At 34.7% G+C, this 70,850-nt stretch overlaps 6 protein-coding genes and 1 long non-coding RNA gene across 13 annotated transcripts; 6 read left to right on the plus strand and 1 right to left on the minus strand.

The window, feature by feature from the left end:
- The first annotated feature begins 396 nt into the window (after positions 1-396).
- Positions 397-3,311, plus strand: LOC115965245 (serine hydroxymethyltransferase 4-like). Its single transcript, XM_031084417.1, has 4 exons — positions 397-403; positions 1,273-1,860; positions 3,036-3,122; positions 3,211-3,311. Exons 1-4 carry the CDS (start codon positions 397-399, stop codon positions 3,309-3,311), a joined length of 783 nt encoding a protein of 260 aa, XP_030940277.1.
- Positions 3,312-8,874: 5,563 nt separating this feature from the next.
- Positions 8,875-18,859, minus strand: LOC115965420 (MLO-like protein 1). 2 transcript variants are annotated; one of them, XM_031084636.1, is made up of 15 exons: positions 18,668-18,859; positions 18,346-18,553; positions 18,164-18,221; positions 17,830-18,062; positions 15,934-16,050; positions 15,751-15,811; positions 13,907-14,001; positions 13,122-13,196; positions 12,906-12,994; positions 12,585-12,634; positions 11,598-11,638; positions 9,718-9,927; positions 9,550-9,617; positions 9,397-9,457; positions 8,875-9,293 (listed from the first exon to the last, which is right to left on the minus strand). In XM_031084636.1, the coding sequence occupies exons 2-15, from the start codon at positions 18,460-18,462 to the stop codon at positions 9,006-9,008; spliced, it is 1,563 nt and encodes a 520-aa protein (XP_030940496.1). In that variant the 5' UTR covers positions 18,463-18,553; positions 18,668-18,859; the 3' UTR covers positions 8,875-9,005. The 2 variants fall into 2 exon arrangements, with proteins under 2 accessions (XP_030940496.1, XP_030940497.1); XM_031084637.1 differs by lacking the exon at positions 15,934-16,050 and having other exon boundaries at positions 18,346-18,859.
- Positions 18,860-19,784: 925 nt separating this feature from the next.
- LOC115963024 lies at positions 19,785-24,268 on the plus strand. 2 transcript variants are annotated; one of them, XR_004085670.1, is made up of 4 exons: positions 19,785-20,148; positions 21,453-21,514; positions 23,753-23,853; positions 23,993-24,268. It is a non-coding gene; the product is annotated as an uncharacterized LOC115963024 (long non-coding RNA). The 2 variants fall into 2 exon arrangements; XR_004085669.1 differs by having other exon boundaries at positions 23,996-24,268.
- Positions 24,269-27,975: 3,707 nt separating this feature from the next.
- Positions 27,976-29,415, plus strand: LOC115962512. The gene is made up of 2 exons (XM_031081363.1): positions 27,976-28,792; positions 29,169-29,415. The coding sequence occupies exons 1-2, from the start codon at positions 28,546-28,548 to the stop codon at positions 29,303-29,305; spliced, it is 384 nt and encodes a 127-aa protein (XP_030937223.1). The 5' UTR covers positions 27,976-28,545; the 3' UTR covers positions 29,306-29,415.
- Positions 29,416-39,495: 10,080 nt separating this feature from the next.
- On the plus strand, positions 39,496-41,614 carry LOC115965728 (F-box/kelch-repeat protein At2g44130). Its single transcript, XM_031085025.1, has one exon. It carries the CDS (start codon positions 39,906-39,908, stop codon positions 41,199-41,201), a length of 1,296 nt encoding a protein of 431 aa, XP_030940885.1. The 5' UTR covers positions 39,496-39,905; the 3' UTR covers positions 41,202-41,614.
- Positions 41,615-51,338: 9,724 nt separating this feature from the next.
- On the plus strand, positions 51,339-62,271 carry LOC115963866 (histone-lysine N-methyltransferase ASHH3-like). Of its 5 annotated transcripts, XR_004085931.1 has the most exons (15): positions 51,340-51,561; positions 52,252-52,399; positions 53,095-53,224; positions 53,611-53,722; positions 55,266-55,365; positions 55,819-55,897; positions 55,985-56,156; positions 56,245-56,325; positions 56,432-56,606; positions 57,336-57,363; positions 57,495-57,582; positions 60,484-60,532; positions 60,611-60,694; positions 61,555-61,612; positions 61,707-62,271. XR_004085931.1 is itself a non-coding variant. In XM_031083085.1 (14 exons), exons 2-13 carry the CDS (start codon positions 52,382-52,384, stop codon positions 60,680-60,682), a joined length of 1,056 nt encoding a protein of 351 aa, XP_030938945.1. In that variant the 5' UTR covers positions 51,339-51,561; positions 52,252-52,381; the 3' UTR covers positions 60,683-60,694; positions 61,707-62,271. The 5 variants fall into 5 exon arrangements, 4 of the variants coding, with proteins under 4 accessions (XP_030938945.1, XP_030938946.1, XP_030938944.1 ...); XM_031083085.1 differs by lacking the exon at positions 61,555-61,612 and having other exon boundaries at positions 51,339-51,561; positions 56,432-56,558; XM_031083086.1 differs by lacking the exon at positions 61,555-61,612 and having other exon boundaries at positions 51,389-51,561; positions 53,146-53,224; positions 61,707-62,241.
- Positions 62,272-64,548: 2,277 nt separating this feature from the next.
- LOC115963670 (methylenetetrahydrofolate reductase 2-like) lies at positions 64,549-70,044 on the plus strand. Its single transcript, XM_031082763.1, has 11 exons — positions 64,549-65,175; positions 65,261-65,321; positions 65,407-65,489; positions 65,691-65,864; positions 66,423-66,596; positions 66,682-66,782; positions 66,903-67,014; positions 68,011-68,091; positions 68,177-68,354; positions 69,159-69,493; positions 69,612-70,044. The coding sequence occupies exons 1-11, from the start codon at positions 64,777-64,779 to the stop codon at positions 69,693-69,695; spliced, it is 1,782 nt and encodes a 593-aa protein (XP_030938623.1). The 5' UTR covers positions 64,549-64,776; the 3' UTR covers positions 69,696-70,044.
- The last annotated feature ends 806 nt before the right edge of the window (positions 70,045-70,850 follow it).

Genomic DNA, 70,850 nt, shown 5'->3' on the forward strand with positions numbered 1-70,850 from the left:
AAAAGGAATTGTTAGTGGAACTAGAATACAAAAACTTAGTAATTTTGTATCAAAAAAGGCAATAAAACTATAATTAAAATGAAACAAATAAATTAAAATTCATATAAATATTATTTACTTAATATTTAAGTAAAGATCGCTACCTTATGCCCAAATACGTTCAAGTATATCCTGGTGTAAATTTGTTAGCCTTTGTTTAGTTTTCAAACTGTTTGAGAAAATTCTTGTGTAGTTGATACCTCCACCAAAAGAATTTGTTGCAGTTGGTCGTCAACTTACTTAACCGGATAGAAAAAGACCAAGTCATGATGAATTAAGTGATAAATTGTGTGAAGATCAACATCACCATGGGCCCAGTAAGTATCATCATTCATCCATGATAATTAGTCTCAAGAAATGTTTGGTATGCCTACGTACGCCATGAAACTCACCTCTGTTTCAGTGACCTTATCTTTAGAATTAGTCAAGTTAACTTTATGGCGGAAATACTATTTTCTTTTTTATATTTTCACCTCATTTCTACTTTGGTCTCGATTTGTTTATTTTACCGTTTTTAGTCCCTAAAATCAAAAACTGTTCCATTTTGGTCCCTACCGTTGGCTCACTAACGAAAAATAGTCTACGTGACAAACGGAGTGCACTGTTAGCACATAAAAAGTTGATGTGGCTATTAAAATAAGAGAAGTGCTACGTTCACAACATTTTTACAACAAATCATGGGTGATTAGTTGTTATTGGTTCAAATTTGAATTTAGCACTGAGATTATTTTTTTAACCTAACAATAACAACCAGTAACAACCTGCCACCTAGGATTTGTTGTAAAAATATTGTGGACCTATCATTTCTCTTAAAATAATAGGCGAAAAACACATTTTGGTCCCTACATTTTCAGCCGATTTCCATTTTAGTCCCTAAGTTTTTTTTTTACCGCTTTTAGTCCCTCTCCTAAAAAACGCTTCCATTTTAGTCCCTGCCGTTACATCAGAAACGGATATTGCAGACGTGACAAATGGCAAAATTAAATAATAATAAACTAATGTCCACGTGGCCTAAATTAATAATAAAAAATATTTTTTAATGCCACATCAGCATCTAAATTTAAAAAATTAATTTATTAATTTTAACTAAATAAAAAAATTAAAAACAGAATTAAAAACTAAAAATCTTATAAATTGAGATCTAAGTGTGCCTTGAACAAAAACAACAAGAAAACAAGCCCAGATCCAAGAACACATACCCAGAAATTATTTAAAAAAAAAAAAAAAAACCAGGCCAAGGAAAGGAGAAGCGTCGTCAATGCCGTGGCATCGAGCTCATCGCTTCCGAGAACTTCACCTCCTTCGCTGTTATTGAAGCCTTAGGCAGTGCCCTGACCAACAAATACTCGGAAGGCATGCCCGGTAACCGATACTACGGAGGTAACGAATTCATCGAGGAGATCGAGAATCTCTGCCGATCTCGAGCCCTCCAAACCTACCGTCTCGACCCAACCCAATGGGGTGTCAATGTGCAGTCATATTCAGGTTCACCAGCTAACTTCGCTGCCTACACCGCTGTGCTTCAACCACATGATCGTATCATGGGTTTGGATCTTCCATCTGGGGGTCATTTGACACATGGGTATTACACCTCTAGTGGGAAGAAGATCTCTGCTACCTCCATTTACTTCGAGAGTTTGCCTTATAAGGTGAATTCCACAACTGGGTATATCGATTATGATAAGTTAGAGGAGAAGGCCTTGGATTTCAGGCCAAGGTTGATCATTTGTGGTGGGAGTGCATATCCAAGGGACTGGGATTATGCTAGGTTTCGTTCTATTGCTGACAAATGTGGAGCCCTTTTGCTTTGTGACACGGCTTGTGGGTTGATTTTCTTGGCCTGGATTGTTGTGGGTTTTATTTTGGTGGTTGTGGGTTAGCTTTGTGATCGGAATTTTTGGCTTTGGTTAGTTTTTTTTTTTTTTTATTAAATAATTTCTGGGTATGTGTTCTTAGACCTAAGTTTGTGTTCTTGTTGTTCTTGTTCAAGGCACACTTAGATCTCAATTCATAAGATTTTTAGTTTTTAATTCTGTTTTTAATTTTTTTTATTTAGTTAAAATTAATAAATTAATTTTTTTAATTTAGATGCTGATGTGGCATTAAAAAATATTTTTTATTATTAATTTAGGCCACGTGGACATTAGTTTATTATTATTTAACTTTGCCGTTTGCCACGTCTGCAATATCCGTTTCTGATGTAACGGCAGGGACTAAAATGGAAGCATTTTTCAGGAGAGGGACTAAAAGCGGTAAAAAAAAAACTTAGGGACTAAAACAGAAATCGACTGAAAATGTAGGGACCAAAATGTGTTTTTCGCCAAAATAATAATAATAATAAAATTTATTTGACAGTTAAAATTGCCACATCAGCATAAATTTTTTTAAAATAATTTATTAATTTGAACTAAATAAAAGAAAATAAAAAACAGAATTAAACACAAAAAATCATATGAATTGAGATCTGAGTTTATCTTTAACAAGAACACAAACCCAAAAGTTTTTTTTTTAAATTTATTTATTATATTTTTGAAAAAAAACTAAACTTTTCTTCCATGAGCCTAAAGCTTTTTGAGAAACCAAACACAACCTAAAAACAAAACTCAAACCCGAAGACCCAAAAGCTCTCTTAGAGCACCCACAGTAGATGTGGCTAATGTGGCAAATGCCAAATATTTGGCACATTTGCCACACCAAACACAACAAAATCCTCTTATCAGATATGGTATATGTGCCAAAATTATACGGACAGAAATGGTAAACCGAAATATTTTTTTTTATTCGGTTTTCTCTCTCCTCTCACTTCTGGTATTGATTTTTTCTCTCTTCTCACATCAGACCCAACTCCTTCTCACATCAGACCCAGCTCCTCCCTCAACAGAGAAAGAACAAAATGACACACTCCACATCTTCAAACAATAAGTTCCAAGGCAAGGTGGCCATTATCACAAGCTGAAATTGGTGGTTACTGGGTTTAAAGTGGTGTGTTGTTTTAGTGGTTGCTGGGTTCGGATTGGTGGTGGTCGTTTGGGTGTTGGCTGGGTTTCACAGTGGAGGTCAGGTTTGGGTCACGGTGGAGATCGGTTTTGGGTATGGTTCACGATGGAGATTGTGTTTAAGATCGGTTTTGGGTTTTAGTTGTCTCTCCCTCTTCAGTCATTTGGGTTTCAGTTCTGGTGGTAGTTGGTGTTTCAGTGGTGGAGCCGTGGCTTGAATCGGTTGGAGCTTGGGTTGAATCGGTTGTGGGTGATGGGTATTTTGGCTTAGGCTGAATTGGTGTTGAGATTGGTTGGTGTTCATGGGTATTTTGGCGCAAGTGGCATGGGCGAGGCCACTCCGATCATCGCCATCGTCATCGTCGTCGTCATCGCCAATTGTCATTACCACTCCAATCTCGCCGATCTCTCTCTCTTTTTTGGTGGTTGTTTGTTTTAACTTTTAGTGTAGGGGCTGATATTGGTTGTAGTGTTTGTTTGAGTTTTTTTTTTTTTTTTTTTTGGTAGCAGTGGCTGATATTGGTGGTTGGTGGTTAATCTGTGGGGATGGCCGGTGGTTGTGGGCTGTGGCAATTGATCTGCGTTGTGGGTTGTTGCTGTTGTTGATGATAATGGGAGAGGGGATAATATATTATTTTAATGTGTAGTAAATAATATTTTACTATATAGGATTGAATTATAAAACATCCGATAAATGGGATGTTGTAAAATGATGTGGTAAAATAATAAAGTAGGCCTTTGGTGTGGTAAAATGGCATAATTTTTGCAACATCTGCTACGGATGCTCTTAGTATATTATCTCATCTCAAACTTTCTCTTCGCTCATGCTAAAATTCCAATCATGGAGACCAGTCCCTCTCTCTCTTCTCTCATCTCAAACCCGAGCTCTCTCTCTTCTCTCATGGCCAATCCATCTCATGACTAAAAACCCACGGCCTATCATCTTCTCTAAATCCAGGGCTGAAGACCCATGGCCGAATCCCATGGTTGAAGACCCAAAGACCTATGGCTGAAGACCCATGGCCAAATCTCATGGTTGAAGACCCAAAGACCCAAATCGGTAGTGGCTGACCCAAATCGCCTATCATCTCATCTTCTCTCTCTCTTTCTCAAATCGATAGTGGCTGACCCAGATCGGTAGTGGCTGACCAGATCTAAAATTAATGAGAATTGGCTTGTGTTTCGGTGTAGTTTATTGATGAATCGGCTTTGAGTTTTGTGTTTATGTGTTTGGTTTCAAAGCATAAGAAAATCTTGTTGAATGTCTTAGTGTAATTGTTAAATGTCTCTATGTTTTGTAAATTTTTATGGGCATGTCTTTTTATCTTGTAAATCTAAGTGATTTATGGGTTTTGGTTGCTAAGAAAATGCAAGAAAAGAAAAGAAAATATAGAATTTTAATTTTCTGGGCAAGCTTATTGGGGAAGAAAATGAAGAACACATGATGTGTTTGGGTTCTTCGTGTTCTTCCAAAAAAAAAATTAATTTAACTATATTCTTTTCTTTTCTTTTTTAAAAAAATAAGAAGGTTAGAAATTTTAAAAAAAAAAAATTATCTGATGTGGTTTTTTTAAAAATTAAATTGCTGACGTAGAATTTTTAGAAAGGCAAATAAATTTTTTAATACTATTTTTAGTTAGTAAGCTAATTGTAGGGACCAAAATGGAACGGTTTTTGATTTTGGGACTAAAAATGGTAAAATAAAAAAGTAGGGACCAAAGTGAACATAGGGTGAAAACGTAGGGACGAAAGTAGTATTTTCGCCTAACTTTATTTAAAGGTAATTGTAGGGATAAGGGCCCAAGATCGTATATTGGGCCTTAGGCTTTATCCGAGGGGATAAATAAGTTCGAGGAGAAGCTATTAATTATGAGATATTCTCAGACCAAGTTCTTTAAGTGGAGAGCAAATGAATGGCTGTCTGAGGAGTACATACTCCTCGGACTTAATGAATATGATTCAAAATATATAATCCAGCAATTAAAGTGACCTACCGAGAAGGTTCAATGATAGAGATGTGCTTCATGGACATGTGAGAAGGAAGATAACCTAAAAATATCTAAGAGAAAGCTGACATCACCGCATTAAATGCACAACAGCTACTTTAGTGGCGGCATTTATGTGGAGAAGACCTCTGAACAATGCTACCTTGGCTACTTTAACTCACAGAGAGCTAGGAAAGGTGGTTGATGGGACAAGTACTTAAGTAGGGGTTCAGATAATCAACAAGTGGAGGGTGAAGATGACACAAAAGAAGATATATAAGGTGGAAGACTCTTCATGGAAAGGGGATTGGAAAATAGAGAGAACATTGTAGCAATCTAAACTGTCTTGGTATCCAACTGTGATCCATATACAATAATTGTGGCCTCCTCGAACTAAAAATCCATTGATATCAACATCTCTTATTTGTGCTTAATTGTCATTTAGTCCAATACTAGCTGTTGTCCACTTCACTAGGACCTAATTCTTTGATTAATTCTCTACAAATTCATTTTATTGGACTCATTGGACCAAGACTCCATACATTTTTGGGCTTGGGCTCCAAATTGTGACCCTACAGTAATTAACCTTTCTGTGTGGTATGGAAAAGGAATATATAAATTTTCAACACATGATGTTAATAAATTGGTTTAGACCATGTGATTAGTGTGTGGTAAAAGCATCATATATTTAAGATATCTCTTCATCAAAAATATATATATATTTAAGATATCTCAAGCACAAATTGTTTATCTTATCATGAAAAAATGGGACACTATGCTTCGAATGCTTTGGCATTCTTAGAACTTGAATATTAGATGAGAGTAAGGGTTTTTGACACTTTTTCATTTTTCCTGTTCTTGCAGCAAAGGTTTAGGGAATTGATGAGATTCCCTTGTTGTCTTATTTCTCTCTCTTTCTTTCTTTCTTATTAAGAGAAATAAAAAAAATAAAAATAAATAAAACAAAAACCCTCACAATCAAGGAAATTCGGACTTTCCCTCTCCCCAATGTGTGTTAAAATACTAAGCATTTTTTTTTTAAAAAAAAAGGAAGTTCATACTTGAATTGGGCTAGTGATCTCTTTTTAGGCCCAAGCTTGTGGATTTGCCCGCAATTAGTTTGGCACAATGTCGAGCTATCGGAGTAAATGATATCCCAACTCCTAAGAGCATTAGCATTGGAAAATGCTAATGCTATCCTATTTTACCATACTAAAACACTACTTTATCATTATACCATACCATTTTACCATTTCTTCTGCATCCCAAAACTCTATTTTTATTAAAATATTATTTTTTAACCATTTTTTATTATTTATTTCCAACCGCTATATATTTTCAGATTGCTGGAAGCTTCTTCATTTTTTTCATCTTTTTTTCACTCTCTCTCCCATGCTCTCTGTCTCTTTCTCGCTATATATTTTCAGATTGCTGGAAGCTTCTTCATTTTTTCATCTTTTTTTCACTCTCTCTCACATGCTCTCTGTCTCTTTCTCGCTATATATTTTCAGATTGCTGGAAGCTTCTTCATTTTTTTCATCTTTTTTTCACTCTCTCTCCCATGTTCTCTGTCACTTTCTCGCTATATTTCTTCAGATTGCTGGAACTTCTTCATTTTTTTCATCTTTTTTTCACTTTCTCTCCCATGCTCTCTGTCACTTTCTCTCTGCCCCTCCATTTCCCTCTCTCTATGCCTGACTGCCTCTCGAGTTTGTGGGTCTCTCTGGTGCTGGGTGTGGCTGGGCGGTGGATCGTGGATCGTGGGTCTCTACGGTGGATCGTGGATCGTTTTTTGGTGAGTTTTAATTTTGTTGGGTTTTGATTAATTTTGGTGGGATTTGATTTTTGTGGTTGGGTTTGTGGGTTGATCAGAGTGGCTTTAGGTGCTGGTTGTGGGTTGATCGGAGTGATTTTGGGTTGGGGTTGTGGATGGGTATGGGTTACGGTGTTGGTGGCGGATTGACTTTGGGTTGGGGTTTGATTTTTGTGGTTTGGTTCGCGGGTTGATCGGAGTGATTTTGGGTTGGGGTTGTGGATGGGTATGGGTTACGGTGTTGGTGGCGGATTGATTTTTGGTTGGGGTTCACGGTGATGGAAGGTAGGTGGGTAAGTGGGTTTTGGTTGATGGTGGGTATGGTTTGTGGTGGTGGTGGCTAGTGGTGGGTTGATTTTTGGTTGGGGTTTACGGTGGTGGCAGGTGGGTGGGTGAGTGGGTTTTGGTTTATGGTGGTTGATGGTGGTTGGGGTTGAGGTTGTGGGTGGTGGTGGTGGCTGTGGCGGCTATGGTTGTGGTCGTGGCTGTGGTTGTGGTGATAGTGGGTGTGGGTAGTGATGCTTCAGCAATGGAGATGGGTGAGAGGCTTGGTGAAGCTTCAGCGATGGTGTTTGGGTCTGAAGAGAGGAGAGCAAACAGAGAAACAGAGAAGGAAGAGAGAAGATTTCGCGGGGAAAAGCATAATAAAATATTATTATTTTTTTACAATACTGTGAACAGTACAATTCTATGTTTAGAATTGTACTGTAGCAGTATTGCAAAAAAATTTGCAATAGTGCTGTATACCATTCTCTGATGCAGATGGATTTGGGGATAAAAATGCTAAATTTCCTTTAGATTTGGCATTAGCATTCCCCAATGCTAATGCTCTAAGCACTCCAAAGTCCAACCCTAAATTGGACTCGGTGATTCCTTTTTAGACCCCAAATCCGCAGATTTGCGCGTAATTTGTTTGGCATGATGCCACAATTTACCAAAAAATAAATTCTCTTGTTCAAGTTCTATAGAGACAATTAAGTTACTTCTAAGAATTTCTCAAAAAAAAAGTTACTTTTATGAATAAACTAATGAACATTAGGCCTACACAATAAAATAGCCCATATATTCATGCTTAAAATTTCTTAATAGAGAGTGCTATTTATAAAGGAAAAAAAATATAGCATCCTATTTCATTTTCCAACATGGGACTAAAAAAAGTCTTTTTCCCAAAACAAGAAGTCTTACGTTAAAAATATAAAATGGTATTAACAAAAGATGTAGCCTATGTGTGCGTTTGGCATAAGTCCAAATCTTCTGTCTTACTCTTCATGCTCCATTATATACTCCACAAATAAAAACATGCCACATGTCCATCTATTTTATTAAATGCTACTATTATTTCAATGTTTTAAAAATAAATAAATAAATAGCTCATCTTATTTAGGTAATTGAAATAATAGAAGGCATAAATTTAACATTTAATAAAATAGATGAACATATGGCATGTTTTTATTTGTGGAGTATATGGTAGAGCAGGAAGAGTGTGATAGAAGATTTGGACTCATTTTGGTACTATTTATAGGTTCTACTGTACTATTTTAACTAACTTTTACCTTTATCTACAGTACTTTCAGCAAAAAGTTTTCAATTTTAGCAAAATAAGTGACTCCCAATCAGACCCTATGTCTCACGCTTATTGGATTTTGATACTTCTAATATGATATTATTTGATACTAAATTCCTTCTCCATATTTGATACTAAATTCCTTCTCCAGTTCTACACTTGTAGTTGTAAACCATCCATTTTACTTGTTTCTATGTTGTTGGGTTGAAGTGACTTTCAATTTTGTTTTTGAATAATTGGATTTCTTGAAACAAAGCACTTGAATTTGCCTATATCGGTCTGGATCTTGAAAATTGAAACATCCTATTCCTGTGTGAAAGAACAGTGATGTAGAGATTATAGCCAATAGTTAATGGGGACGTTGTGTCGTCGTATTGTAAACTTTATCTAGATGTAACCACTTGATATCTGGTTGAGTTTTGTTATTAGTCTGTTTGTTTGTTAGCTGAGTATCTTTTTTTGAATGAATACTCTTTGAATATAATGGAGAGCGAAATTTTTCACGTTAAATAACTAAAATAACTTTCCTTTATAAAATAATTCTACTTTACTTTCCTTTATAAAATATATACTAACTGCAAAGAGTTTTCATTGAGACTATGATGCCTTCAGCTATGTCCATCGTTCAGAGTTGCAGCTGCAATCTCTCCTGCATTGCCTTCTTCCATTGCAGATACTTCACTCATTTGAATTTCCATAGGAGTAGTTTCTTTTGGATTCATTTGGCTAGATGCATGAGTAGTAGAACCCGGAGTAGTAGTAGTAGTAGTAGTCGTCGTCGACGAGCCATTAGAAGCCTTTCTCAAACCCTTGTTCTTTTTGGCCATTCGAGCCCAACCAACAAGCCCTTCATGTATGTGTTCTTCAAATATAGCCTTTTTATATGAACTTCCCATCTACATTAATTTTAAGGAATTCAGCAATCTTCATCAACCAAAAACCCCAACATATATGAATTGATCATAAAGAAGGTGAATTCTTAGTGATGATCCAACTCACCTGTGTGACAATTACATACAGTGGTAGGGTACTATAACTGCAGATGAACTGAATGAATACCCTATGAAAAAAAATTGGCATTTAACATCAGATTTTGTTCATCAATAGAAACACAAGGTTTCAAAAATAGAATAATTAATATCATTGTTTTACCCTATAACTAGTCTTGGGATGATATAACCGATTTCTCCCATCATGCATGAGTCAAATCCATATTGAACCTGCAACATATCGAAGCATCATAGAAATTCAATCCATAGTATTCATTTCAGATTTCTGTGCCATTAGTATGTAATGAATATTAAATTTCAATTGTTTTACCCATATCCAAAAGAAGAATGCTATTTCAAATGAATTCTGAAACAGGATGAAATGAATCAGCAAGAGAACAATCCGGGGCCTATGGAACCAGAAATGATTGTCTGAAGGTTGAACTACCAAATCACCTGCAATTGCTACATGTTTCTCAGCAACCTCATGGGCCAACTGGATAATTACATGCTCCAACTTAGTGCCCACAGCAAGTAGAAGCTGTAAAAAATAAAATAAATATCAATGCTATGGCCCTTACCCTACAAGTTATCTAGGTCATTTACGAGATGAACATGTCATTTGATGATTTGAGCAGACAAATGCACAATTATTATGAATCATTTATTTTATTGTTATTTACAACTAAAGAGCATGGTAAGTTAAACAAAAGTATGGAAAAGATACTAGAACACATTTATCTTAAGAAGCTGAAAAGCCTGAAATCCATATACTCAATTTGACAGTATAGATAACATGTAGCTGCTAGGTGCATGGTTGACTGATGAGGAACATTTCATAAAGCGGTATACAAATTCTATGGCCAATCTTCCTTCTAGTGTAGAAATTGCACACACTCAACATTGAACAATGTAAGTCATTTAAATAGTTCATGCAATCTTCCTTATATTTTTGACACACCACACGCGCGCATACACACACACACAAGCATGTGTTAGGACGATGAAATGGATTGAAACTAAGGGGTACAAAATTTATTCTTGACAACATAGTTGTGCAATTTAATTCATATGGACATAAAAAAAATCCCTGACCAATATCTCTAACAGATTTATATTTGTAAATACTAGTATACCAGTATTATTAATGAAACATGGAATAACATCCTTATTGACATCTTCATTGGCACATGTTCCATTTGTCCTAAACAGTTAGATATAATGAAAACAAGCTTTTGCTTGTGTATAGCAACAGTTTGAAGTCAAATGGATGAAGGATCACCTTAATATCAATGACATCAATTTTAGGAATTTTCTTGCTTTTTCTCATATAAAATTTTATTTAAAAATAAATATAGTTGACTTCGATAATTAGATAAGGTGGAGATTATGATCTCTATATTTTACTAAGTTTAACATGATAGAAACTAGTAATAAGCTTGCAAAAATACAGCTTAATATAATTATTATCTTTCACAGGGTCCTTTTTAGGGAGAATGAGCATGTATAAACCAAATTCTTGACCAAAAATTATCTTATACCACTGAGAGCTCTCTGAATTGCTGCAAGCACCTGCAAGAACTCCTTTTATAGAGCCTAAGCTTGGGTGAAATGTAGCAATGCTTAATTGCAACTACAAGAGCTGTTTAGGATTAGATCCTAGATAAGCATGTCAAGATTTTGAGGGGACATATGACGGTTTCTATGAACTGACGATCTAGGACTCCATTTTATATTTGGCAACCATAATTTTTCCTTGATCTACACTAGGTGAAAAACTGTAACATTCAGCTTTAAAATATTACAATCTCCTTCTGATAAGTTAGAAGTGTTCAAAGGAAGAACTCGATACCAACTGTCAATGACACTGCTTTATTAGGTCAAAAACCAAAGTCACCTTGTATCAAATTTAACTCATAAAATGTAGTTAGCATAAGACTGGCTAGTTCCTTCTAATCCCACACCATAATAATAATAATAAAATAAACACATACGCATAATCTGTCATGTGAGCTAGTAGGCATCAAAATTTAAATTCTAGGGTGCTAGTGCACAAACAAACTTTGTTGGACTTTCTCTTCCGGTACAAATAGAAAACAAAAAAAGGCAATCCAAATGTTCTTACATGGTATAATCTTTACAAAATAGTGACTAATCAAATTGCATAAATATATAAGCAATTTAATAGGAAAACTATGACGTAGAACTTACAATGAAGGGTATGAATGAAATCCAGAAGTATGCATGCCGACCTGCAAGAAAAGTCAGAATACATGATGCATTGGAGATAATGATCTTTATATAGCTGAGCCTAGAACAGAGACAAAAAATATGGCATTATATGTTAGGGTCATATTTTCTATGTAATTGGTTAATTCTTTAACAAAACGCACTTTACTTGTAATTGAGTAGATCTGAAGTTACTGCGTTTGTATGCCATAAGGTTTTGCAACCAAGTGCTTCATGATCTTCATCATTTATGAAGTGAAGAACTTTGCAGCCAAGAACTATTATTCAAGTTGCTGGAGTTAGTCACATACTAGGATCCGTGCAAAGGAATTAGTCACAGATTGGAGATTTGTGCAACAAAAGAAAGAATGCTACTACAAGATCAAGTCCAATTGGGTATTAGAACGAAGTTTCAACTGTAGGTTGGTATTTTAGGATAGGCTAGGGTAATGGTAAGATTCCTCATATTTGTAACCGCTTGATTATTGATTAGTGAATTCTTGGGAGTAGTGACCTTAAATTAACCTGATAGGATTTTTGCCTTGCAAAAGGTTTTCCCCATTTTTTAACAAATATCGTATCAATTTAATTTCCACTACATTTAGTTTATTTGGTGATTTGTTGGTGCCTTCACGATTTGCATGTAATTTGACCTAATTAATCAACTTGAGTAATTGAATTAATTAAGTGGGGTCAAGCTATCTTAACCCAACATTATAGTCATTGGAACTTAGAAATTTTGATGACTGATTCATGGAACATGATGTTACTTTCAATAGAAATTAGATATAGAAATGTGAGCCAAATGGATAAGAATTTGCAACTTCTACAACAAAAATTTATACACCATTTTCAGAACCTGGGTCAGAATAGAAAATGTGTTGCTAATGATGGCCTTATGGCCATACATTCAATTATGTGCAAAAAACCTGTTACACTTTGTTAACAAGAGAGAGACAGAGCACTTACCAGCCACATCCAGCACCAAGAAAATGACCACAAATAACCAAAGATACCAACTGCAATTAATGAAGTTAGAATTTAGTAGGATCTATCAGATTAGAAAGTACTTAGTGCACGGAGAGCTAATACAATATGATACATGGAAAATAGAAGTACTACCATTTTTTAAGCAAAAGAGGTTGAGCATAAGCACAAACCTTCTACGTCAGTACTTTTTTTATTGGTTTAACCTTATAAGATGTACTCCACGTTAGGAATAATAAAGCTCAAAATACAGAAAATAAGATAATGAGTGCACTTGGAATGTCTTTAATAATTGTGACTAACCTTATTCCAACGACTTTCTTGAAATCAGCTTCAAGGGTACGAATCATGTACTTGTGGAAATTAAACTGTGGGTTTCCTCTGCAATGAGTCTATAGTAAAGAAAGATATATTAAAAATCAGAAAGATTATCTAGTGAAGTAAAAAGTAATGGGGTTTTGAAAAAAAAAAAAAAAAAGAATAATAAATTGAATAAGTATAGAACTTTATATAACTTACCATAATGAAGCCCAGTCGCATTGTCAGATAATCTGTTTTTGTCACGGACCCATAAAATTGCTTGAAAAATGAATGCTGAAAATGATGATGTAAAAAAAAAAAAAAATCATTTGTTTGTAATAGTAGAGAAGAAAACATTAGTGTATATTGTTGTAACTACCCAATTGTGACGTCCAATAGAAGTCAGGCAAGCACCCAGAAATGATTTCTATCTCATATATATTTTGCCTGTAGAAGTGATTCTAATGTCATAACTGAAATATTTTATTCTAGATTATCAAAGAAACTGCACAGGAAAGCTGATCTGCAACATTTAAAGTTTTAGAGTGAAATCATTTTCTGCTAATCTCTTTTTTTCTTTTTTTTTTTTTTTTGAAAAAAAATTACGTGTAGTCTGGCATAAAAGAAGAGGTAAGAGATAGTGGTTTTTCTTTTTCCTGATATTTATAAAACAAGAAACCTGGGATACAGTTGAAAACTATTTAGTTATGAATCTTATAGTAAGCCAACTTTTAATCAAACAAATTTAACATGGAAATGGTTGGTATGGTCACTTTGTAATTTTTCACAAATTTCATCAATGAAATTTATATTCTGAAGAAGAGAGACCAAGCAACCATAGTGAAATGAATTCTCTCCATCATGAAAAACTATTAGTAAGTATGATCATTACATTATCCTTCTTAATAACATTGATGAACCAAATTATTAGCAGTTGTAATCATAGTTGGTATTAGTTGTCAAACAGGCAGATTGACTTGATTAAAAAGGCTTCCATAACTTACCACCCACCCTGACAAAGCCGAATCTTTGCCAAAACCCAGAAAGCGATTCCGGATAAAATCATGATCTTGGACTTGTGTAAAGTTTGTTTTCAGAACTGCAAATACAGTATTTTCGTGAGAAAAGATGTAAACAACAGCAAGTAGTTGTTGGCTATTAAAGAAAATGCACACACTTTCTATGCCATTCAGTCCAAAAGAAGTGAGGTAAGGAATAAATGTATTTTATGATCAGGGAATCAACATAAGGAAACATAACACAGGAAAGTATGTAGATTTAAACTTGACGGAAAGCACTTTTTAGTCTCTATATTTTCAAGTTATTTTTATTTTAGTCCCTACATTTTATTTTTACGGCTTTTTATCTCTATCCTAAAAAACGCTTCCTGTTTTAATTCTTGTCATTACATCATAAACAAAGAAAGCTGATGTAACAAATAACAAGAATAAATAATACTAAATTAATATTTATATGGTCTAAATTAATAATAAAAACTGTTTTTTTGACATTAAAAAATGGCTCAGCATCTAAATTAAAAAATTAATTTATTAATTTTAACTAAATAAAAATATTAAAAATAGAATTAAAAACTATGAATTGAGATCTAAGTTTTTCTTGAAGAAGAACAACAAAAACACAACCCCAAAAATTTTTAAAAATATATAAAAAATAAATAAATAAAATTCTGGGTTACTGAAGAAATCATGGTAACATCTCCGGCTTTCTGTCAGACACCGCAGTCGGGTTCCCACCTGGGACGCCATCGTGCTCACCGCTCCTCAGCTAGCAAATCTTCCAGCAATCAGAGACGAACAACCCAGATTTTCCTCTTCTGCCAGTACTAAAGTTCAATCCGATTCAACCTAACAGGCCAACGACAAGTAGTATGAGCAGTACGGTCGAGTCGTTTAGTGGCCCCAGGATGTCGTTTCAAATCCGGTCTCAAGGGTCAAGATTGTGAACCCTGTTGCACCCGATGATTGCCGTAGCGACAACGACGACTACTGCGTTCTCACCTCCTCGTTTCGTAAGATCCAGCCGTTCGATCTGAATCTACCTCCTCCGATGGATGAAGATTTCGGCATCGCTGATGATCTTCAAGCCACCGCTTTGTGTCTCTGATTGTGGATCTAATGGTCAACTTTTTTCTTTTTCTTTTTTATACTTTCTGTTTTTTCTACCTTATTTTCTCAGGAAAATGATGATAAAAAATAAAATAAAATAAATTCTTTCCAGTGGTTGAATGTTGAAGAGAAATTGGTTTTTTTTTGGTTTTTAAATCCTTCTCTGTGTTAGATTATAACTCCTATGGTGTAGAATAGTAGGGTATTTGAGTTGTTATGGAGTTTCTTCAACTTTCATGGGCTATGAATTGGAAGGTGTTAATGTTAATTTATTAATTTTTTTTTTTTTAATTTCTGGGTTTGGATATGAGTTTGTGTTCTTATCGTTCTTATTCAAGACACACTTAGATCTCAATTCATATGATTTTTAACTTTTAATTCTGTTTTTAATTTTTTTTAGTTAAAATTAATAAATTAATTTTTTTTAAATTTAGATACTGACGTGACATTTTTAATGCCAAAAAATATTTTTTATTATTAATTTAGGTCACGTGGACATTAATTTAATTTAATATTATTTATTCTTGTCTCTTGCCATTTGTTACGTTAACTTTCTCCATTTCTGATATAATGGCAGGGACCAAAACGGGAAACATCTTTCAGGATAAGGACTAAAAACGACAAAAATAAAATATAAGAACTAAAATAAGAATAGCACTAAAAATGTAAGGATTAAAATGTATTTTTCGACTTTAAACTTTTAATGAGCAATTGAGCATTACCTTCTTCTGGATCGTTTTCCTTTTTTGAGATAGAATCCTCCCAATGTTTCCATAGACGTATCTACACCATTAAAACATATTATAGAAAAATTGACTCTAAGGTTAAAGAATAAGAACTCTTGGTTATAATTAAAAAGAAAAAAAAAAATTTGACAGATAATTATAAGAGTAGGGAAAATTAACCTTCACTCCTCCGAAGAGAATAGTTAGAGCGCAGAAAGTCACATGCACAACGGCTAACACAAAAATAAATATGTGGAGATGATGCAGTGCAGTAGGAGATAACACTGGGACCTTTCCCTGTAAAATCGATATAAAGAAAGCAAAAAACTAATAAGATAATCCAATTCATAAATGCATGCACGTGCAACCTTAGTTAACAAATTATATTTTAATTGCATTCCTAGAGCATTCTTTGAAGACCTTAATAACTTTATATGATGCTGAGTTCAGTTATGCATGCTTATAAGTTATAACCCGGCCACAAAGGTCTCCCGGAAAGAAATTTTAAAAAATTACGTAATTCTGTCTACACTAGAGGATGTTGATCTATTCAATTTCAAACAGTGAAGAGTATAAATATTTTGTTTGTATTAACAATTTAACATTAGCTGAAAATTTTCGTAATACAGGCTAGTGTAATTTGCTAACTAAGCAAAGATTAAACGACCAATTTTTTAGAAAAATCTTTTTGGCTCTTGGGAACACCAAAAAACTCAATAAGAATATATGGGATGCATTATCTATGCATATTTAGAATTTAGTCTGAAAATGCACCCTGGCTAGTAAGAATTTGTGAAGTCATATCCAAAATCATCAGTCAAACATATCTGCTTGAAACCTTATCCATGACTAGAACCTCAATATTTTCTGAAAGTTTAATGATTTATATAAGCTGAGTTGTATCCTTGCTGTTACATTGGCAATGCATATCAGAAGAAATTTGGTGCTTCCTCAGGTAAGAAATACTCTTATCTATAGAAGCTAAGTTCAATTTACTTATGTGCAGGAAAAAGAAGGTAATTCAGGACAAGCTAACTAGTGCAATTTACTCTCTTTTAATGATCACGCTGGTTATATGTGTGCTATACCTATAAACAATTGCATTGTTATATCTTCTGGAGTTTGATTTTCACAGACTTAACTTGAATGTTTTAAAGCTAGAACTTGCATGTGCTCATTAACCATCCTTCTAAGTCTTTTTCATAATAGCTGAATCTCCAAGTTCTAAGTCTTTTTACTATGAAACATGCTTGGCAGCATTTAAAACATGAGCATTAATAACCTTGATTCTCAAATCTTCTTATTTATACCAGGTTGATTAACAATGCAGGGGATTATGACATGTTCTAATTCTGCACCTAATATCAAGATCATTGATGGTAAATGTGATAATAACTATTTTTTCTGTAAAATCATCCAGATCAAATAGATAATGTAAATTTTGTCTTGCAGAAATGAGAGAGGGAGCAGTAAAGTGTCACTCCAATCAAAATGATCCTTTATGTTTCAAAATCGGATTGAACTAAGATGACAGAAACAACAACTTATGAGGAATCATAAAAGTAGAAAGTGAAAAGTCAAATGTAGGATTCCAAATATGTGAGATTTCAAACAATCTACCCCGCACGTTGATTTAACAAGTTGAAGAGCAAATGCATTCGCAACCTATGCAAGTGCTTGAGAGATCTGACTGAAAGATTCCACCAATCAATAAAATATTTGTTTTTTAAGACTTCAAAAATTAAATATTATTCCAAGTCAAGTCATGTGATAATTAAAAAAATTCTCTGTATTTTTTTTATTATAAAAAATATATACGGCCCTTTTTTTCCCCCAGTAATTAAACAGTACTCAATACGCTACAAACTAAAATACAAAAATAGTTTTGGTGCATTGATATGGTAAAGTAAACTAAATCCACTAAAATTTGATTCCTTGTGATATATTCGTATCTACTTTGATTAAAATAAACAACAAAATTAATCAATCACCAATAGCCAAAATAGTAACATTGATAGAAGCACTGATTGCGGTCAAGTTCTAAAATTTAGAAAGAGAAAAAGTTTTTTTAAGTACCCCCATCTCAGCACAATATTCTTCGGGAGTAGTTGTTTCCTCGGCGAGGAGGCGACCGGGAATAAAAGAAGTGAACAAGGTTTGGAAATGGGTAGTAGTAGAAGAAGAAGAAGATGCATCTGTTAATTTACAAGGCAACCACTCTTTGGCTGTGTTCTCGGATATGCAAAGTTTTTCAATCCGTGATTGGAACACTGCGAGTAGCAGTGATATGAACCCCAACAACATCAACTCTGCATTCATTCACACCATAAAATGATATTGATCAAGCACACCCAGAATATATCCAACTCTCTAGATATATATAAATGTAAGTAATAGAGAGAGTGGTGACCTTCTTTGATCTTCTGTAAGGCCTGAAAGAGAGGCTTCTGGTTCTTTTTCTTGAGATACTGCAAATTAAAAGAGTCATTTATTTTATATGAATAATTAATGATGATCAGTTTAGCAAAGTAGTGTTAATTAGACTAAGAAAATTGAAAATGATATATGGATGCAGAACAGAGATTGACATACCTTGCCAGTGTAGTGAAGGAGACGTTCGGCGACGAGAGAGATGGCAACGATAACAGTGCACAGAGAAGCAACAACCCATGTTGGGGTGTACTCCAAAGTTAGACCTTCTTCTACCATGTCTCTGTCTCTGTCGCTGTCTCTGTCTCTTAACCAAATTAAAATGATGATATAGTGCACTCTCACTCTTTTCTCTCCTTCAAATTCTTATCTTTAAAACAAGAAAAAGGGAAATTAATAAGAGAATAGAATCACAAGCTAGAAGAGTAGGATGGAGGAGCTGCAAAGCAGCTAACTGGTGGGATTATCAATTGAAATTTTGTACCTGCTAGGCCGCCACTGCCATTTTAGACAAACCTCCTTATTATGGGCCAAAAAGAAAAGTAAATGTGAAAATTTACGGGGTTTGGCCCTCATTCACACCATCACCTTATCTCTTGGCCGGTCCACAAGGGTGTTCTATTCTTCACTCCTAACGAGTAAAGTAACCGTGAGTCTCACCAAACTCTCACAAAGACTTTTTTTTTACACTGGCAATGGAAACGCGCGTTTTTTGTAGTGCGCGTAGAAATTATTATGTGGACAGTTATCATTAGAAGGATCTGTTCCCAACTTTCCCGTCTGTCAACGTTCTCACCTCTCTCACACGGACTTCGCACGGTTCATTTGAAAAAGAAATGCATATTCATGCATGAACATGAACACTTTGTCTTTCCATTTTACTCGTTTTTCCCATTTTCTTTATTTATTGTTAAGTATTTGACAATTTTGTATCCATGTCAATATCATATTCATACATACCACATGTTACTAGCTAGTACTACAATAACATTTTCTTTTTTGTTTCAAACATATGTCTATAATATTATTTATATTAACAAAACTTATCGGATCGTAAATGAACACATCAATCATCTTCCAATTTTTATATCTAATTTAAGCGTCCTTAATTAAAACAAAAGAGTGCTAGCTGTTTTAATATATGTATACTACAAAAAAACTAGACCTATAGTGGCGTTTCACAAACGTCACTATAGGTCCTAAAAATGCCTCTATAAACTCATTTGGGTTATAGTTGTAACACTCCAACCCAACTTGGTTAATTACTATTTTAAGCCACTTTCTTTTTATAATTAATATAAGAATATTTAATAAGCATATTATTTTATAATGCTATTAAATGAGAATTGTAAAGATTATAAATAATTAATGGCTATTGTATTATAAATATATACTAAGTATGAACAAAATTATATTAAGCGGTTTAAGTTATTAGATGCATAGTTAGTGGTGTTTTAAATAAGTATGATGCATGGGATGTTATAGTTGTAATTCCACCCACACATGCAACCAATGGGAATTCAACACAAGTAATATCAATGTACCATGCATGTTGATAAACCCATAGACCAAGACTTGGCTGGCCATGCAATGAACAAGCTCCAACTCATCCCTTCCTTGACTTTTCAAAGTAACTAGAATTCCAAGAAGCTCTCTCTCCCTCTCTATTCCCACGGGTCCAAGAAAAATCTGAAATTCTCACTTCACTTTTCTCTCTTTTCTCTTAAGGAAAGAGCTAGGAAGCTCTCTTGAGTCTTCTCTCAAGTCCACGGGTTCACACACCAAAAGAAAGTTGAAGCTCTATCTCATTTCTCTTCATATTCTCTCAAAGAAACTAGAAAACTCAAAGAAAACTCTCTCAAGCTCTCTACCTCTCACACTTTCGGGTCTAGCCACTAGGAAAGGGAAATCCTTTCATGCAAGAGTGATTCTATTCCTATTTTCCCCTTAAGAACCTGAAACTTGGTAAGGGTTCTAGCTACTCTTATCCTAGAATACATGATTTCTTCAAGGAATTTTAGTAATGGTATTTGTGGTTCATAAAATTAGGAAATCATGAACTTATAAGTTTATATATATATATATATATATATATATGCTGTTTTAAGAAGTTTTGAAATTGTGTTGATGGTTTGTGGAAGGTAGATTAGGGTTTTTACTAATTAAGGATTATATATGGTTAAAGAAGTAAGAAAAAGTTAGGATGAGTACTTTTGATGCTACTGCTGGGATTTTTTTTGTGTGTATTTTTGCTCTAAATGGTTAAATGACTATATATAAGTGTTTTCTAACATGTATAATGAGTGTATAAAAATTCTCATATGAAAATACCATCGTTTGATAATTGTTTGTGAATTTACAAGAAAATGTTACAAAGCTGTCACTGTGACAGATTCTGTGTTTACACATGGTAAATTATGTATTAAATTGTATATAGTGAATTTGGATGCTAGGGATAATTCCTATGAAACCTAAGACACTTGTGGTTGTTATTGAATTGGTCTCACGGCATTTGGATCAATATAAAAATAATGGTTTAATTTCTAAGTTACATGAAATTCTGTCATGACAGATTTGAACACATTTTCTTGTATGATTTTTAATAAATCATGGTTTTATGTTTTGACTCCAAAATTTTTATGGTATATACTAGACATACAAGGGAGTGGTTCTGTAAAATTACATAACATTTGGATGTGTACGGACAGCCCATTTGTATTTTACAAATGGGGCATATGCTGCTGAAATGAGCAGTGACAACATATGATACACCTGACTTTGAGGATTTAATTTTAAAGCTAAGGTGAATGTTTGAGCTATAATTTAATATTCTTATCTTTTAGCATGTCTAGATCATAGATTAATTTTATGTAACTTGGTTTGAGGTTTAGTACTCAAAGGAGAGGTTCTAAACCATGCGACGGTTGTATTTATGAAGCTGTTTTGTTCAACATGCTATATGTTGCCTTATGAGTGTATGGTTACGTGACCGTGCTTAAAGGATTTTATGTTTATGCATGCATTAATGCCCTAATTTCAAAGCACCTTTTGAAAGGAAGTTGGCTCTTATAGAGATATGATATTAATATGAGAATGTTGGTTTTCCCTTAGTTTGGTACATCATTTGTTGATGTGTGCATTATATGTTTGTGGGAACCTCTTTGAGATGGGATTAGGATTTCATTGATTATGAGAGATAGGCTTTGAGATGAATGTGTAAGTTTATGATAAGGAGTAATGGATAATAATAAACTTTGATTTTGGTTTAGGTGTTACCAGTACCCAAGTCTAAGCTTCTTCGACTATAGGCTTTCAGTTCCTCTGCTTTCAGGTAAGGGATAAGTTATATGGGCATTTAGTAAGTCATGAGGTTATTTTAAAGTATACGATGCATTAAAAGGGTTTTTTTTTAGAGGTATGGTATATAAGCATGTTTTAGACAAAGATATGTTCGTGAGCTTTCGAAACCCTATGTATATGATTTAAGCATATTGATACTATTACTAATTCCATGAACATGATGTTTAAAGAAAACAATAGAAATGTTTTTATTATGAAATGTAACGCAAACTATGAATTTCAGAAAGATGTATAAGTATGAAATGTTTTCGGGTTATGTCCTCTGGTGATCTGAACTCTGTCAGTAGGAGTTAACTACTAGCTTTCCATAGAAAATGTTATATGATTGGCCATTAAGTGGGACTAGGTATGTTGTACTCACCCTTGTCGGTTACGGCCAACTTGTGGAGGAAGCCAACCTACCCTCATGGTTGAAAGATATCTATGATGATGTGATCCTGGGAATACCTGGCATTGTGGGGAATGCTGGATGCCTAGCACCGCAGTGCTAGAAGCCTCCCAAATAAGTACAGACTTATCAGATATGGACTAACCAATAAGTTATTTATGAACAGCTATATTATATTATTAATCATAAGAGAATGGTTTTGTTTAAATGCATTATGAAAAGTTAAAAGCTCTCATGAAAAGAAGTTTATGATGAAAAGAAAAGTTGTTCTTTAAAGATAAAAGTTTTTGAAGTTTTGTTATGCTTTAAAGATAAAGTTTCTGATGAAAGTACAAGTTTATGTTAAAAAGTTATCAGATATCTGTTCTTATGAAACGTTAAGTTTTATGACTATAAAAGTTATAGTATTTTATGAGAAGAAGTTTATAAAGGAAAGTTTTCTTATTTGACAAGATGTTTCTAGTCTAAGACAAAGTTACCAATTATCTGATTTAAGTTAAAATGATTATTTTGTAATGAGGATACATATATATTGATTTTAAACAATCAATATTATATTTGGTGACTTTATAAGAAATGAAAGAAAATTAAATCCGAAAGGTTTTGGTAATTTTATTATGATAAGAAAAGGGAGAACAATTATTTTCCTATGAAGAGCGTATAAGTTATTATTATGAATAGTATAAAATACTATGCATGAAAAGATGTTCTTTTATCTGAATATTTATAGAATGAAATGATTTGTTTTACATGCATCCTTATTAAATTCTCATATATCTTACCTTTACTGAGCTATGTAGCTCACCTCTTCCACTCTTTCAGTCAACAGGTTTTACTTTGGAGTAGAGGGAGCCTTAGTCGAGTTTTGGAAGGAGCTGGTTTTAGTTTTAAAAGTATAGATCCTAAATTAACAATTTTGATGTTTAGCTTTGTAGTATTGTGTATTTTAGGATCTAATGAAAGTGTATACCTTAAAATATTAAGAAATGTATCATGTGAAATTTCGAATTTGAACAACTAGTAGATTATGTCAATCTTTGAGTACAATGTAGATGCTCTGAATATCAAGTGAAAAATTATATCATTTAAGTAAGGAAACAATGATGAAAAGTAAGAGGGAAGCTTATGGTAAAAGTTTTGTAAAAGTTAAGTTAGTTCTTGTTAATATCAGGTTTAGGCTTGATATTAGCATGCTGGTCATGGTCACAAATCCAAGTATCGGGTTTGGGGCGTGACAATAGTGATGTTTTCTATAGTGGTGGTTACAAACATTACTATTGTACTGTGACTAGGCCATTTTTTTTTTTTTAATTAGGCTATAGCAATGTTTTAAAATGCCACAATTGGTTCATACCCTATAGTGGCGTTTTTAAAACACTACTATAGCCCTTTTTTTTATATTAAAAAAAAAAAAAAGGCTATAGCAGCGTTTCAAAATGCCACTATAGCCAAAAACCAACAACAACAACAAAAAATTTTAATTAAATTAAGAAATACAAACCTAGCAAATTCAAAATCAAACAAAAGCCTAGAAAATTCAAAATCAAACACAACATACTCACAATACAAACATGTCAAAGCAACATAGAAATAGGAAGTAGTTTCTTCCCAGTTAGAGCAAGCATTAGCATCAGTATGTGTAAAATTTTCTGTCTATTTTAGCATAAAAACCTACTTTTTCTATTTTACACAGTCACTCTTACAAAACACTCACATTAGACTATCTATTATATACTCCTTTTTATTTAAATAATCATTTTTATTTATTTCTTATTATTATTTTTATATATATTTCTTCTCACAGTCTCTTTCATCTCTCAGACATTCTCTCTCATCTCTCAAATGCTCTCTTTCATCTCTCAGCTCTCTACTTCCATGGCTGGACCTCGTCATGGCTGAAGCTCACATGACCACTACAAAGGGTAACCTCCATGGTTAGACCTACATTTCCTTCATCTATTGCTATTGTTACTTCTTCTTTTGCTATTGTTGCCGCTACTTATTCTTCTGTTGTTGCTGCCATTGCTTCTTTTTTTTTTTTTTTTCCTGCTACTGCTATAGCAGCTTCTTCTTTGTCTGGATTTGATGATTTGTATGGAGGAGATAGAGATGGAAGAGAGTCAGGGGGATCGAAGAGCGAGAGAATTGATGGAGAAGAGAGAGAAGGGAGAGAGAAAAACTATTAAAAAAAGAATATTCAAAGCTATAGTAACCCATGTATATATATATATATATACAGTTATTGTAGCAAGTTTGGATATTTACAAACCTTTACAAGCTCTAATGTGCATCTATTTTATGCTATATTGTGTAAATTTTTGCACTTTTTGCATTTTACACCCACTGATGCTATTGCTCTCTCTAATATTTATTTCATTTTGCAAAAGGATTACTTTTGTAATACATGTTCGAGAGAGCGAGGAAGAGACCTGCGTGGCTATGTGTGGAGGTAACTAGGTAAGAAGTGAAAAGGAAAAGAGAAAAGAGTATAAGGAAGAAGTGAACAATGGATGAGAAAAAGGAGAAGAGAAAAGGAAAAAGAAAAAGTTTTCGGGGTTTGGGATTTATGTAATGTGGAAGACTTGCATCTAGGTATATATATATATATATATATATATATATATATATATGGAAGACCTGCACTGATGTAAATAGAATTTTAAAGATTATGTAGGGGGCGGTTTCTTAAATCTAAGCCCAACTTGCTAAGATTGGGCAAGGATAGAGGCCCAATACAACTAATTTGTAGAGATGGGGAGTTAAGGCCAACACATTGTGTCCTTGCAACTACGGCTTGATAACTAAAGGAATGGGATTAGCTAAAATGATAATACTTGATAGAAACTTAGTAGGAAAAGAAAGATTATTATTTATTTCATTCCTCGGGCTAGCCGAGGATCACTTGTTCTTAAGAAATACAATTCTTTTTCTCTCTTTATTTCTCTCTCCAATTTTTTTGATCCCCCCACAAGCATGACCTTCCTTCCTATTTATAGCCATTCAAATTGCATCCCAACCTTCCACTTGGAGAGCTATTAATCTTTCTTTGGATACTTATCCCATCACTACCTTGCTAGTGGTGGTAAAGTAAGTTATAGGCTGTGAGGGCACTGTTCAGGCTGGGATTATTCTACCATTAATGCGGCAGGCTAAGTTGGTGCTATGCATTAAATGCAGAGATGATAGATGCTTTATCTGGAAGTTTCCAATCTCATAGCCTTTATGGCTTATCTCTTCGGGTGGATTGCCTTCCTTGCTTTCCCTGATCCACCTAGCACTTTGATTGTCCTGATTGGGTTGGGCCTAATTTGATGAACAATTGGGTCCAATTATACGTCAGGTGAATCCTGTTGATGGTTTCTTCTCTTCGAGCTCCCACCCCCCACTAATTAAATTTTAAATTACAAAAATTTAAAAGGAAAAAATATAAGTTTACATACTATTGTATAATTTTTTCTTTTTTGCCTTAATTGTAGTGTGCTAGTGTGTGAGTGGTAAAGAGTCATTTATTATTAACATGAAATCTTTAATAATAATAATAATAATTATTATTATTATTATTATTATTATTATTATTATTATTATGAAGAAGGTAAATCCACAAGTATGAATTCTAAAAAAATAAAATAAAATAATAAAAGAACACAAGTCTAAAGAATTCCTTGATATATATATATATATATCGTAATTTTGATAAGTACTTACCAAACAACCATTTTTTTCAAAAAGCACTTTTTACCATTTTTACTAAACATTATGTTTTTTTTAAATGGAAACATTAATAAATGTCCTAAGGGTATTGGTTTAAAAAATATTTTTAGAAACTTTTTATGAAAATAAATAAAAACAACAGACTTTATTAACAGTTTTTATATTTCCTATTAAAGTAGTATTAAAACTTTCTTAAAATAGTCAATTAACAATTGCCCTAATTGCAACCATTAACATAATCATTTAAAAAAAAAAAAACACAATTTCATAATGTACTTTTTAAAACCATAACTTTTTTAAAAATTACAATTTTCAAAAAGTTAAGCCAAACTCACCCTTAAACAGGTAGAAAAAGACAAAGTCAAGTGATAAGGTTGCATATATGCAACCTTAGAGCATTAGAGCACTAGCATCCAGGAATGCAAAAAAAAAATACTATTTCACATCCTCAGACACTACTTTATCTATTTTACCAACTCATTTCACAACTCATCCAACATTTCAGTTCTTATTTTTACATACAACCCATTAAAATAATATAAACTACCTAATAAAATAATAATAAATATTTCTCTCTCTCTCTCTCTCTCTCTCTTTTTCTCTTCACCCACAACCACAAGATTAAAAAATTATTTTTTTCTTTACAACCCATGGGCAATAGCACTAGCATTGGGGGTGCAAACCCCCCCCCCCCCCCTCTCCCTCTCCCCAGTTGCTATTTTACCACCTAAACCCTTAAAAACATGCTACATTTAGGAGTGGGTATCTAAAAATTTATACCATTTGTGAAAAGTAAGGTTGTATATATATAACCCTACTGTTCATGGGTTGTAAAAATAAAAAATTATATTTTAATGGAGTGAGAGAGGAAGAGAGGAAAAGAGGGAAGAGAGAGAAGAGAGAGAATTGATTTGTTTATATTATTTGTTGGTATAATTTATATTTTTTTAATGAGTTGTATGTAAAAATAGAAACTGTGATTTTGGATGAGTTGTAAAATGGGATGGTAAAATAGATAAAGTAAGTTTTGAAAATGTATAATAGACATTTTTTTTGCATCTCTGGATGCTAAGCATTAGCATTTAGAGGGTGTAAAAACCCCCTAGTTACTATTTTAGCAACTAAAATAAGCCAAAAATCACACACATCTAGGGGTGGGTTTGTATTTTTTTTATACCAACTGTAGTTTAGGATGTAAAAAGAATATATTATTTTATAGATAAAGTGAGTTTTTAAGATGTAGAGAAGAGAGAGAATTGAATTTTTTTAAATTATTTAATGTTGTAGTTTATATTATTTTAATAAATTGCATGTAAAAATAGAAATTGTGATGTTGGATAAGTTATAAAATGAGATGGTAAGATAGATCAAGTAGGTTTTTAGGGTATAAAATAGACACTGATATGCATCCTCGGATACTAGTACTCCTATAACAAGGTGACAAATTTTTTTAAGAATACAAATTCGGATGAAGTGGGCCTTGGATTGTAAAATAACAACCGGGGGTGTTTACCACACTGTTAGTGCTTAAATTGTATGAAGACCAAGTATTCTACATGGCTCTAACATCAACGTGGACCCAGTATCATCCATGATGGTTAGTCTCAAGAAATGTTGGGTATACCACGAAGCCCAATAGCCCACCTCTGTTTCAGTGACCTTATCTTTATAATTAGTCAAGTTAACTTGTTTATAAAAATTAAAAAAAAAAAAAAAAAAAAATAGTCAAGTTAACTGGGTCGTGCTAATGAGTGCTCTTAGGGCATTGGTTAACAATCCATTTTAAGAAAGTTTTGATACCACTTTTATGGAAAATAAAAAAAGTTGTCAAAAAATTAATTGTTTTTTTTTTCTTTTTCTTTTCCCATAAAAACTTTTGTTAAATGGATTATTAACCAATGCCCTAAGGGCATTCGTTAGCATTTCCCCTTTATTTATTTATTATTATTATTATTACTATTATTATTACTATTATTATTTGTAAAGACTAAAGAGTCAAGTTAACTATATTTAATGGTAATTAACTCTTCTGTGTGGTATGGAAAAGGAATATATAATTTTTGAACGTATAATGTTAAATTGGATTAGACATGTGATTAATGCGTGGTGAAAGCATAATGGGACGCTATGCTTTTGAATGCTTTGGCATTCTTAGAACTTGGACAAGAAAGCAAGGGCTTTTGACACTATTTCATTTTTCCTGTTCTTGCAAAGGTTTAGGGGATTGATGAGCTTCCCTTGTTGTTTTGTTTCTCTTTCTTTCTTTCTTTAGTGTATTAAGAAAAAAAAAACTCTCACAATCAGAGAAGTCCAAACTTGAATTGGGCCAGTGATCCATTTTTAGGCCCAAGCTTGTGGATGTCTTGTTGAAGAATACTACACAATGTTTAAAGCTTTGGTTGATGAATTAGCCAATTATCAATCTGTTCCAGTTTGCAAGTGTCCTTGTACTTGTGGAGCTCAAAGAATCTCCACAGATCTTAATGATCGTGATCTGGTGATGAGGTTTCTGATGGGATTGAATGATTCTTATTCTACAATCCGTGGACAGATTCTATTATATGAGCCTTTACTTGATATCAATAAGGTTCTCTCTTTGATTTTGCAAGAAGAGAAGCAAAGAAGCTTAAAAAATGGTGAATTCACCAGTTTTGTTGTGGCTCATCCTATTGAAGCCACAACACTCTACTCATCCTATTGAAGCCACAACACTCTACTCTAATGTAAGATCTGGTTCCAAGAACAGTTATGGTGGTAAGGGTAATTCTAAGAAGGAAGGACCAATTTGTACTTACTATGGAAAGGTAGGACATATTGCTGATAAATGCTATAAGCTTATTGGTTTCCCACCAGGATTTAAGTTTAAGAACAAATCCATGGCAAATCAAGTTTCTTGCAACTAGATGTCAGGTTTTGGGAATCCTATTTCCATCCAAACCAATGAAGATACAATTACCTCATCTCCGCAATGTCCAATTTCTAAATCACAATGTGAGCAGCTTCTTGCTTTCTTGAATTCACAATCTGTTGGTGAATCTTCTCAACACATGGCTCCTCAGCAGGTAGCTACTGTAATCACTGCTGGAGCAAGTATTTCTCAACCTTTAGCATTGAGTGCTTCTTTATCCAATTATCTAAATAATTTTTCAGGTAAGTCCTTTTGTTCATCCTCTTTCTTGATTCTAAATGCCACTATTTTAATTACAGAAGTGGTAAATAGATCAGCCTTTGAAAACACAGATTGGATCATTGATACAGGAGCCATTGATCATATGGTCCATTATGTTTCAATTTTTAGCTCCATCACTTGTGTGTCTAATTCCTATGTTTACTTACCTAATGGTGAAAAGATTTTAGTGACTCATATTGGAACAGTACATCTCACTGAAACTTTAATTCTCACTAATATGTTGTGTGTCCCTTCCTTTACTTTCAATCTTAATTATGTTAGTCATCTTAACAAATCAATGACTTGTTGCCTCATTTTTCTTGGTTCATTTTGCATTATTTTGGATCTTGCTCTCAGGAGCACGATTGGTCTGGGTAGAGAGCAAAATGGACTGTATCTGCTGGATAACAAGTTCAAGACATTACATTCTGTTTCGGCTTATTCCATTTGTCAATCTGTTTGTACTCAATCTGATCTTTGGCATTTTAGATTAGGGCATCCTTCAAATGGAAAACTTGATCTTTTAAATAAAGTTGAACCTTTTGTATAGTGTAATAAAACTGCTCATTGTGACATTTGTTTAATAGCTAAGCAAAAGAGGTTACCTTTTACTTCTAGCAATCGCATCTCTGAATTTCCTTTTGATCTTATTCATTGTGATTTATGGGGTCCTTTCTCTGCTCCTACTGTGGATGGTTACAAAAAATTTCTTACAATAGTTGATGATTTTTCTAGATGCACTTGGATCTATTTGTTAAAGGCCAAATCAGAAACTCAGTTGTTGTTATCTTAATTCTATGCTTTGGTTGAAACACAGTTCAACAAAAGGATAAAATGCATAAGAACAGATAATGAGACAGAGTTTTTGATGAGGGATTTCTTTAAGTCCAAGGGTATAATACATCATTTGAGTTGTGTTGCAACTCCTCAACAAAATTCTATTGTAGAAAGGAAACACCAACACATTCTCAATGTGGCTAGAGCACTTAAATTTCAATCAAACATTCCTTTAGAGTACGAGGGTGATTGTGTTCTTATAGTAGTTTATCTCATCAATAGGTTGCCTTCTTCTGTACTTTCTAACAAAACTCCTTATGAGGTTCTTTTTGGTCACCTTTCCTCTTTTTCACATCTTAAAGTGTTTGGATGCCTTTGCTATGTTTCTACTCTAGCACATCACAAAGACAAATTCTCTCCAAGAGCCACCAAGTGTGCATTTGGGATGAGCAGAATTTTTCAGCTTATCTCCACTTTCAGCTTATTTTTACTACTATTCATAGGTCCTACCGCACTTTTTGATATTATTCATGGGTCTCACTACACTTTTTGATACTATTCATGAGTTCCACTGTACTATTCAGCTTATTTTTTAACATTTTTCTACACGTTCTATAGAAAGTTTTCAATATCAGCTAAACAAGCTATTCCAAACGGACACCAAATGTGTATTCTTAGAATATCCTTTTGGTGTTAAAGGTTACAAAGTTATGGATATTCACACTCATTCAGTGTTTATATCAAGAAATGTATAGTTTCATGAGTCTATATTTCCCTTTCAATCTCAAGTTCCTTCACAGTCCATTGACCCTTGTGGGTTCTTTTTTTTTTTTTTACAGCACATGGGCCCAAGTAGAAACAAGGATCTTGGGCCCAATGCTTTATGTTTAAGGGATTGGGCTTGGTTCACCGCAACTAAGTTGGGCTAATTTTGAACCAAGTTGTGCACAAAGCGTGGATCTTACAATATACATACTAACACATAGAAAATATACATGTATTGTATAGCAAGGGACAATAAAGAATGATATAAGTAAAATGAAAAGTGAAATAAACGTTAGGGATCCTTAGGATAGTAAGAAATGATTTATTATTTTTTTAAGTTTTTAATACATCGTGCTCTTTTTGCACTAGGATATGTTACAAGGGCCAAATAAGTTCAAAAATCACAGACTTGGATAACTCCTTAGGCTTCCAAGACTTAAGAAGTTTGAATCCCTTTGAATCAAAGTGTATTCTCTAGTGGCTGTTTTAGGATCTCGGACGGTGTTTTTCCTCTTTTCTCTCCTTTTGAACATCAAAAGAGTTTTCTAAAGAATCTTTTCCCCCTGATTCACTGTTGCTAAATGAATTTCATTGTTGACTCCCACTCCTTTTATAGTGCCACTTTAGGGTTTTTGGTGTACCATCATTTCCCTACATTTGCTACCCTGGATATCAGAACCAATGTTGTGTCAACAACATTAGTGGCTGGACCCTTCCTCATTTTCTCACTATTTCCCTCTTTTGAGATTCCCTCTTCAAAAGCCCCTAGCTGACTTTCCCGTTCTGGGAGGTCCTAAAGGGCTGACTTCTAATCTTTCTTTTCAAGACTTCTAGACACCACTTTTTTTTATACCCACCTTTTGGCTGTTTTGCCTTTTTTCCTTTTCCCTAAATGGGCAGATTCCTTTCTATCAAGTTGAAAGATTCCCAACCACCTTCCTTCATGGTGCATCTTCTTGGATTCCCCAAGGTACCAGACCCTTATTCATGAGTTGCTGGTTCCCAAGTCTTCTACTCCTTTCCTGCATTATTGGGTGGCTAATGGGACACATCTGTTCTTGTTCTTTGTGTTCCTAAGCATGCTCCCTTGAGATGTCTCAATCTTAACCTGGCTCTGTTGCATATCCTGAGGATCCTAGGCTTCTGGGAATCCCCAGGTATCCTGGTTCAGTTTTTCTCCTTGGATTCCCAACAATTTTTTCCCATAAGAGTTGGGCTGAGCTTTTCCTTCTTTGTTTCGTAAGGCCCAAAGCTTGCCCTGACCTTTGGGCTTAGGTCCCTTCCTATTAACTTTTAATGAATTTGGGCCTTACCCTTTCCTTGAAAGCCCAAATGGCTCTTAGATTTCAATGTTTTTGTATTGTTTTGGGCTTTGATACAATATTGTGATATTTTGGACCTTAACAACCCTTTTGACACTTGTTCTGATTCTGTTTCCTTATCCGTATTACCTACTCCCTTGCTTGATGAACATACTCCTATTCCACTCAACCCTAATTCACCTATAGCAGATACTACCACTGATGCAGATACTGCACCTGCTACAAATATTGCAATTGCTGCAGATTGCACTACTGTAGATTGCACTAATTCTGTAGAGTGCATTTCCTCATAGATTCCTCCTTCCACTGATACACACCTTCATTCATAAAATTCTTTTCCTATTCCAATCACTACTGCATCCTCTATTCCACCCAAAAAATCGACTAGAGTTCATAAAACTCCTTCTTACTTACAAGATTATTCTTGTAATTTCCTTGTTAGTAAGCCAATCTCAGGTAGTCCCTAATCCCTATGATATTAATAAACACCTTTCTTATGTCAATATTAGTACTTCACACAAAATTTTTGCTCTTGCTACTAGTGTTGAGATTGAACTAGATTTTTTTCACCAAGCAGTGACTTCTAAAGCTTGGCAAGTAGCTATGGACAAGGAGATATTTGCTTTGGAGCTTAACCACACTTGGGATATTGCTCATTTACCTAATGGTAAGACTCCAATTGGATGCAAGTGGATCTATAGGATTAAGTATAATCCAGATGGTTCAGTGGAGAGGTACAAAACTAGGTTGGTGGCTAAAGGTTACACTAAACAAGAGGGGCTGGATTATTCAGAGACCTTCTCTCCAATTGCCAAATTTATATCAGTGAGGATGTTGTTATGTATTGCTGTTGTCAAAGGCTGGGATTTGCATCAATTAGATGTGAACAATGCCTTTTTACATGGAGACTTAGATGAGAAAGTTTATATGACCTTGCCATAGGGATTTCATAGCAAGGGGGACTGTGCTAATGTTGCTGCTGGTAATGCTAATGTTGTTGGTACTGATATTGCTGTTGGATTCACTAGGACTCTTGTTTGCAAATTGAGGAAATCCCTTTATGGATTAAAGCAAGCCAGCAGACAATGGCATGCTAATTTGTCAACAACAATCACTGAGCTTGGTTTTGTGTAGTCCAAGTTAGATTATACTCTTTTTGTTCATTCAAAAGGCTCATGTTTCACAGCTCTTTTAGTTTATATTGATGATATTCTCATTACTAGGAATGACTCACAATGTGTGACAAACTTGAAGAAGCTACTTGACAGCAAGTTTGGGATAAAGGACCTGGGAGCTCTAAAGTACTTCCTAGGGCTTGAAATGGCTAGAAGTGAAAAGGGTATCAATCTGAACCAAAGGAAGTATGCCCTGGAAGTGTTGACAGATTCAGGCGTGCTTGGTTGCAAGCCAATGAAGACTCCTATGGAACAGCATCTTAAGTTGTCCAATGATGAAGGTGATTTGATTGATGATCCATCTTAGTATAGAAGGTTGATAGGAAGACTGATGTACTTAACTGAAAGCTCGAAAATGTGTTAAAAACACAAGAGCTTTTTAGACCCCCAAATCAAAGTTACGGCTCGATAGATTTTACACTAACTTAATTCTAAGTGCGGAATAGTGAAAATGTGAGCGGATAAACAAACAAGCTACTTTAACACATATTCATATAAGCACAGCAGTAAAATGAAATGTAAAGGAGTAGGGAAGAAGAATGCAAACACAGATAACACGTCGATGTGTTATCGAAGAGGAAACTGAAGAACTAGGCGAAAAACCTCTCCGCCGCCCTCCAAGCGGTAAACGATCCACTAGACAATCAGTTGGGATACATGGGTTAGCAAGAGACCTTCCAAGCCTAATCTACCTGTTGTACATAAGCCCTCCAAGCTCCTACTCCAACAAGGCTTCTCGGAACCGTGTCTTATCTAGCTCTCCGGATCCTGCAACAAGCTCCATGTTGCATTTGCCATCCTTGACTTCTTCCAATGCTTTCCAGCAGCACCAAAACTTCACTTGACACTCGGAAAGGGTGTGGTAAGTGTTTGGACTATCAACCTCTCAATGGTATGGAAATGGAGAGGTAGGAGTTAAGGAAATCCACAAGCTTATGTGTAGAGATATATGGGTATGATAATCTCTAACTCTCAAGGTGTTTGGCTAGGGTTTTCTCTCAGAAGCACTCCTCAACATTTGTGGGTAATGTGGGTATATCTATAGTATGGGTACAGAAAGTGTGTATATATAGTGTGGGTATAAAAAGTGTGCATCAAATAGAACAGTCTGGCAGAACAAAATGTTTCACAGGTGTCTTGCGGGAAGGCCTTACCCGCGAGATACTCGCGAAACACAGCTGTCTCCATCTGTACTGACTCTTTGCATTCCAGTCATGTGCAAGGCACATGCTTCACTTCGCGGGATGCTTAGTCGCGATCTACCCACGAGAAATCTTCCGTCTTCAATTGCTTGAGTCTTCACACTCTCTCTCTATCACACAACCCTTACAATCAAATCCCACAATAAATACAGGGTACAAAAAGATTGAATATAATTACAATCAAATTTGGCATGGAATAAAAGCCAACAGAATACATATTTGTAAATCACAACTTTACATTAACTTTAACTAAACCTGATATCTGCTATGCAGTTAACAGATTGAATTAGTTTTTGTGTACGGCTAGACAACCCCACATGTTAGCCGCACAAACGGTTCTGCAATACATCAAAGGTACTCCAAGCCAAGGGATTTACTTTCCTAATTTACTTTCCAACAAACTCAGATTTTTAGTTGAAGGCATTTTGTGATGTAGTCTAGTCTGGATGTCTAGATACAAGGAAATCATTGATTGGATATTGTGTATTTCTTGGAGATAGCCTGATTTCGTGGAGATCAAAGAAACAAACAACGATTTCAAGGTCCTCAGCCGAGGTTGAATACAAATCCATGGCCTCAACTTGCTGTGAAATCACTTGGCTATTCTATTTGCTTGAGGATTTTAGGATCCAGCACACTAAGGCAGCACTTTTGTATTATGATAATAAGGCAGCACTACACATTGTTGCAAACCTTGTGTTTCATGAGAGGACTAAGCACGTAGAGGTAGATTGCCATTTGATAACGGAAAAAATTCAATCTGGGATGATTAAAACTTTTCACATTAGAACTAACTTTCAATTGGCTGACGTTTTTACTAAATCTCTTGGTGTGCCTGCTTTTATGAACTTAGTAAGTAGGCTGGGATTGTTAAATGTCTTCAATGCAAGCATCATCTATCCAAGGCCTTTCCAAGACAAAACTGTTGTATCTACTTCGGAGGCAACTTTGGTCTTGAGGGGGACTGTCAAGAAAAAGGGTATGAAGATTGTTGAGAACAAAGCAGTGTTGAAGAAGCCAAAAGTGAAGAAGAACAACAATAACAAAGTTAAGAAGCCTCAAAACGACAAAGTCAAAGCAAAGAAAAGGCTGACTTCATTTAGTGAAACGCCTGCGTTTTGGATGAAAGTTTTGAAGAAACTACTTGTCGTTTGAAGCTTTAAGTTGAGTATGTGACATTCACGAGCAAGCGGTTATAGTTGGTTAGGATTAGCTTGACAGGTGCCTTAATGTTATTGGGGGAGTGTTATTAGGAAAGTTAGTTATTTTTCCCACCCAATTTTCTTTCTTCTTCCTTTGATCTGCTGTACAGTATATAAACAGATCTTGTACATCAAGTTAGTTACATTTTTTCATTTACAGAGCTTTAGCAATAAGAAGCTATTCTCTCATCGAGTTTTCTCTGTGTTTCTAGAAATTTTCCTAGTTCATTTTGTGAATCTTCTTTCTTTATTTTTCAAGTTCTTTAATCACCTTGAGATTTAGATTTTAACAGACGACAATGAAAATGTTTGTTTTGGAATCTATCCTCAATTCCTCTACCAAAAGGAAAAGAGCAAAAGCAAAGCCAACAAATTTAAAGTGAAATATTGAATCCATAAAATGGTTTTCAAGACAAAAACAATTAAGAAAACAAAATTGAAATTTCATACGTGAACATAATGGCACATAAAGATGTATACATATGTTAAACGCGTAACAGTATAATGCACATCATGCCCCACAATACAGCAAAAATACCCAAATGCAATTATGTTGTCATATGTTTGCGACAGTGGAATTCAACTTGGTTCGTGTATGACATGATGAAGGCAGTGATGACTGGTGTGTCTTCTATCTTGTAAGGAGGAAAAGGAGAGGGACTGATGCTGATGCTCTCCGATGAAAATGAAAATTGCTGCAATTAATCTTTCTGGGTTGCAAATTGAAATTGGGCAGGTGCTGGCCCAGGCCTAAAACCAGAAGCTTATTTCATTCCATTCCATTATTAGAGGCAAGATTTTATTGTATACTAGGAAAGTCAAGTCGAATATATGTTAATTAGAATCATCATGTATTCAAATTGCCAAGGAGCGAGAGTGTATTTTTAAGGAGCCTGCCTATCTTTAAATTAGCAATGAGTGGCAATTGTGAAAGAGTGATCAAATTTAAAATCTATCTTTAAATTAACAAGTTGTCTATGTGTATTGAGTGTTGTGACAGAGAGATGGGATGAGAGATCCCCAAATCAGAGACGCACTCGCACTGGCACACTCGGACTCGGTCGGTCCCATGTCATCAAATTTTCTGCACGCAACGCAATAGCAATACGGGATGGCTTCTAGAAACTGGATTATTATCTTTATCTTAATAAATAATTCTTTGTGACCTTCCATTTTGGTCCCTACTCCATAGTCACTACAACTACTATTTAGGCAGCATTCATTAATTAATTATATATTATGAGGGATTCATTTGTGAAATTGACATGAAAGATGGACCCTCTCCCTCCAACAAATAATCTCCATTTTTAGTTTTCACGTAAGTGTGATACAAAAGAAATATCTCTCAGTTCCCTTTTTATCTTTCATTTCATGAATGATTGAGATTCGCTCCACTTTCTACACACTTTTCTTTTTTCTTTATTCATTCCCTTACTACTACTGCTACTACTTTGGCAAAGTTACAAAGGTGGGGTGTCGACACCTAACTTTAGTTCTGTCATTGTCACTGTCACTATCTCAGAGTGGACTCCTTAATTTCTTGGTAATCCTGCCATGTACTTCCACGGTTCCACCTTTTTTTTTTCCAGCACTTTTTATCCTCTTCACTACTCTCTAATTTCTATGCTTCTAGAAGTCTTGCACATGATCTATGTCCGCAACTCTCATCATGTTTCCCATCCTATCCTATGAAATGGTTGCGTATACTACACAAACCTCTCTCACTTATTATTATTAATCCACCCTATTACTTCCATTTAAAGAACTTTTGAATCTATCACCTGAAGTCTTTAATTTCTCAAATCAAATGGGTTAAGAAAAAATCTAGTTGTTTCGCATGCCAACAACTCGTGCAACATAACAAAAAATTAAATTAAATAAAATGAAAAATTACACATTAACACCCTAAAATATACCCCTTGATTATACTCTACACCCCAAACTTTTCAAATGCACATTATGTACCCTAAATTATGATCCTTGTTACACTTTGCATCCCGACATTAAGTTTGTTGTTAACTTGAATAGAAAAATATGACACCACGTGAAAATACCAAATTGTCCATCTTCTCAGCCCTTTAAAAACAAAAAATGAATTATATTTTACTACCTTAAACTGCACTCCTGATTAAACTTTGCATCCTAAATTTTTAATTTTCATTCAAGTTAACTTCAAACTTAATGTCAGGATGGTCATAGTTTAGAATGCAAAATCTGCATTTGAAAAGTTTAGGGTGCAAATGTAATATGAGGTATATATAGTTAAAGATAGTAAAGTGTAATTTCTCCAAAATAAAATTTACTATTTGTAAAATGTCGAGACACCTAATGTCTTTATTTTATTCTATTACTATCTTTCATGTTACCTAGACAAAGGTTCAAAGTTTTTAAGGTTGAACCATGATGTGTCAATTACTTTGTTAATAAATCCAATTAATAAATTGTATTTATATATAATAAATATTCAGATTTGATCAACACAAAACTTGTGGCGCAATGGTTGCCAAATCCTGTGACCCAAAAAAGACCCAAAAGTCGGTTCCTAATTAACCTAGTTAGGCCACATGGTTCTGTCCAGGTTTCAAAACATTGTCTAAACACCTATATATGTATAATGTGATTCTTTCTAGCCTACCTTCTTGCTTTCCATTTTTTCTATACATAAATGTAATTTTTTTTTTTTAACCAACAAATGCAACAAGAAGTCTTCTTCCCTATTTCCAAATAGTGGGTCTTTCAAAGTAAAGAAATAATATATCTCTCCAAGCTTAAGGAAAAAACAAATCTTTATTTCATGGATAATAGAGTTCATGAAAGATAGAAATAAATAAGAATGTTAGGTGCCAACTTTACAAATAGTAATTTTTATTTTTTTTGTTGCGTTGTATGAACCGTCCCTCATGTAAAATTCGTACAAAGACAATTGTTATCAAAACCACATGCCATCATTATCAATGATACGTTGCATTTGTACATATCTACAACTTTCATTTTTCAGCAAATGGTTGAGGATGAAATAATCTTCCCCATGGCCCATGGTTATCCTTATCCTGGGAGAGGAAAAGAACCATATTCACACTGACACTGTGCCTTCTAGAAGATTTTTTTTTTTTTTTTTTAATTTTTAATTTTCCTTTTTATTTATCACCGCTATTTTGGCCATTGTCTTCTAGAAGATTTGATGGATTTCTGTTAGTTTGGTTTTGCATGTGGGCATCACTTTTATATATAGCCACTTAAAATAATATAAGGTGGACACAGCTTTATTTGCTTACAAAGTTTGCCCATGTGCAATTCTTGTCTTTTCTCTTTCCGTGTTTTCTAATAAATCTGTCTTTCTTTATTTTTCTCTTTTGCATACAATATGATACATGCTGTTGGATCATGAGAGAGATGTTTCACTTGACATGATAACACTTTGTTTGTCTTCTTTCCTTCTTTTATTATTGAAAAAAGTTCTAGTTAGGGGATGAGCTGACTCCTACTACTGCAGAGTGCAGAGTGAGGCAGCTTTGATTCATGAACCTAATATCACCTTGAATCCACAGGATTAAAAATCTAGAATCCATAAGAATAAAGTGAACAATAATCTTAAAAACTTTATTTTTAAAATTTTCCAAATATTAAAAATAAAAAATCTTCATATAACTTGTATGATGTCATAGGTTAAGAACAATATGGTATAACTCAATAAGAATCCACCAAAAGACAAAAACAGAAGGTCTGACTGATTTTTTTTTTTTTTTCTTTTCGTTTTGGACATTGTATCATAGAGTTAGATTAATTACACCTTTACATATGAGCTTCAAATGAGAACAAAAATTAAATTATCTCTATTTTATGATGTACATAACTGCATACTAAGACTCATACATAAAGTAAAGGAATCATGATTCATGACTAACATATTAAGGTGCTTTCCCTCAACAAAATAAATAAATAAAAGTGCTAATTGCATAACTTAATGTTCCAGCCAAAAGGAAAAGCATAACATAATGATCGTATTGAAACTGAGAAGGGTTTAGTAATAAACAGGCAAGAACATTGATAGGCTGATTGATCAAATGCCATAATTAGTATTTTTTTTCTAAAAAAAAACTTTATTTAAAGTATCTCTATTTTTTATCACCGGCAAAGTGTGTGTTCTTCATAGTCAAAAGACAAGCCCATACTATATGAGTGTATTTCTTTGATGCTAAGATTCCTCTCTGGTCTCCCCCTCTTTATATATTAGAAGACAAGAAATTTTGCAGACAATGGAACTTAATTGAAAGGTACTTAGAGGAATGCAACAATTTAACTATATACTAATAATCTAATGACGCTCTCTGTGTCATCTTATCTCACACACATACCCATGAGGGAGTGCCTATTCTAGTCATTATATATATCCCAATACTGGTCCTATCCTAGCCCAAACTAAAGGTCCTGTTCGTTGATTTCTTGTCTCACACTTTCTTTAAACCTACAAGTACATCTTCCCTTTCCTTCTACACACACAAACATCATTCATCCTTCAGTCTCACCGAAAGTAACCAGAAATCCTCCACCTTTCCACCTTCGGTTTCAACTCACTCATTCAAAGCAAGTTTGCTTGAGTTTTATTCAGCCTAGGGAGAGACTTATTATAGGGTGTGAAAAAGAAAAGATAATGGGACAAGCAGAGAGTAGTACCGAGGATTATGACAAACAACAACAGCAGCATCAGCAAAAGCAGTTGATTCCAGGTCTGCCTGATGAGATAGCCATGGATTGTTTAGTGAGAGTGCCCCACCAATTTCATTCCAACATGAAATTAGTGTGCAGGAGTTGGAGAACCTTAATCACGCATCCTTCCTTCTACAAAGAAAGACGCAGATCTGGCACAGCAGAGCAAATGGTGTGCCTTATTCAACCTCTTCCAATTCCAATTCCATCACCACCACAAAATGAGACAGAATCATCCAAGAAGACCCCAAGTCCACCTCAATATGGCTTGAGCATCTACAACGCCTCACACCAGACTTGGCATCGGATAATGGGACCCAATGCAAACACCGGACATATCCCCATGTTCTGTCAGTGTGTGCCACTTCCAGCATTTGGGAAGCTCATGCTCTTAGGTGGTTGGGACCCCAAGAGCTTGGAACCAGTGACTGATGTGTATGTCCTGGACTTCATTGGTGGTTTCAAGTGGAAACGTGCAGCGTCCATGTCAGCGGCGCGCTCTTTCTTCGCATGTGGAGTCGTAGGAGATTCAATGGTTTATGTGGCAGGGGGACATGACAATCAGAAGAATGCGCTGCAATCAGCAGAAGTGTATGATGTAAACGCAGATGAGTGGAGGGTGTTGCCACCTATGGCAGAGGAGAGGGACGAGTGTCAAGGGCTCACCTGGGAAGGTGATTCCAGGTTCTGGGTGCTCAGTGGGTACAGCACTGAAGCCCAAGGACTATTTAGATCTGATGCCGAATGTTATGATCCCAAGACAGGATCTTGGTCCATAATTGAAGGGGTTTGGCCCTTTCCAAATGTTAGTGCTAGAGGCCTCACCACCACAATCACCATCAGCAACCAAAACCAACTGTGGTGCTTCTTGGGAGGACAGCAATTTAAGCAATCTAGGGACAACAATGAGATCCTGTGGAATGTGCTCAAGTCCGTTCAGCTTCCTGATGACATAAATGTAACATCACTATGTGTCACAGCTATTGGACAGGGTCAAAATCAATGTTGTATCAATAATCATCCTCAGCAGCAGCAGCGGATTTTCGTAATGAGTAGTAGTGGTGGCAGAGGAGTATTGTCATCATCAAATTGCGGAGAATGTGAATGTGAAGGGAAGGGGGCATATATGTTAGAGAGGGAGATCAAAAGTAAAGGTGGTAGCATCTACAAATGGAATCATGTCCACACTCCTGTTGCATTTGCTAGCTTCCCATATTCGGCTTCATACATTTTTATCTGAAAACTAATAGATTTACAACTGCCATCAGTCTTTTAACTCGTGAACTTTTCAGTTCTTGTTCTTTGGGCTTCTTTTGGTACTTGCTTCTTGTAGTTATGTGGACTTGGTTTAGTTTTAGTTTATCAATTCGATCATAACTTCCGGAATTTATGAGAAGAGAATTAGTCATAGAGATTAAAAGTTGATCTAAGAGTGCTTTTAAAATTCAGTCTAAAATGCTCTAGCTTGAGTTTCTAGTGCCTGTAGTGAAGTAATTGTAGTATTAGCTGCATTTTCAATAGTAGCAGTACTGTCTCGTCTTATTTGTGTGTTTTGTACTTTATATAGTTCAAAAGGCAAATAGTAGTAGTATGAATCAAGAATTGCTGGAAAGGATTCGTTTATCGAACGTGAAATTTCAATTTATCGACTCACACTGGAATGTGCACCAAAGAACGCATTGGACATTGATCACTTTTTCATTATAATCGGCCTAACAATTTCATATTTTTGGTTCAGATCTGTGCAATGTATGAATTTATTTACATTTTAGTGATCATAATGGAAAAAGAGTGTGTATTTGATGTTGTTGCTGTTGAATGTTTATAAGGTGTTTGTTGTTAATACTGAACCAAGACTTCACTTTGGAGCTCAATGTAATGTTAGTGTAGGATCTAGTGGTGGTGGTCTGGAGAGCTTGGGATTGGTTTTGGGTTTGATGGGTGCTTTATTTGGATGCAAAAGGGTGTGATCTGTGTGGCTTAGTTGTTGTAATTACGTGGTGATGGTGGGGGGTGGGGGATCAGATTGGCTGTGTTATGCTTATTTGACTATGAAATTTTAGCCAGTTTTGGGGTTTTGCTCAATGTAGGATGTCGTGGCAGCTATTAGGAGAGTTTTGGATTGGTTTTGGAAATGCTGGGTGGTTGGTTGAGCTCTAAAATCTGTGATCTGTGTGATTAGTGGTAGTAATTACATGGTGGGGCTCAGATTGGCTGTGTTAGGATTATTTAACTATGAAACGTTATCCAGTTTGGGGTTTTGAACTTTTGATCAATGTAGGACTTTGTGACAGTTGGTAGGAGACTTTGGAATTGGTTTTGGACATGATGGGGGTTGTTTTAACTCTAAATTGTGTGATCTATGTTGAATAGTTGTAGTATTTAAATGATGGGAATCACATTGGCTGTGTTAGGCATATCCGGAATAAATCTCTCAATATCTTCAAAACAAAGACTATTTCTCTCCCTCCAAAGACACCATATTAAGCCATGAGGAATGATGGACCATATATAATTATTTCAATGACGACCAAAGCTGCCTTGCCAACAGCCTAACAGCCCCAAAACAGTATGTGGCATAACCCAAGATACTCCAAATAAACCCAAAACCATAGACCATAGATCCATAGCAACGGGACAATGGAGAAAGAGACGGTCAACCGATTCACCATTACTCTTGCACATGTAGCACCAATCCAAAATCCATACCTTCCTTTTTCGCAAATTATCAATTGTCAAGCATTTCCTTAAGGCAGCAAACCATACAAAGAAAGCTACTCTAGATGGAATCTTCTGCTTCCAAATACTTCTCTAAGGAAAATTGAAGATAGTAGGACCAGCTGAAATTCTATACTAATCTTTCACCAAGAACCCCTTAGCTTTGCTAAGAATCCAACACATCTTATTCTCACCAAACCCCCTTATAGAAGAACCATATATGGTTTCCATGAAACTTGACAAAGCACTAATTCCCGAACATGCACACCTCTAAAGAAACTCACATTCCAAAAAAGGACACCATTGGGGGATTTCATAAGCTCAGCCACTCTAGCCTCCTTATTCCTGTAAAATCTGAACAGCTCAAGGTAGCTAACTGCAAGAGATGTCTCTCCACACCAACAGTCTTGCCAAAACTTCACCCTAGACCCATCACCAATATCATACAAAATATGGCGAGAGAAAGAAGGCCAACTCTAACTGATACTCTTCCATAAACCAACACCGTAAGGACCCTTAACAGATCTGGTACACCATCCCCCCACAGACAACCATATTTCAACTCTATTACTTGTCTCCAAAGGGCATCCTTCTCAATTCCAAACCTCCATAACCACTTCCCAAGAAGAGCTATATTGAAAAGACTTATCTTCCTTATCCCTAATCCACTCGAAGAAATAGAAGCGCATACAGTAGCCCATTTAACCAAATGCATTTTAGGTTCATCACCAAAACCACCCCATAAGAAATTCAGTTGAAGCTTCTTAATACGGTTAGCCACACTGGCAAGTATAGGAAATAGAGAAAGGAAGTAAGTGGGTAAATTAGAAAGGGTGCTTTTGATTAGAGTGACTCTACCTCCCTTTGATAGATACAAGCGTTTCCAACCCGCCAATTTCCTTTCCATTTTCTCCAGAATCGGATTCCATATAGACTTATCCTTGAAATTAGCACCTAAAGGAAGACCCAGATATTTCATTGGCAGAGAGCCCAGCTTGCAACCAAGGACATTTAGCAATAAATCAATATTAAGCACTACTCTAACCGGAACCAATTAAGACTTGCCTAGATTAATCTTAAGCCCCAACACCGCCTCAAACCAAATAAGAATCATACGGAGAATCAAAATCTGGTCTAGATCAGCATCACAAAAAATAAGAGTGTCATCTGCAAAAAGGAGATGAGACACTGCCAAGGATCTACCCTCCGAGTTACCCACACTAAATCCTGACAAGCGGCCTTCAAGAACTGCTTTATCCAACATTCTTCCCAAAGCTTCCATCACCAACACAAACAACAAAGGCGACAACAGGTCACCTTGTCTCAAACCTCTGGAGATACCAAAAAACCCACAAGGAGAGCCATTAATCAAGATAGAGAAGCGGACAGTAGATAGGCAAAAGAAAATCCATTGTCTCCACTTGGCTGAGAACCCACTTCTTTCTAACATATGCAAAAGAAAACTCCAATTTACATGGTCAAAAGCTTTCTCAACATCCAGTTTACAAATCAACCCCGACACCCCAGACTTCAATCTATTATCAAGACATTCATTAGCGATAAGAACAGGGTCAAGGATCTGTCTATCCCTCACAAAAGCATTTTGAGATGCTGAGATTATAACTCCCATAACCATGCGAAGACAGTTAGCCAAGACTTTAGCAATAATTTTATAAACCCCCCTAACAAGACTAATGGGCCAGAAATCCCTAATCTCACTTGCTGCATGTTTTTTAGGGATGAGAGTAATAAAAGTAGCATTTAAGATTTTCTCAAATTGACCTTTACCAAAAAAGTGGTGAAATACAGCCGTAAGATCAGGCTTGACAATCCCCCAGCAAGTTTGGAAAAAAGCCATAGGGAAGCCATCTAGACTAGGAGATTTATCACCATGAAAACTCTGAAAAATATCAAAGATTTCTACCTCTTCAAAAGGTCTCTCTAACTAGTCTGCATTAACACCGAATATCATTAGAAAAACTAACACATCTGGAAAAGGCCGAACAACTTGGTGCTCAAAATACAAATTCATGAAGAAATGGGTAATGTAGTCTGCAATCAAAATCTGGTTAGAAGAAAAGGTACCATTAACCATTAGGCTTTCAATAACATTATTTTTTATGTTAGAATTAGCCATTCTATGAAAGAATTTGGTATTGGCTTCCCCTTCCTTCAAATGCAACACTCTAGACTTTTGTCTCCAACTAACTTCTCCTCAGCTGTTAATTTATGGGTCTCCTCTTTAGCATCTAAAACATTCAACTTGCTCCAAAGGTCCTACTTCTTAAACGTTACATTGCCAAACTCTGTCTTATTCCACTTTTTTAAATCCAACTTCAAGGCAGCCAACTTCTTAGCTAGAATAAAACTAGGGGTTCCTTGGAACAAATAGGAAGCCCACCACGTCTTCACTTTATCTACAAAATTATCTACCCTCAACCACATATTTTCAAAACGAAAAGAAATTCTGCCTCTACGTTGACTCCCACCCTCCAACAAAATAGGAAAATGGTCAAAAAGTACTCTAGACATCCTTTTTTGTGTAAACTGAGTGAAGTGGTCTGCCAAAAACGAGGAGAAAAGAAATCGATCTAAACGAGAAGCTGAAGAAGAGTTGGACCAGGTGTAAAGGCCCCCTGCCATGGGAATATCCATCAACCTAGTTGTCCCACATCAATAAAATACCTCCAAAAGCACCATCAGAACCCAGGTATAGCCAATCTACGTATGGACAACTCCATATGCTCCGCACAATACCTCTAGTAATCCATTCTAGTTTGGTCTCCTGCAAACACACAATATCAGCCTTCCAAGAACACAACAAATTACGAACCTGAAGCCTCTTATCTACTTCATTCAACCCTCTTCCAAGAAAGTAACTTCAAATTTATTGAGCCACAGAGAGAACCCAAACCCTATTAGAACCACTACGCCTAGCAAAGGTAGAGCCATAATTAATAGAACTGAACAACCCCTTCAGCTCTCTTAAACCTTTCACCCCTGGGATTTTAAAGCTACGTGTTATCTTGTTCACCTCAGCCCTCCACTTTAATTCAACTTCAACAGCCAATAAAAATTTTGTTGCTTGATTTTCCAAACCCTTTAGGGACATGCCAAGGAAACTATCGAAATTATTGAATCTCCTTTGAAACCACTCTGAGTAAGGTAATTGCCTCTCTGAATTATCCACACCCATAAACCTCTCCTCATCCATAATAGACAGATTTGCCAAAGCCGAAGGGAGAGAAGAAGCAAGTGGTTCAACAACTAGAGGCTGATAAGCATCCTCCAAATAGGAATCTGAAATCCAGTCCTCCACCAGCACTTCTTCCTCTACGATAAAAGCCATTGACTGTAAAATGTGCTCCCCCCTAGATCGAGGGTTTTACACGGACTCGCCACTTATTTAATTTAAAAGGAAAAACAAGAAAACCTTTGATGAAAAATGCTTCTGTTGTATTAATGTGTATGACAATTTACATCAAATTTTGTAACAAAAATTTACAATGCTTTTTTGTCCTAGATATAATCTAAGAAAAGTAAATTACATTGCTTAATTTCCTAGTTACATTCTAAAAAAAATGTAAAATTGTATAGACAAGAGTATAGTCTAGAACTCTTGATCTTGGTTCGGAGGCTAATTTACGAGATAGGAAGGGATTAAGCACCCATCTCGCTCAGTAAAACCGATCTCCTAGGTTAAGGTGGCCAATGTCATGTCATGTCAAACAAATACAAAGAATATGTCATATAAACATGTGATTTGCACCTTTAAGCATATTTGATCATCCAAGCAATTATGAAGAGAAGTAAAGGAAAAACCCTAGACATGTTTATCTAGACAAAATCAACATACTTTGACATGTTTGTTCAAGCATTTTTAAAAAGTAAAATAATTACCTAGACATGTTCATCTAAGTATTCAAGAGAAATTTGTGCTTTAACCTAGAAGTGTTCATCTAAGCATTCAAAAGAAAATTGTGTATTAGCCTAGAAATGTTCATCTAAGCATTCAAGAGAAAATTGTGTATTACCGAGAAATGTTCATCTAAGCATGTAACTACCCATTTGCGAATTGTTTAGCTTTTGAAAGAACAAAGGGCCTAAAGATTTGTGTGGGCTCAACACTTCCCCGGCCCACTTCCCGTATGTTTGAGTGCTTAACTACCCACTTACCATTCAGCCCACACTCCAAACACAAAGAAAATTCTAGCGATAAAGGAGTATTAGTGCCGTTACAAGCATTGGTGTTAATCTCAAGTATGATGTCAACACCAGGTACCATACTTTCCTTCCCAACACCCTATCCCATGAATCCTGGTACTGACTGCTCAGGCAATCCTGGTACTGATTGCTCAGGCAAGGTAAGTTTGAATTTTGAATACTGGGCATTAAATGCTTTCCTTTTTTTGCTTCCACCATTGTCTTTTCAATCACCATCCACTGTTGTCAACAAAAAGGATTTTTGTTGCTTAAACTGTTGCCCTGTCAAGTTCAAAACAGATTGAGATGGTGGTTTGACGGTAAGTGAGTCTGGAGCAATAGCCTTGCATAGATGAAATCCAAATCCTCTCCATCCATTACCCAGCTTCCCTTCCAGCACAATGATGGAACCCTTCCAACGCCCATGAAGAAGTTTAGAGATCATAAGAAAGCTTCCGTGCGCATTGGAACCCAATTGCAAAATAAAAACCTTACTACCATCCCTAAAGGTTCGTGCAAAGTTTCCAGGAGGTATATTAGACATGAGATCCTCCACATAAGTTAGCAAACTTTTAGCACTTTCTTTACCCATGAAAACTGATTGGAGAGAATCCTTGAATCTTTCATATATACGTAGCATATAATAAGTACCACCCTCCTCAATCGAAAATTCAAAGGTTTTGGACTCAATGAAAAAGAAAATGGAACCTCCCATGATAACGTGAATGATCAGTGATAAATTGAAAGCCAAAAACTGAATAACAAAAGATAAAATAGAAACTGAGTTTAGGCTTTATAGCAGTAGTGCCCGAAAAAACCTAAGAATCTCATCAACATTGAGTATGATCCCTTTCAACAATGTTTGTGATGTAAACTCAACTAAATGGTGGTCCCAATGTGTGGTCTATATTCAATAGCAGTAGTTACTAAATGGAGGAGGATCACATTGGTCATGTTAGGCTTATTTGACTATGGAAAGTTACTATGAAATTTAATATAATAGCCTTCATTTATTTCTCTTTTCTAGTTATAAGTCAAGTAGCAATAGGTGGTGGAAGTTCAAGCTCAAGCAAAGGTATCTCAATTAGTGTTGATGACTAATCACTAGCCGGGTAAGTTTCTACCCTTACTGTTATTTCTATTGAGTTTGGTTCTGCCCTATCTATTGTTTTTGGTTATTACTATTATGTATTTTTTGGTCTTGTCCTTATATTTCTGTTGTTAAATATCTTTTTGCCTATTTTCTTGTAGGAGGAAGGACACATTTTGTATAGGAGGCAGATTTTTGGATACATTTTAGAAGCTCTTTTGGACATATTGCTTTTCTGACTTATAATTTATAAATCAACTCTTGCTTATTAAGAAAGAAAACTTAATAGTTTATAGGTTTTCTTTTTTATAAGTCATAGACTTAACTATAGAGAATAGAGTAGTTGCTCTTTAATGCTTTAGATAAACTATTTTTTGGAAATACTTAGGTATTTCATAATTGTAACTAATTATAATTAGCTACTGCCTTGGTAGTTTACTGCCTTACTCACTTGCATTAACTGTCTTTCTGCCTTCTCTAACTCTATGAAAATATTGCAAGATGCTCTTATTATCTATTGTTGCCATACTTGTGGTGTGGTTGTGATTGATTTATATATTGGAATTTGTTTGCTAGCTTGTGTTACATGTATGGAATGGTTGGCACAACTTGGCAAGTTTAATAGGTTGAGATGGGCTTTTATGCCTATTAGACTTTCTTGATTTGTTTTTGGATTTTTAAGGTACTGCCCAAGTCTTAAGCCTAAGACATTTTGGAAAATATTTCTTTCTTGTGTTGTATTGTGTGGTTTTAACAAGTGGTTAAAAAGTGATATTATGTGTGTCTTATGTGCTTGCTAATTTAGCCCAAGTTTTTACGTGTTATTTACTGTATTTGTTGTCATTATATGTGAGCTAGAAACATTAAATTTGGACTGATAAGGCTTGGAGGCCCAAAAGATTCAAAGTTGTGTAGTGGCATACAAGCTGAGCTTGAAGGCTAGTTTGAAATAAATGATGTAAAAAGAGGCCCATATGATATATATACATTGTTTAAAAATATATAAATCTTTGTTACAAGTAAGCCCATTAATTTGAGCCCAAAAGGCCTGTCAAAAATAGGTTTTAAAAAAATTCATGCAAATTCACAAAATTGGCCCAATTCAAAGCCTAAACCCGCCTAACTGATGAACCCAATCCATTCAACCGATGACTCCAACCGCCGGTTTGACTTGTATATTCGGTTGAGTACGGGTCACATTTTTGATAACTCGACCCAGTCGGGTCGAGCTCAAACCCGACCCGACCTGTAGACAGACCTAGTAAAGTATGCCTGTCAATAGTTAAACTTTATTTTGCATGAGCTTTCAATAGAATGCTCTGAAGTCTGATCTGTGTGCAAGAAATACAAGAAATAACCTTTTGACCCTTAAGTCCTAATCTAATTCATATTAACACCAGGATAACCAATAAATTGTTCGTTGGGAGATAAAATATAAAGAATATAAATATAAACTCACTATTATATCACATTTTCAATTCTCCAAACTAGTGCATGTTCAAATTTTCACAAACTTCCTAACAAATTTTAGTTTTTGAAACCCATTTTACCAACAATCAAAGCCACTAGAGGAAATTACATAATTTAAAAGAATTAGCACTAACTCTCCCTTACCTAGCTTCGGGTTCTTGAATAACTGAGCTAGAAATCAACCTAGCTTGAAGATTTGAAGGAATTGATGAGATGGATTGAAGGGATTTAACCCTTTGATGTTCCTAACCGTGAGAGAGAGGAAGGGATTTAATCATGTTACTATATCTATTTTAAAGCATAATGAATAGCTGCTATATATAAATTTTACAGATATTCTTAGCTGTTTCAACTCAGGGGTTGGCTAAATATAAAGGTAATTTATCCTAAAACTTATCCTTTTAACTTATCTACTTTGTTGCTAGTCCAATTGATGGAATCATTTGTCTAAAAGAGTCTTGAGTCTAGGATTTCTAAATTTTTTCCCCCTACTAATGCTTTGTTTTATTTTTTAATATAACTAGTCGGAAACTCGTGCAACGCACGGGAACTTACCTATTTATAATAGACTAAAATAATTTTATAAAATTTTAAATTGATTATGAAACTATACTATTGCGTGAATTGCTCCTATCTTTTTGAGTTACAATTTGATGAATAAGCCAAATTTAGATATTGAAAAAAAAATAACTAAAAAGTTCTGAAGTTAAAACGTTCAAAAGGGGAAAAAAAAAATTGCAAATATTGAACCCAAAAATTTAGATGGTCAAACTTTTAAAAGACAATAAAATTAAAAATCAAAACATTCAGAACCTACAAATTATATAAAAAAAAAAAAAAAAAAATCATTATTGCGAGACAATTTCAGTAAGGATGGAAAGCTTTTCTAAGTTTTTTTTTTTTCCAATTCTTCCTAATTGATGAAAAATTTGGTTCAAACATTGTCGAACACTTTGAAGGTGCAAATAATATAGGCTTCCAACATAATCTTTAATTAATAAACAAAGAAGCATGACACCATAAGAGAAAATATAAGATAACATATAGTGCATATACCTTACTCCACAACTATGAGAAAATATCCACACAAAAGGAATTAAAAACTTGTACATACGCCTTCATAAGGTAAAGCTTAAGATTATATAATCTAAAATAGTATAGAATATAGCATCTTTGAACCACACAAAAAGTTAGCAAATTTACTACAATACTTGTAATTATACTATATATTGTTAAGTACTACTCCATACAAAACAAAAGCAAAAAAAAAACTAATTCACAAAAAATAGAAAAAGCAATAGTAAGCGTACCAAAGAAATTGAAGCTTAGAGTTTTCTCTCTTAATGGAGACGGACAGAGGAGATTGTTTTAGGGTTTTCAAAGATTTTGTCTCTTATATATATATATATATATATATATATATATATATATATAAAAGAGACTCCTGTTAAGACTCTCTCACTATTTAGTTTTAAAAATTAAATTTTTTTTAAATTAAAATGATGATGTGGAAAATTATGAGAATTTCAAAGGTTTCGGTTTTATATAAATATATAGATTTGATAATTGAACTTTGCTAAAAAATACGAGAAAATATTTATTGTGTTATAAAACTTTTGGCAACTAATATTAATAGAGAGCTGTAATGTTCTTTACAACTGATGTTATAAGAGAGAATGGGAAAATTAAGTGTTGTGAAATATGAATATAATATTTGTTAAAATATTTTCTCAAAAGTCTTAAATCAATGTAACTTTTTATTATAAAATATGTTGCTACATATTTATTATTATTTATTATAAAAAAAAAAACTTTTTATTTATTAATGTTATGGAGCGTAAACTGAAAGAAGACGGGTCGGGTGGGTTAGTCGCAAAAGGAGATGGGAAAATGGGCGAAAAAGAAGCGGCCGCGCCTAACCTTAGCCTTAGCCTTAGCCTTAGGTTATGTATCGATGGATTGGGTTGGTCCAGTTGCAAAGTCACGTTCTGTTGTCTTGTCGTGGTTTTGGTTTTAGTTTTAGTTCTAGTTTTAGTTAAACCTTTCGTTTTTCTGGCTCACTGTCTCTACTGCGTCTAACTCTCTGCCAGATCTCATTTTCATTCATTCTTCCCTCCCGGTAACCATTTCTTCTTCTTCTTCTTCTTCTTATGCTATGCTACTTTCTTTGTTCACTTGCTTAAAAACCTACTTTCTGTGGTTTCATATTTCCCAAACCACCACTCTCACAAACAAACTGAATCTTTTTTTCTTTAATAATTGCTTCATTTCGTTCGCGTTTTAATTTCTTCTCTGAAATTAGGTATTATTATCCGTGCTCTGCTCTTACTCTTATCTTCTTAATTTCCCAAATTTCATACATGCAACTTGTTTCTTTCAGTTATTACCAAATTCCAACATCCCACAAATTTCAAATGTTTTTCTTTTCTTTTCTTTTCTTTTTTTATGAAACCTTACGAGATTCAAATCTTTTCAACTTTTCATTATACATTTCTGAGTCTTGACATCTTCCATTCATTTTTCTTTATACTATAGCCACTACTATGTTATTGTAATGTGAATAATTTCATAATACACCTACTCCTAAATTTAATATGCACAAGTTTTCTTCAATTTTTGTTCTTTTTCCAACTTCTTATTCACCTCAACTTGTTACTTTGCTTTATTGTACCCTACCCAAACCACAAACTTAATTATTTCTTACCTATGTTTTACTGAATTCTCTGTAAGTCTGTAGCCTGTATTTTTTTTGAACGGTAAGCTATTGATTTTTCATTTTCTAATGTTATATACTTTTCTTGATTCGTAGGTTACAGTCGCACTCAGTTTGATTCGAGCTAGAGCTTTATTTTGCTTTGAGATATTGACTTCCCTACTCAATTGTGCGGAGGCCTTTATTTCTCAATATTTTATGCGGTGACTCTACTTGAGTTAAGGCCATGCCTGCTACAAAGAAGGTTGTTTAATCTTTTCTTATACATACTTTGTTGGAATTGAACTTATGTATACTCTGTAATTCTTTATTATATCTTGGATATATGTATATATGTGATAAAGACGGTTTCATTTTCTTTCCTTGCTTGGCAGTAGGAAGTAGGAACTTGATTTTCATGAATTGCATACACTACAAGTGTGTGTGTGACTCTCTTTGCTATTTCAACTCAACTACACTCCTCCAAAACCACAATGTGATTGCCAAAGCTGTGAAACTGCTTTTTTTTTTTTAATTGTTCAGTTCCCTTCTTGAAATATTGTTACCATAGGATTCACCAAACAATGTATAATTGAAGTTCACTTTAGGAGCCTATAGTTTTTTTTTGCCACAGTGTTTATCAGATCAGATAACTAGAGTTTTTATTTATTTTTAAAATTATGGTTGATTGTGCGTTAGGCTAGCTCATTTACTTAAAGGTGAATTAAGCCACCTTATTGCCTAAAGTTACTTTTTCTCTCACATGTCAACAAATAAGCTGGCAAAACGCACATGTTTGCCTAAATTCTTTTGGTTGGCTCTCTTGTTTATGATATTTTCAAGAAATGATTGTTCTATTGGTTTAAGTCAAATCTGTTTTCAGGCTACCGTATTGTGTATAATGCTAATCAAATTATTGTGATTACTGCTCTTGCTTCTTGCTGTCTTGCATTTAATCAGACTCCTGAGCACAATCGTGTCGGGAATGTTTTTAACAACTTGCTGAAGCAGATTGGGAATCCTGTTGATTTCGAACTTCCAGATTGGTTTAATAAATGGAAGCCAATGCCATACACCTTTATAAGGCGAAGTATCCTTTTAAAATGCAGTTTCAGTTATGTAACCATATTATAGTTGTAAGATATTATGTGAAACTTATTTGAGCTTCTCATAGTAGGTTTGCTGCTGACCCTGATTAGTGGGATCAAGGCTTGATTGAGTTATAGCAAGTTTAGCATTGGTACAATTTTAGTCATTTTTATTGTCATATCTTTAAACCTTCATTTATTATCTCATATATCCCATTAATTAGACTTGTCTTACATTGATTTAGCTGATTTGAGTCTGTGGTATATTGGCTGACACATCAGTTTTTGATTTATAGTTTAATATACTCTGAAGTGTTTTGTTCTCTCTCCCCCTCCCTCTCTCAAAATCTTTCTATAGCTTCCTTTTGTTGATATTGACAAATTTAAGATATATATCTCACAAAGAGAATTAAAAGACGCCTTGAGGACGATGGAATATTCTGTTCCTGTAGCCCATCACCTGGATCTTCTGGCGTGTGTGGTAGAGATTGCCATTGTGGGTAAGGAATGTCTTTGGAATTATGGTTGCTTTACCTTGTATGTCTTGAAATAGGTCCGTTAACAATTTAAATTGGTCGCCTATCCCTTATCAAGTCACAGTATGCAACTTGCCCTTGGTTGAGTTAGAAACACTTTGATACTAATCCAAATCACTCTAGCAGTGCTATGGTGAATCAACCAAGAAAGCAAGTTCCATTGTAGTCAAAGGTGAGGCAAGGCGCCACTTAGGTGCCTTAAATGCTCTGAGGCGACTTAAAGGCTCTAAGGCAAGGCGCCTTTAGAGCCTAGGCGAGCAAGGCAACTGCCTTAAGCCATGAAAAAGGTGCTAAGGGCGAGAGTCTTGTTTATTTATTTATTTTAATAAATTTATTTATGGAAAAAGTTAATGGATGCCCTAAGGGCATTGGTTTAAGAAATAATTTTAGAAAACTTCTATGGGAAAAGAAAAAAAAAAAATATATTTGCAGCTTTTCATATTTCTGTTAAAAATTTCTTAAATTGGTTTATTAACAATTACCCTAAGGGCACCCATTAACATGACTCTTTATTTATTTATAGAGAAGGTTGTTGTAAAACCTAGTATTAGATTATTAATTTAAATTATCATGTTATAAAATCTATTGTTAGATAAATTAATTTACAAGAGTTTGCTGTAAAACTTATTGTTAGATTAATTAATTTATAGTAGAAGCTTGTTGTAAAGCCTATTGTTGGAATAACTAATAGAGCCTAAACTATGTTAATCCTATTTCGAAATCATTTGATAGACTTAATTTCTTAATGCAACACATTTAGAAACACTTCATCATCATATTTCAATACATTAGGTACATATGATTTAAGTTCTATATGTGTAATAAATATATTTAGAATTTGGCGCCTTGCTTTACTCAGGCTGGCGCCTTGCTGTCGCCTCACACCTTGGGCGATACAAGGCCTTGGCACCTTAAGGCTGCCTCTCACCTTTGACTACCTTGCCAAGTTCCCAATTAATGCATAAGCAAATTATTGTTAATGGATTTTACTCATTCACAGGGCATCCCATATTTATCAGTCATACATGTCCTTGACTCCACGTGTAATACAAATACATGTATGACTGCATAATTTGTTGCGTTTTTTTTATTCATTTTGGGCCAAGCAATAGGATTAGATCAAATTGGTGCATATATGAATGTAATTTTTTTAACTGAATATTAAGATTTTTAATCATATCAAAAGCTAATACCAGAAAAAGCTATTGTCCAACGTATTTGAATCAAATCACATCCATGATTTGTTCATTAACTCAAACAATGGTGTCTTGGGTTGTTAAAAAAATGTAATAGGAAAGTAATATTTTTCTTTGTCATCTTCGTTATACTCTTGTCTTACAAGTATTTTTAAACCATCTGGATTTGATTACCTGTTTCAAAAGGAGGTGGTTTCTGTAATGGGCAAAATGTGATTTGAAATTTACCTCAACTGTTGTTACATCTGACCACAAGATTCTCAATTAACAAAAAGGATTCCCGTGCATAATTTGACAGTTTATTCCTATAGGATGCTTCTGTCTAGCTGTTCTTCTGGCTGTAAATGTGGGAGTTCATGCCTCAACAAACCATTTCAGCACCGACCTGTGAAGAAGATGAAACTGGTGAAGGTATACTTCTCATTGAGGTTTTTATTTGAATTGACTTGCATCCTGTGCAGCAAGGTTTTTTTTTTTCATTCTTACCCTTATTTATTGTTAGATTTTATAATAAAATAAGAAAAATATTACAAAGATGGGGAATGGAGATACTGTAAAGGACAAAAGGAGGTACAAATGCTACAGTCTATGAGTAAAAACAACCAAGCATTAGAAATGGCATACTAATGTGATAGTTTATGCTGTATGTAGTCCCCCCCCACCCCAACCACCACAAATTTTCAACAAAGTTTAGCAACCAGCAGTTAGCAGATTTCGTTGAGAGTTCATGCCCCTTTCAATTGATTTTATATTTTGTTTTGGCATTCTCATCTCTTGTACATAGGATCACTTGAAATTTTTTTGTTGCAGCATGTACATGCACATAAAAATAACAATTTATTTTATGATGTTGCTTGCTTGCAGACTGAAAAATGTGGCTCTGGAATTGTGGCGGATGAAGATATCAAGCATGGAGAATTTGTAATAGAGTATGTGGGAGAAGGTGACCTCTTCAATCATTATTTATGCCATCTCTATCTGGCTTTTTGTATTGTTTTGGATGCTGATTAAATGATGCTGTTTAATGCAGTTATTGATGACAAGACATGTGAGGAAAGGCTTTGGAATATGAAACACCGTGGAGAGACAAACTTTTACTTGTGTGAAATTAATCGAGATATGGTAATTGATGCCACATACAAGGGAAACAAGTCAAGATATATAAACCATAGCTGTTGTCCCAATACCGAGATGCAGAAATGGTTATCCACTGATCCTTAATGCCAATTTTGTAGTTGTAATGTTTTTTATTTGTTCTTATATTTATTGTTTTGTTCCCTTTTTTTCAAGGATAATTGATGGGGAAACAAGAATTGGCATATTTGCAACTCGTGACATAAAAAAGGGCGAGCATCTGACCTATGATTATCAGTATGAGCCTTTGCATAACTCTTAGATGCGTCCTTTCACTTCAATACATATGCCATAAATTCATGTGATTTTGTGTTCTTGTACTAAAGTCTAACAAATTTAGCAGGTTTGTTCAATTTGGTGCAGATCAAGATTGCCATTGTGGTGCTGCTGGCTGCAGGCGGAAGCTGGGGGTTAGACCTACCAAGCCTAAGATGTCTTCGGATGCTGCATTAAAGCTAGTGGCATACCAGGTGGCTGTGTCATCTCCTAAACTGAAAGCAATTCTGTCTGGAGAAGATGTATGTATAGGTGGCTGTTTGATAATATGATATTGTCAAGATATGACTTAGAAACTTCAATCTCATTTTCCATTTTATCTCGTGTTTTTAGTTTGATCATTCCTAGAGCCTTTTAGCTCAACTGGCACCTCTTCGTGTTTCCAAGGGGGATGTCTAGGGTTCAAATCACCCCTCCCCCCATTGCTGTAAATGAGCCAAAAAAAAACAAAAAAAAACAATAATAATAATTGTCTTGCTTGTTGAGTGTGGCTATATCTCTCTACAAAGAGTATGCAAATATTTTTAACATCCTAAATACTAATCATGGAATTGGTGTTTGGGGAATGCTTAGGGTTGTATTTGAAACACCAAAATTTTTTATTCCTCCATGAAATTGACATTTAGGTTTGTGAGTATCTGGCTTAGTGTATGGATCAGGGATTTGGTTTAGTAACTTTAGTTATGATCAGTAAGAAGTAAAACAGTAAGTACAATTCCAAGTACTTAGTTTTAGGTTTTGATAATCCAGCATTTTTACAACTTAGCCATTAAAAAGCTCTCTCTCTCTCTCTCTCTCTCTCTCTCTCTCTCTGTATTTATTTATTTGGTTAGAAATTAGAATACAATGCATTTTGGTTTTATAAGTTTCTAGCAGCATCAATGGCTTATTAAGTTATTTTCTGTGTAATACATGCTTAAATTTGAATTTCTATCAAACATGGACTAATTATTGGGTTTTTGTTTGGAAAGGTTTATCAGAATGGAGGTTTACATGTAGGTAATGAATTTTTTCCTTCATATGTAGTTGTCTTCTAATATATCAACTGCATTTAAAATTGTAATGATTCCTATGATTGTTTTATTCAGAGCTCTTACTTGTTTATCATACTTTTTAACTTTCTCATTCAGGGAGTTCGCATGTTAGTGAGCAACAAAGAACATGCTCCCGTAATTGTATTGGTGAAGTTATCATGATAACTCGCCCCATGAACAAAAGGTATTTGCAGAATGTCTGCTCCTTTCCTAGTATTCTGCATTTTGCAAGTGTTGTTTTAATTACAATGTAAAGAAAACTAAATTTGAAAAACTGCAATAGCCATAATTCTTTTAGTACTTATTTATTTTAAGTGGTGTGCCTGGTATGCCTTTTCTCAGTTTCCCATTTCCCAACTGGAGCCTTTTACTACCCACCCATTCACTTGTGGGCACCTCTCTCTCAGCCTTGGTCATATAGGCTGGTTACACTTTTGCTAGAAAAATTTAGGCGAAAAACACATTTTAGTCCCTACATTTTCAGGCGATTCCCATTTTAGTCCCTAAATTTTATTTTTACCGCTTTTAGTCCCTATCCTGAAAAACAATTCCATTTTAGTCCCTGCCGTTACATCAGAAACGGCTATTGCAGACGTGGCAAACGGCAAAGTTAAATAATAATAAACTAATGTCCACGTGGCCTAAATTAATAATAAAAAATATTTTTAATGCCACGTCAGCATCTAAATTAAAAAAATTAACTTATTGATTTTAACTAAATAAAAAAAATTAAAAACAGAATTAAAAATTAAAAATCTTATGAATTGAGATCTAAGTGTGTCTTGAACAAGAACAACAAGAACACAAACCCAGATCCAAGAACACAAACCCAGAAATTATTAAAAAAAAAAAAAAAAACTAATCAAACCCAGAAATTCCGATCTCAAAGCCAGAAAGTACAACATTTGAAAATTGAAACGCTTCTAGTGGCACAAACCGCAGTATCAGTAAACTAAATCACTACTAGGATTTTATGTGAAGTTTCAAAAACAATCCTCATTACTTTCAAAAGCAAACTATCTAAATAAACAACACAACACAACACAAATAGAAAAATAGAAGCTTCCAACTGCGAACCAATAGAATAAAACTTACGATGCATAATATATGGTGGGTGCTGCCTTTTTCTTTTGATTCTTGTTGTTTGCTGCAGATTGAGTTGGGTCCAAATTTAAGAACTAAATTCTCACTCTCTTTAAAACCCTAGCACATTAAGGCTATAACTTTCAAAATCAATCTTGAAAATCGTTGCTGTACCTGAAGGTTCCACTTCTGGAACAAATCCACCACCGTGAGCGAGAGGATCGGTGAAAGCCTCGGGATTGGGCTTGGAGTGAGTGAGATTGGTGAACTGGTTCTTCAATTTACAGCTCTGCTACCAAGCGAGAGTGGAGCAGAGAAGCGAGAGCGATTTTCCGATACCGGTCGGGGACTCAAGGAGCGCGTGATAGTGGTTCTCTCTGGGCTCGATCTAGAGTCGAGATGACCCGACCCATGAACGCGAGCTGTGACCCGTACGGCTGGTACGGGAATTCGACTTGGATGCCTCCTTGAAGCACTGTACGAACCCATAGCCTCCATAGGTGAGATCAGCGAGGTGGGTAGGCGAGATCGGCGAGGTGGGCACGCGAGATCGGCGAGGTGGGCACTCGACTCCATAGCCTCCGACCCCATACCTCACCGATCTCGCCTGCCCAGCGCCGATCTCTCATCTCCCTTTCATTTTTTTCTTTCTTCCTCCACTCCTCACCGATCTCACTTGAGTTTTTTCTTTCTTTTGCCGATCTCGCCTGAGTTTTTCTTTTGTGGCTGTGGGTTGATTTTCTTGGCCTGGGTTGTTGTGGGTTTTAATGTTTTATTTTTGTGGTTGTGGTTGGCTTTGAGATCGGAATTTCTGGTTTGATTAGTTTTTTTTTTTTTTAATAATTTCTGGGTTTGTGTTCTTGGATCTGGGTTTGTGTTCTTGTTCAAGACACACTTAGATCTCAATTCATAAGATTTTTAATTTTTAATTCTGTTTTTAATTTTTTTTATTTAGTTAAAATCAATAAATTAATTTTTTTAATTTAGATGCTGACGTGGCATTAAAAAATATTTTTTATTATTAATTTAGGCCACGTGGACATTAGTTTATTATTATTTAACTTTGCCGTTTGCCACGTCTGCAATAGCCGTTTCTGATGTAACGGCAGGGACTAAAATGGAATTGTTTTTCAGGATAGGGACTAAAAGCGGTAAAAATAAAATTTAGGGACTAAAATAGGAATCGCCTGAAAATGTAGGGACTAAAATGTGTTTTTCGCCAAAAATTTATAATAATTTGGTCAATTATTGCTTGTGACTCCTTTTGTGCTGCTTATCGCCTATCAATGCATTACTGGACCAACCTAGTTGTAATAGAAGGATTCATTTGTGGCCAAATAGGCTACTTAGATGAACTCATCATATCCCAAGCAGATTGCATGATGCTTTCTTTCATCTGAAGTGAGATGAATTTCCGTCTGAATTTTCTGCAACTATTTAAGTGTAATCATAATATGTAGATAACTCATTTAGCTTTTATAATTGATTCATATAAATATTAGTTCATGGTTTCTTTTAAGTGATTCAGCAAAAGCCAGTGGTATTTAATAGGGTTTGTTTTTGTTAAAGTGGCTTGCCTTTCTATGCTTTTTTAATTTTGTGTTAGAACTTGGTCATTTGATAAAAGTTGAGATGCAATACCAGAGGTGTTATCTGTGATTGCAAATGGACTTTGAAGAATTATTCAATTCCTGATTTAGGTTTGTTTTTGTTAAATTTAGGTTGGAAGTTATTTATTTATTTTTTTAAATTATTATTATTACTAAAATTTGGCAATGATGCAATCTGTTAATATATTTGGTATAGTTGAGTTGACCTTAATGGATTAATCCCTCTGTTATACTCTTACTTCCCTGTTTACTAATTTATCTAATTTTTATGTTATTAAAATTGTCATTTGCTAGATTTTTTTTCCTTCAATTTTTGAGTTCTAACATACTGACATTTTATGTTATATTATAACTTAGTGTGCTAAAATTATTCCTTGCTTTATATGCTGCAGGTCCTTTGGTATTATTAAACGTTTTGATAAATTTTCCAGAAAACACTCAGTAAGGGATTTTCTCTGTTGGTTTCTGTTGATTTGACGAGTATGATGAGCCCATCTGAATAGATGTATGTTTTGGCAGATCATGTTTGAAGATGGTGCTATTGAATTTCTTGACATGACCAAAGAAGATTGGGAACTTGTAACATTGTGATTTAATTATGAGGTGAGTACAACTTTTGCTTAATATGGCTTATGTTTTTCATCCCTAGACTGTCATATAATGTTATCTGTATCTTTGAATTATATTTGCCAACTCTTTGAGCATTTGTATTAGCAAAACTGAGGGGGGGAAACTGAGATATTCCAAGAAAAAGTAATATTTGAAGGGGGATCACATGCTCACTCTTAGTGGGGATTTGGAGAAATGGTGAAAGCTTGTTTCTGGTCTGTGTTTTGAGTTTTGACCAAGGGTGTTACTTGAAGGCACTCAATGGGATTTGTCCAAATTGGTAAGGGTAACTTGTTAACCTCCAGTGGGGATTTGGGGAAATGGTGGAAGCTTGCTTGTTGTCTGCATTTTTATTTTGAGCAGGGTGATGGTCAAAGGCCCTGAAGTAGGCTTTGTCCATATTGGTAAAGGTAGCATATTTATTGTATAAAAAATTAAGTGCGTTTCAGGTGATAGTGAGGTTTTAACATTGAATTTAGGAGAGAGGGAGAGGGGGGGGGGGGTGTGTTGTTTTCAATTTTTTTTTTTTCTTTCTTTTCTTTCCACCGTTGTCTTTTTATCCTTAGATGTATGAATGATGATGATGGTTTATACTTATTATTAAAAAAATAAGAAAAAGAAAATAGACGGTCTATGCACTCTTGATAGCACATAATTTTGCTCTCTGTTACTTCTGTATTCAGAGAGCTCCACAATCTAGATGTTTGTACTTGCAAATTAAATATTGTTTTATGCTTCTAGTTGTATAGAATAAATGTTTTTCTCTTATAATGTCTGCATTGTCTTACTAGTTTAGCATGCGCAATTTTTGATGATTTTGCTTGTTATTTTTTGTTGTTTTTTCATGGTTGAAGGATTTTGTTGAAGTAAAGATACCACAGATGATAATAAGCATTTCTAACATGTTTCACTGTATGTGCATATTCCTTTTTCGGGCTTGGTTAATGGCTGTGAAATCAATACATAATTAGGTCAAACTCAGATATTTTTATTGTTTGAATTTCAGGTATCACTACTTCATTGACCCGTTGCCTCCTCCATTTCTCATGAAACAAAGATCCTTCTGTCCTGCACCTGACTCACAAGAATGTTATACCAAATGTAGGAACCCTAGCTGTGCTCTCACATAAATAAGGATTTGTCATTCCCTTCACAGGGTTCACAAGAATGCTGTACCAAATGTAATTTGTTCTTAATTCTTCTAATAAGGAGTTCATAAGCTGATTCCATTGAATATATATGATGCTTTTATTTTTTGGTGAAGGGGGGAATACTTGGCTGGTAAAGGCACCCCTCTGGATTAAGTGTAATGCTTGTGACACTACAAATTCCTATGAAGGTGGAGAACATACACGCCTTGGGGAATGCATAGTTATATCCAAGAAAATGAGATCTTGTGCTGGGCACTTGATTTCAAAGTCGACTTGGTTTGTATTCTGTGTCTGATAAATGTCATTTGGATTATATGTTCTTAGAATTAGATTGAGTACAAGTAGTCTCCATTTTTAGTTTTCAACCAATGTCTTGATGTTTCATTTGAATTTTGGCATAAGGAGCTTGTTCTTTAACAATTTGAGAGGCTTGATGCCCAATCAGGTAGTTGAAATTACCAACCATATTTTCCTGTTTCATCGACATCCAAGATTTATGAAATACAATATTTTTACGGGGCTGCTCCATATATAATAAAAGCATTGAATAAACAGATGGTTTGTAACTCATTATGCCTGGTTCATTGCATGTTTTATATTGGTATTCTCTCTCTAATCTCTTTGGATTATTATAATTTATAGGGTTGGTATGATTGTAGATATTTTTTGTTTCCCTTGCAGTCGCTGACCTATTTGTGTTTACAAATGAGTATAGAGATTGGGGATGGATGGGTGAATTTGATAAAAGTCATTGATGCGTGTGTAAAATACTTGTCATTGTGCGACGAGGATTTGGCGAGGAAATGGAGATGGAGATGGGTGGAAAGGAATGGAGCTTGGTGTGGTGGTCCCACCCACCAACCATACTTTAGGCCAACCATCCTGAATGTCCTGCTTTCTCTGATTTTTCAATTATGCGGGGTGCTGGTGAGAGAGAGAGAGAGAGAGTGGAGACTCGCTCGGTAGTAGGAAAGGATGGTGACCCTCGACCAATCAGGATTCAACCCTTAAAGCCTAACTGCGTCTTAACCGAGAATGATTTCTTTTTAGCTACAAAATAATAGGAATAAAAGCTAAATCCTTGTTTGAACCTCCCCTAATTTGGTCCATTTTGGATTTGGATTTGGGTTTGAGACTAGTAAGCCTTTTCTCTCATCACCAACCAAAAGACGTTGAAAGAAACGTATTATGTACAGGAAGAAAGCAACATTAAAAATTAAGGCTCGTGCTATTTTTTGTTTCTTTGCTATTTATAATTCTACACTTGTCTCCACGATGAAACCGGAGTGGTGTTCAAAATTGAAATGTTACTATAACTTATTCCTTTAAATTATATTAAAGAATATCATTGGATTGAATTTATTATTAAGGGTAAAAAAAAATTTTATACAATAATATTTCAACTCATGATTTCTTTTTTAATTTTTAATTATAAGGTCAATATATTAATTGGGTTTTTTGTGTAGATGAGCTCGAATTCCAAATTTCTTATTTGACGACATTAGACTTTATTAATTGAGCTAATTAAAACTTATTTAAAGGTAAAACTTAAGTAAAGTACTTTAGATGTAATATATTAGATTCTTCAATTAAATTTAAATATATAGTTAAATTGATATATATTTCTTTTGATAGAGTTAAATTGAATTTTATTTGGGAACTTAATGTATTGTAAATAAAATACCATACCTAAACTTTACCCATTATGTTTAGTTTTTAATTGGTGTTCAAGTATTTTTACACATAAGTGGTAATGTGAAATAGTAATATGATAGTCCAGTTGTTTAATGGATAATACAAATATTAATACAAAAGTGATGTATCATCAATAATAGAAAAAAAAATTAAACATTCACTTATAACTTACTATAATTTTAAAGTGGCACAAATCAATAATTACTACGTTAGTTGGTAAGGGGTTTTTTTTTTTTTTTTTTTTTTTTTTTTAATAGTAAATTTGACAATAGTTTTACTCACATTCTGATTAATATTATGATTCTAACTTCTGAGCAAAAAGATTGATCTAAATGAGGACCATTCATGATTTTTTTTTTAAAAAAAAAGAGGATTAAAGAAAAAAGATTTATTATATTCTATTTTGAAGGGGGTGAGTGGGTAACCAGAGCTTCATTAAGATTTGAGCTGAAGTGTCTATTTGGCAAAGATTATTTTTGTCAACTCATTTTACTATTTAGCTTATTTTTGCTACTATTCATGAGTTTCGTTACACTTTTTGGTACTATTTATGAATCTCATTGTACTATTTCAGCTTACATTTACTTTTATTTATAATATTTTTAGAAAAAAATATCAATTTTAGCAAAATAAGCGAATTCTAAACGGACATAAAGTTGATCGAACTTGTCCTAATAGGTAGTGTAAAATGTGAAGAAAATGTGGGTTGGGAATTTGGTCAAGTACGTGAAGAAACAAACATTTTTCAAATGAATTGACATGCAATTTGTTATGGTATGATCAATGATGCAGCCTGGCCCTGTAGTCATGTGCGTGTCTCTCTCTCCCAAGAGAAGAAAAAAAAAAAAAAAAAGCAATTTGATTTTAGGTGAGGGAAGTGGGGTGGGATAAGGTGTTGCGCGAACACATGATAAGTATGATAGATCTGCCGTCAACGTGATGATTGATGATATATACACATGAGATAAATCATAAAATGCTGTCATTTCCTCGGCTCCTCGACCGCGGGGTTGTTGAGCTGAGAGTTTTGTAATTGCGGGGTTTCTCTCTCTATAAAATGGGAACAGACAATCAATCTCTCTCTGTGTCCTTATTCTCACTCCTCTCGATTCTCTAATTTCTTTCTTACTTATAATAGAGTGAAATTTAATCTAATTCATCATCTTTATTATTTTTATTATTAGTAGAGTGTCGGTGGTGATTTCACAGATCTGAGTGTGAGTGGGAAAAATGAAGGTAATAGAGAAGATCCAGGAGGCAGGGGAAGAAAAAGTGGTGTTCTCCTTCGAGTTCTTCCCTCCGAAAACTGAAGATGCAGTGGACAACCTGTTCGAGAGGATGGAGCGTATGGTGGCTCACAACCCCACATTCTGCGACATCACTTGGGGAGCCGGTGGTTCCACCGCCGATCTCACTCTCGACATCGCCAACAGGATGCAGAACATGATCTGCGTCGAGTCCATGATGCATCTCACCTGCACCAACATGCCTGTTGAGAAGATCGATCACGCTCTTCAAACCATCAAGGTTAATGGTCTCCAGAACGTCCTTGCTCTCCGTGGCGATCCTCCTAAAGGCCAGGACAAGTTTGTTCAGATCGAGGGTGGCTTTGCTTGTGCACTCGATCTCGTAATTCTCTTCTCTCTTCTCACTCTCTCTCTCATATTCTAATGTATCTCATCTCTTACTGTTACTGTTACTGTTAATGTTGTAGGTGAAACATATCAGAGCCCAATATGGTGACTACTTTGGCATTACCGTTGCTGGTTATCCAGGTTTATTTTCTTCTTTTGTTTTTGTGTTTTTTGTTTGATTCTTTCGTTTCTGCTGCTTAATAATAATAATATTTGGTCTCTGCAGAGGCACATCCCGATGCGATCGGAGAAAATGGGTTGGCTACACTCGAAGCTTATCACAAGGATCTTGCTTATCTCAAGCAGAAGGTAACACCAACACCACTCTCTTTATATTATATTATATATATATATTCTGCTTTTTGTTTGTACTACATTCACACTTCTAGTTTATGATGTAGTTAATTAATGGTTGATTCAAGAATTTTTTTTTTTTTTTTTTTTAAGTGAAATGAATTTATTTATTTTTATTAATAAAATGTTCTCTTGTGCTTATGTTATGGTGTTTAGGTGGATGCCGGAGCAGATGTAATCATCACACAATTGTTTTATGACACTGACATTTACCTCAAATTTGTGAATGATTGTCGCCAAATTGGAATTACTTGCCCCATTGTTCCTGGAATTATGCCTATTAATAACTACAAGGGCTTCATTCGCATGACTGGTTTTTGCAAAACTAAGGTAATTCACAGGCAACTTCCATCAATTTTTTTTTATTTTTTTTTTATTCCTAGTATATGCTAGAGTTCTAAACAATAATATTAATGGGTAGAATCTGTTTCCAGTTAATTTTTTCTTTTTTATTGTTGCCAAACCTTTAAAACTCTTGAATTATGTCAAACTTATTATATGCTTCAGTGAAGAAAAATAGCTAGAGGGAGACCTAAAAGGACTTGTTCATTAAGGAGGTTAAAGAGAGTATGATTTTGGATTGATAGTATGACAAAGAAGAATACATGTAGCTCAAGCCTATTATAGGATCCATGCATGACCCCAAAATTTTGGGACTAAGGATTTATTGGTGATGTTCTTATTGTTGTATTAATAATAATTTAAATGGACACAAACTTCATAAATGTAGGAAGTGGAAAAACCTGCCTTGCATGTATTTGCTAAATGGTTACTCGTTATTATTATGGTGTGTTCTGTTGATAACTTGTGAAATATGGTGGTTCTCTTTCTGCCTCTCTCAGTGCATATCAATGTGATAAAGTGTTTGCATCTATTGGCATATTGCAGATACCTGCTGAAATTATGGCTGCCTTGGGGCCTATCAAGGACAATGAAGAAGCTGTCAAAGCCTATGGAATTCATCTTGGAACTGAAATGTGCAAGAAGATTTTAGCTCATGGGATTAAGACATTGCATCTTTATACCCTAAACATGGAGAAGTCAGCATTAGCTATATTAATGGTTGTTTCTCATATCCTAGTCAATTGTGTGTGACATATTAGTACTCATACAACATTTAGGTACTGATAATGGATGTACTTGGCAGAATCTTGGTCTGATTGAAGAGACCAAAATTTCAAGGTCCCTGCCTTGGAGACGACCGACTAATGTTTTCCGTGTGAAGGAAGACGTTCGTCCAATTTTCTGGTATGCAACATTTGAAACTGCTATATTTTGGACTGAAATTGAGCAATTAATTAGGGATGCACAGAATTTATTGTATGTTTAAATTTCAAGACTTCTTATCTTCTGAGCCATTGATGGTAGGGCTAATCGTCCAAAGAGCTACATATCAAGGACTATAGGCTGGGACCAGTACCCACATGGGCGGTGGGGTGATTCTTGCAATCCATCATATGGAGCATTAAGTGACTATCAGGTGGGCACGATCATTTAACTTCTATTTTTTTAATTGTTGTGTACTAAATATTAAAAATTCATCATGTTGAACCTTTCACTATCTTTAAATTCTTAAAGGAAAACACTGAGAATTCCTTTCTTTATTAGCAAATATATTTTCTTATGGCTTGATGACAAGCTTATTTGTTTTATGTTTGCAGTTTGTATCATGTCATTTCATTGATATGAATAATTAATACTTAAAACAATGTTGCATTCATTTCATAAGGCTGATATTTATTGATGGCACCTCCTCCCCTTGTAAAAGCAAGGTGGAGGATAAGGTCATGGGTTCAAGACCCACCGCGTGCGTGTGTAAAACTGAACAATTTAAAAATGTTGGTTTGTAATAATAAAGGGTTGTTTCTTTATTGGCATTGCAATCATATCTATTTTTGTTGGTTTTACATACATATAATATCTAAATGTCAATGGTCTTTGGTCTTGGAACAACAGCATTACATTTTTTGTTTTAAAAAGGTTTACAACAATAGTACATCATTCCGATGGTGGTAAGGAAATATGCGATCTGGTTTAAGATAAAGTTAACCCTTGTGGAGTTAGTTTGTCAAGGCTCTTGGTGGAATCAATAAATAAAATCATCTGAATGGTAGTATGTTGCCTATATGGGTTCTGGCATAATATGCACTCTCCAAGTGGTGAGTGCCTGGATTGTAACAGAATCTTGATACAAGTAGAGAATACAAAACCTCTTTGGTTCTGTCTCAGACCTCATAATGAATAATAATACCTTGAATAGCTATTTCATTCTTCTATTTTTTTTCATTTATATGAAGTCCTAGGACCTCATCTCTTTTGTCTATCTGGCAACTGCTTCCTTGTGTAGAAAATATTCATTGAATAATTTAGTTTTAATAAATGGAAGTAACCGTGATTTGGTTAGGCTACATGTACTGTTAAATGTATTTTCTTTAGTCATGGCCATCTATAACCTAAGTCATAATTTATTGAACAGTTCATGCGGCCACGAGCACGTGACAAGAAACTTCTTGAAGAATGGGCTACACCCTTGACAAATGTTGATGATATTCAGGAGGTACAGTCTCCATTTTGGGCGTAATAGTCTTTCCTCATTGCCAGAGAGTTTCCCATAATTTTACTTTGAATTTTTTCTATATCAGAAATTTAAGAAATACTGCCTTGGAAAATTGAGAAGCAGTCCATGGTCAGAGTTAGATGGGCTTCAGCCAGAGACACGAATCATAAATGAGCAGCTGGGGAAGATTAATACAAAGGGATTCCTCACTGTCAATAGCCAACCAGCAGTCAATGGGGAAAAATCTGATTCCCCATCTGTTGGTGAGTAAAAAACTGTTATATGCATTGCATGTGTGGGTTTGTCATCCTAAAAATTATGAAATAACTTCATATCTTATGTCTATGTGAGTGTCTCTAGCACAAGTTAGATGTTAGTAATGATTTAATTTTCTTTTGATTCCTACTGTTGAGAATCTTACTTTGAAGTGTTTAAATTGCTGAAAAATCAAAAGTACATAGAGAACTCTATTGTGCTATAAGCTGATATTGAACTTTGATTCCTGGGATATTATGAAAGAGATTTTGTTTCTATTCCCATTAATGAAGATCAAAATAATACTCTTTTGTTAGGGGTTCCATAATATTTAGTTCCAAGAGGGAATGTATGACTCCAAATTTAAGCACGTGTCCTTTTACCAAGAGTATGTTGCTGGATTCATGTTGTGGTTTATTCTGTTTGTTGATCTTCACCTTCTGACTTCAGTTTGTACTTGGTAGTTTCATCATCCTATTCCATTTCTGCTATATGAGTGTTCCCTTTTACTAAATAAATTAGTTATTAAATAAAGACATATGTATATATGAATTGACATTGTTCTATCTATTTAATTCTATCAATAAATAAATAAATTATTAATGCATATGTTTAAGATGTCTTGTATGCCTGGCACTTATTTTGTTCAAAGATTGTTGTCAAATTAAACAGTATTTTCTCTATTTTCATATTTTGAAAGGTGGTCTGATTTAATATTTGTAGTTGTTTTGTCAAAATAATTTTTAGATCTTTGATTTTTCTGGCTTTTTAAATTTTGATGCCTCTTGACTTATTATTTTGGCACGATTCAGGATGGGGTGGACCTGGAGGGTATGTTTATCAGAAGGCATATGTAGAGTTTTTCTGTTCCAGGGAGAAGTTGGATGCACTTGTTGACAAAAGCAAGGCTTTCTCATCTCTAACCTACATGGCTGTGAACAAAGAAGGGAATTGGATATCCAATGTCCACCAAACTGCTGTGAATGCTGTGACATGGGGAGTCTTCCCTGCAAAGGAGATAATCCAACCAACTGTTGTGGATCCTGCTAGCTTTATGGTGTGGAAGGATGAGGCCTTTGAAATCTGGTCAAGGGGGTGGGCTTCCTTGTTCCCAGAGGGTGATCCATCCAGAAAACTGCTTGAAGAGGTCAGTACTCTTCATATATGTGAAATTCTTATGTTTATGACGCAATCACATTCACAGACACACGTGACAAAGGATTCATATATGTAATATTGATATTATGATATTCTTTATTTTGCAGGTACAGAGCAGCTATTACTTGGTCAGCTTGGTGGATAATGATTACATCCATGGTGATCTTTTTGCTGTTTTTGCAGATTTCTGAGATGAACTGTGATCTCAGTCTCTTTAATTCTGGGTTCAAGTTGGTTTATATAATTGTTGTTGGAATGTGTCAATTTATAATCTTATTGGTTTGTATCAATAATTCATTGGGATTTTGATAACTCCCCCGCCTTCATGATGCAAATTTTATATTTGGAATAACAAGTAATCGCGGTTAGGTAATAGAAGTATTCCAGTGTCCCGCTAGTTCAATGGGATTTCACGGAAGCAATCTATATTGAATTTGTAGAAAACACCGATCTTTGTACGGTAAAGTTAGGCCCCTGATTCTCTGTCTTGGCTTCCCGTTTAAGTTTTGATGTTATCAGTTTGAACATCACTGCATTCCATTCATGTTGCCAGTTCTAGTCAAATGTGCTGTTGAATCGTGGTTTTGTTGTCCTCAGCCTAACACCAATAACTACGAAAAGTAAATATAGGCTGGGAACTGTTTCGTCATTCAGTGGTCCGTATGCTTACCATTGGGAGGTGGTATTTTGTATCAAAGGATATATGCGTTCTCGCTGCCTCTTGTCATTGAGAAAAGATAAAAGCAAAGCCAACTTTAATTTATATATAACTATATATGTTCATGGGCGAAGTTTTAATCCGTTTCACCATTTCAAATTCTCAATTGTCCGTATGCTTTTCGTTGCTCCTTCGACTAAAATAAGATAACAATATTCTCAACAAAAAAAAAAAAAAGGATAACAAAGCTTATATTTATGGACTGTTTTCTTCCGAATTAGTTTAAGGAAAATTTCATAACCCATTACTTGACTATAGATAAACTATTGATAAAACAATTTACGTGTGCTTTTCTATCAAAAGGATTTATTTTATTTTATTTTTATTTTCTACTTATATGACTTATTTTTGCTATTGAGTATCTTTGGCGTGATAGTTACTTCACAAATATAAATATTTGTGAAGCGTGTGGAAGGGGAAGGGGGCAAATGCCGAGATTCAAGTTTTTAGAAAGAGTTTAAAACATGCATTCTAATAAAATTTTATCTCAAATTAAAAAAATAAAAAATTATATGACTTATTGAATGAGTTTACTAACCAATTTGGTGGTAATTTTTCCTATATTCATTGTGCAAATCTACTTTAAACTCCAATATGTATCCTCGTTTCCTTGGTATATTCTATGATA

The sequence above is a fragment of the Quercus lobata genome, chromosome 10, assembly GCF_001633185.2.
Source record: "Quercus lobata isolate SW786 chromosome 10, ValleyOak3.0 Primary Assembly, whole genome shotgun sequence".
Classification (NCBI taxonomy): domain Eukaryota; kingdom Viridiplantae; phylum Streptophyta; class Magnoliopsida; order Fagales; family Fagaceae; genus Quercus; species Quercus lobata.

Excerpts from the sequence above, each read along its gene's own strand:
- LOC115965245 (XM_031084417.1), top strand. Across the intron at positions 1,861-3,035 it reads TTTGCTTTGTGACACGGCTT|TGGTTGCTGGGTTCGGATTG; the intron begins GTGGGTTGATTT and ends GTGTTGTTTTAG. Across the intron at positions 3,123-3,210 it reads TTGGGTCACGGTGGAGATCG|TTCTGGTGGTAGTTGGTGTT; the intron begins GTTTTGGGTATG and ends TTTGGGTTTCAG.
- LOC115965420 (XM_031084636.1), bottom strand. The coding sequence starts at position 18,462 with ATGGTAGAAGAAGGTCTAACTTTGGAGTACACCCCAACATGGGTTGTT. Across the intron at positions 16,051-17,829 it reads AATATTGTGCTGAGATGGGG|GGAAAGGTCCCAGTGTTATC; the intron begins GTACTTAAAAAA and ends TCGATTTTACAG. Across the intron at positions 9,928-11,597 it reads TTTCATTCATACCCTTCATT|CTTCTACTTGCTGTGGGCAC; the intron begins GTAAGTTCTACG and ends TATTTTTTACAG.
- LOC115962512 (XM_031081363.1), top strand. The coding sequence starts at position 28,546 with ATGTCAGGTTTTGGGAATCCTATTTCCATCCAAACCAATGAAGATACA. Across the intron at positions 28,793-29,168 it reads TTATCTAAATAATTTTTCAG|GAGCACGATTGGTCTGGGTA; the intron begins GTAAGTCCTTTT and ends TCTTGCTCTCAG.
- LOC115965728 (XM_031085025.1), top strand. The coding sequence starts at position 39,906 with ATGGGACAAGCAGAGAGTAGTACCGAGGATTATGACAAACAACAACAG.
- LOC115963866 (XM_031083084.1), top strand. Across the intron at positions 56,607-57,335 it reads CAATTCTGTCTGGAGAAGAT|GTTTATCAGAATGGAGGTTT; the intron begins GTATGTATAGGT and ends TTGTTTGGAAAG. Across the intron at positions 57,583-60,483 it reads ACTCGCCCCATGAACAAAAG|GTCCTTTGGTATTATTAAAC; the intron begins GTATTTGCAGAA and ends TATATGCTGCAG.
- LOC115963670 (XM_031082763.1), top strand. The coding sequence starts at position 64,777 with ATGAAGGTAATAGAGAAGATCCAGGAGGCAGGGGAAGAAAAAGTGGTG. Across the intron at positions 65,865-66,422 it reads CTGGTTTTTGCAAAACTAAG|ATACCTGCTGAAATTATGGC; the intron begins GTAATTCACAGG and ends GGCATATTGCAG. Across the intron at positions 67,015-68,010 it reads GAGCATTAAGTGACTATCAG|TTCATGCGGCCACGAGCACG; the intron begins GTGGGCACGATC and ends TTTATTGAACAG.